The sequence below is a fragment of the Porites lutea genome, chromosome 4 (genome assembly GCF_958299795.1).
Source record: "Porites lutea chromosome 4, jaPorLute2.1, whole genome shotgun sequence".
Taxonomy (NCBI): domain Eukaryota; kingdom Metazoa; phylum Cnidaria; class Anthozoa; order Scleractinia; family Poritidae; genus Porites; species Porites lutea.
Genome location: NC_133204.1, coordinates 28,928,183 through 28,980,682, shown reverse-complemented (window position 1 = coordinate 28,980,682; position 52,500 = coordinate 28,928,183). Strand labels below are relative to the sequence as shown.

The 52,500-nt window shown below is 39.7% G+C and overlaps 3 protein-coding genes and 3 pseudogenes across 3 annotated transcripts; all 6 read right to left on the bottom strand.

The window, feature by feature from the left end:
• Window positions 1-7,784: 7,784 nt before the first annotated feature.
• LOC140934509 (uncharacterized) lies at window positions 7,785-45,094 on the bottom strand (annotated as a pseudogene).
• Window positions 11,569-12,305, bottom strand: LOC140932910 (substance-P receptor-like). The gene has a single exon (XM_073382403.1). It carries the CDS (start codon window positions 12,223-12,225, stop codon window positions 11,569-11,571), a length of 657 nt encoding a protein of 218 aa, XP_073238504.1. The 5' UTR covers window positions 12,226-12,305.
• On the bottom strand, window positions 23,945-25,683 carry LOC140932909 (uncharacterized; annotated as a pseudogene).
• Window positions 28,814-30,390, bottom strand: LOC140932908 (uncharacterized). The gene is made up of 2 exons (XM_073382402.1): window positions 29,730-30,390; window positions 28,814-29,337 (listed from the first exon to the last, which is right to left on the bottom strand). The coding sequence occupies exons 1-2, from the start codon at window positions 30,388-30,390 to the stop codon at window positions 28,925-28,927; spliced, it is 1,074 nt and encodes a 357-aa protein (XP_073238503.1). The 3' UTR covers window positions 28,814-28,924.
• On the bottom strand, window positions 31,222-32,001 carry LOC140932907 (uncharacterized; annotated as a pseudogene).
• A 2,829-nt stretch (window positions 45,095-47,923) lies between the features above and the next one.
• LOC140935258 (substance-P receptor-like) lies at window positions 47,924-49,271 on the bottom strand. Its single transcript, XM_073384805.1, has one exon. It carries the CDS (start codon window positions 49,244-49,246, stop codon window positions 48,257-48,259), a length of 990 nt encoding a protein of 329 aa, XP_073240906.1. The 5' UTR covers window positions 49,247-49,271; the 3' UTR covers window positions 47,924-48,256.
• Between the last annotated feature and the right edge of the window lie 3,229 nt (window positions 49,272-52,500).

The following is a 52,500-nucleotide window of genomic DNA, read 5'->3' as shown; positions in this document are numbered from 1 at the left end:
TTTTGCATGATTTCTAATTCTTGGTGAAATCCAAGATGGCGACCATGTTAGATGACGTCACAGGCCTTCAGCAATGTCACAATCCATAAAATTCTCCTCATTTTTTCGAGAAAATCAAAGGCTTTCCACTGAAGGTAAAATCTTTTAAACTGCACCATATCAGAAACTCAAGGGAGGGACTCCATCAACCCACCCCCGCCCCACCCCGCTTGTACCAAGGTGGGGTTACGACTTTGTGTGTACTTCCGAGGATTAAATAAGCAAAACATTTCCGAACTGAAAATATTTTTAAGGCTTATCGGGAATAGGGTGATCATGAAATCCCCAGAATTTGCTTAAGACATGCACTTGTTCTTCCAAAGTTAAACAATTTACTTTGGGTTGTTTTTTTCGTTTCAGGAATTGCGCATTGCCGTATCAGTAGCACTAGCTATCGGTCCATTTCTCATCTTCTGGTCGCCATTTTTTGCCATAAATTTTGCTTTTGCCATCTGTATGGTAAAGAAATTTAAAAGTTCTGGATGTGCAGGGCTAATGGTTTTACCCTCTTGGATGTTTGACGTAGGTAAATGGCTTCAATATGGGCACCCCGTGCTTGTTCCCATTATTTATGGTCTCCGTGACAAGGAATTTCGGCGAACAGTTGTCAAGGGCTTGCTGTGTTTGTGCTGCAAAAATCCCCGGCTGCCTAACAAAAGAGGCGATGCGAATAGAAATCCTTATTTGCAGCGAGAGGTATGCGATCAGATATCATTTGGTGTGGCTGTCAGGCGAGAGAACCACCTAGAATCGATTCAGCGTAGGGGGGAGCCTATAGTGTTGACAGCATACCAAAATTATAGCCGTCCTTCTGCGAATGATTCAGTTTCATCCATCTTAGGAGAGCTTCATATTAACAATCAGACATCGGAAGGCCGTCAAATGCCGAAGGCGATTTAGAAATTGTACTACATGAACAAAAAATTGAAAAGTACAAGTTTGTATTCACAGGTGGCAGGTCTATGACACCTATGAAGGACACAAACGATTCATTCATTGGAACTATGCTGAAAGCGACAACAAAAATGGTAACCCAACCTGAGTTCCCTCTTCCGTGAACTCGGCCTTGCACGATATAATGCTCATTTTATTGAAATTCACTTATAACGAAGCATCTTTATGGCCCTTTGTTATATTGTTAAGCGATTATTTTCAATATAATAAGCGCCATAAGCGGCTAAACGGAATAATGGCATCGCAGTGATCTCCACGGGAGGCTTTTTTAAGGTTTAATAATAATAATAATAATAATAATAATAATTTTATTTATATAGCGCTAAAATCCAATAATTGTCCAAAGCGCTACCTAATTACAACAAAGAATATATATATATATATATAAAAAAAAAAATCTAAATTATAAAATATCTACAATATACAATATAATTCATTAGTATATACACACTCAGTGATCTTGGTAATTCAAGCAATCTGATTGGTTAGCTATCTCGGACTATGACGTTATATTCACCGCGCTAGGCGGTGAATATAAAGCCGAGCAAAATCGCTGTCGTGAACTGGGTGTTTTGCCAAAGTTTCAAAGTAAAACCTGTTTGAGAATACACGAATATCCAAGTGCTGATGACTTTGAAGGCAAGAAAAGACTTCATGGTGTTTAATCAGCGTGATTTATTGTGAAGTGGTTTACTTTAGCTGACTTTTTGTACGCTCGAAGCTATGTTTACCACTACAGAGGAAAACGAGGTCGCTTTGTCACTGTTTTGTGATTTCGGGATTTTCTCGCAAGACCAATTTTGCCTATAAATAGAGGTTAATTTATGGAGAAGAGAGGAAGGCAAATATTTTCGAAAATTGTACGTGCCAGCAAGTTAACAAGGCAAAGAACTTTGGAGATAAACAACGCTTACCTTGATCGCAGCCGCTGTTGACAGCATTTGCAAGAAGCGACGAAGAAAACTTTCTCATTCACGGTGAGTTGACAGGACAAATAAAGCTCTAGATACTTTTCTTCTCAGAATTGGGTAGTAATTTAAATTTTCGGCGTTTTCTTTTAAACCGTTGATGCTAAAGCTTACAAAACTCGATACAAAAGGATTAAAACTATCATTTGCCATGTTTGAAGATACTGTAAAGATCTAACTTTTGCGCATCCACTGTTTACGGCTTCGTGTTCACGCATGAATTTTCACCCGTCAATCAAACTAATGGTTTTTTAATGGTTTCCTTTCTGATTCTGTTGAGATCACTTCGTGTGAATATACTAAAACAATTATTCACCTCAGGCTCAGTTAATATTGTTGAATAATCCCCTTGACTTTGTCTCGGGGATTATTCAACAATATTAACTTCGCCTTCGGCGAATAATTGTTAAATATAGCCTAAGTTATCTACTATATAAATCAAAAACATCTTAAAACAAAAGGAATCTCATAACCTATATGCTAACTTAAATAAAAAAGTTTTAAGGGATTACTTAAAAGTTGCCACTGAAGCACATTTCCTAATCTCTAGAGGTAAATCGTTCCACAATTTAGGTCCTGCAATAGAGAAAGCTCTGTCTCCATATGTTTTCAATCTGCTTCTTGGAACCACTAAATATTAACGTGAAAGACTTGGGATTAAGGAATTTATGTATAATATGAACAAGAAGGGAAAACGTCATTTAGCTAGAGGTATCTAAAGGGCCTTTAATTAAAACATTTCCAATAGAGTCACTTTCCTGTAAAACATTTTCAATAAAGGCATCTTGGGCACCTGTGATGCTAGATATCCAGTTTTTGTAATGTCGTTTAATAACTTAGCGAATTGACACCCTGTTCTTAAGTATGCACGGTATGTAAAACATGTAAAATAGATACCATTTCAATAAAGTATGCGTCAAGAATATCTTTTCTGTCAAAAATGGTACATAAAAGGCTAAGAACTTAGGGGCGGAGCCTTTCCGCATAAAACTTTGTTGATTATTCCCCTCCAAGGAAACAGGCGCTCTGCGTTCCGCAAATAACTTCTAGCGAGCCAATCCACCTATTATCGACCAGGCAGCTGATTCGATTGCATTACCTAATGCGATGAAATTAAACCTAATGAACGTACCTTGCCCATGATAAAAAAATAAAATAAATGAAAAAAACAATAAGAAGAAAAAATAAGGTGCCGTAGTGTTGTTGCAAAGTTCTCAAGTGAATAAACGCGAGTAGGTACTGAAACCCAAATAAGCGCCACATTTAGGAGAAAAAGTATTATTGTATAAGTGTTCCGTCATCCCAACCCGGGGGTTGGGGGTGCTCCCATGGATTCTCGTCGTGTCACTTATGGGGGCGTAATTTGCCAATTTTGGTGTCACCGAGGATTTTCTGGATGAAAAGCTCATTTTTACCCATACCTATCTTAGGCTGGTGAAAAAGAAATGTATCACTGTTCAAGACACCGTTCAATTAAAGCATCGTACGTTATTAGGGAATTTAAGCAAAGACTACGGAAGGTTCTAGTACGGTGACCGAAAGTAATTTTGTTTCGCCAACCGTCAATGCCTTAAGATCAGGGAGTTTAAGATACCACGACGGCTAAAGCGCTGAAAACGTCGCTTAAAAGTGCATTCGCGTTCTTTATTTTTTATCGCGATTATTCCAACTCTCTTACCTTGTCAAATGTTGGCGAACTCTTCCCGAGGTTGAAGCTATGCAGTGACCCGCCACGGCAAAAACACATTCAAAAAAGGGCGACTCATGGGCAACTTCAGGGATTGCTTGTGTTTTATCAGTCTTATTCACACCACTTGGTGAGATGATATCCCCTATGAAATCCTCTTTCCCGTCAACTGTATTTTGCGTATTTGGCTGTATTTTCCACTTAGGTGTCGTACTCAGTTGACAACTAAATACTTAACGTACTAGACACTACGGCCCGCTATGATTTTCTACGTATTCGGGAAGTATAGTACGGCCATTCAATAAGTTTAATTAGAAAATCAACAACTTTGCACGTGCATCTTATTGTTTTATCAACATTTCTTTGCCATCACTTCACGATCTAGGCGTGAAAATGCCTATCTTCACTTTTTATTAACGACGTAAAAAACGAAGACGAACTATTTTCCTCTGTATGAGTTTGCCTATACATTTGACAAAATAAGCGACTTGTAATATTTATCGCGAAAAAGAATGAAAGAATGGCAATCCTCTTTTTATTAAGAGGCAACGTTTTGACCGCTATACTCGTCGTGGTACCTTGAACTTGAGGCATTGATGCGTGGCGGGTAAAAATACTTCCGGTCACCGTACTAGACCCTTTCGTAGTCGTTGCTTAAAGTCTCTTATCAGTTCAGGAATTGGTTGTCTGTTTTTGTACATCGTTTCTTTCAGCAAGAATCAAATAAAGCTTGGGCCACGCTCGGTGTTCTTCTAGTAATCAGTTTCTTTTTTCTGGGCAGGGATTAGGTGCATTAAGATAAAAACAAGTAACAGATTTTTAACACACAAAATTCTTCAAATTTCGCAAATTCAGCCTCGATATTCTTATAGGAAAAAAAGAGTGTATTAAAGTAAAACGTCACTATATTTCTACTGTTTCAGAAAATGTTTATTGTCAGTAGTAGATAATACGGGTGCCATATGACTATAACATTTCTTTAACATTTTTAGCTTCCCATTCATTTTTTATATAAAATTTTTAACTTGTAATTCTAGCGACCATTTTTTTAGCTGTCTTACTCTTTTTATATTGTATTATTGTAGTTTTGAGGTTTACTATCGTTCTGACGTACTATCTTGTAAATTAATTAATTGTAAATTTAATTGTCACTGAAAAGCCCTCTTTAGAGAGTGTCATTAAAGTTTGTATTGTAAGTTTGTATCGCTAGTTTAGCTTAGTTTTCAGTGTTATGCCATTCAAAATAGATCAAAATCAAAATCAAAATCAAAACCTTTCAATAGATAAAGTCCGGAATCTGGGAAATGAAAGGAGGTAAATATACCAAATTGCTGGCCAAGATTCAGGTCAGAAGAATATTCCGTATACGAGATATCCGAAGAAATGTTTTACCCAAATTTATAGAGATTCCTAGTATGGAAGACACCACGCTGGTTAGGATGGGCACCAACGTGGTGGACGGAAACCAACAAAAACATTCTTTTCCGAGTTTGGGTACAAAAGCGTGAATATATTCCTCGAGGAACTCATAAACAGTAAAGTAATACTTTTTCTAATCCATAAACTGTTTAGATCGCAAAATTCCCCGAAATACGTAATGTAAATCATGGCCACGTCACGCAAAAGCTTAGAAACTCAGGCGTACTCTATCACAAAAATATGTGAGTAAAACCAGCGTCACTTCCATGCTAAACAAATAAGAACTTTGCACCCTTGAAGAAAAGAGAAAAAGATCTCGTTTGATCTTCATGTATAAAATTATTCATGGTTTAGTTGATATTAAGATTAACGATTTTTTAAATTTTACCAATGCCGCCCGTCCCAGAGGCAGCCATAGGCTTTGAAGCAATTAAAAGCTGCTTGAACCTCACTGTAAGAAAGATGTGTTCAATTTTTTTTTTCGCACGAACTGCCGGAGATTGAAATCAGCTCCTCCCTTGCCGAATTTAATAATTACCTTCTTTCATTAGCTCAATAAGAACGTGTAAATTTGAATGGTTACTTTTTATGCTCCAATAAAATAATAATAATAACAATAATTTATTTCCAGCTCATTACATAAAATCTCTGAATGCTCTTACAATACATAAAAATGTATATATATAATGTCCGAAAATAACAAAAAGTCAAGAATAAAAGTAATTTTTAATCTAATTTAAACCTCAAAATTAAATAAAAATTTCTTAAGTCTACTTTTAAAAGATTCCACAGATAGGGCACTCCTCACGTCAAAAAAGAAGATCGTTCCAAAGTCATCGGTCTATGTAATCGCAGATTATTGTCAATGTCGAGATACTGAGCACGCGGGAAGTTTGGAGAGCACGAAAGAGGCGTATAGGGACGTAAGAGTAGCTCGAGGCGCAGCCGAGAGTAACTCTAGCCTTTTGAGTGCTCTCCAAACTTCCCAAGGGCCGAATATCTCGACATACGCACTGCTGAAGCATGAACTAATTGTTTTATAACATTATTAAAGCGATCAATGCAGCATAAACTCAAAATTTTATTATTTTAGGGCGCGCTCAAAGCAGTACGCGTCAATGTTTACGTGCCCATATTTTTTTCCTCACAGTTAAGCTTATGTTTTTATCCTGAAACTGAGAGAAAGTGTACTCTAAAATGAATGTAAAATCCATATTTAGGTGCCGGAAAGCTATTAATTTACCGAAAATTTGTTATTGAGAGAAAACAACTTTGCAAAGAATGATCTCACGCCATAGCCCGCACAGCTCGCGGAGATGACAACAACAACTAACTGAACAACACTCACCTCTTTTCCTTACCATCGGTTAACAAATTCAAACGTTTCCTCTTAAATTTCCTTATAAAACACATGGTAAACGCTTCATCGTGTACTGCTGAGTTATAGCTAGTTATGGATGCACTCAGGAGACTCAGGATTGCTAAGCTCAAAACAACTCGACGAATTACGAATAGTTTATTGACGTCATCAGCGTGCTCAATAGGAATATGAAGCACGCTCCCGCTATTGAATTTGATTTGGCGAATTTTCTAGCTATATGTTATAAAAACATTTGAACGGACACCCCTAACCGGTTGATGAATATTGAGTAGATCACTCAAGTACTTGGGTGCTAGACCGTTTAAAATCTTATAAGTAATAAGCAAAATCTGAAAGGCAAGACGATTTCGAACAGGCAGCCAATGAAGCTTACCGAGAATTGGAGTGGCAGATGTGATCCCCTTTTATAGTTTTGTAACCAGTCCAGCGGCTGAGTTCTGAATACGCTGAAGTTTCGAGACTTTTTTTTTAGGGAGAAAATACATTAGACTGTCACATTAGTCCCGTTTAAAGGATACAAAGGCGTGAATCGTTTTTCTATGCTTGGTTGATACAGATACGGACAAATATTACAGATATGCCTTAGGGCAAAGGATGCAGATTCATGGTGGATTTATCACATGAGTGGACGATGTCAAATAATGGTCAAGGGTCACACCTGGATCACAGGCACTCACGCTTGTCTTGATCACAGAGCCAGCAATATTTACCGTAGCTATAGGCTGACGCTATAGGTAGCGAGACGAAAAATGCACAATTTCCCTTTTTGATGAGTTACACAATCACATTAACTTGTTCTAAGTCATCCAGGATAAGATGTCTTGCGTGCACAATTCTAACTTGCTCAGACAGGATGATTGTTCTGATCTCCGCATAACCAGGTGCATTTGCGCGTCTTCAGCGAATATCATAGACTGTAGGCCACGTGTGATGATAAGATCTTCAATGGACGCAACGTAGAGGGAAAACAACCACGGGCCCAGCACCGAATCCTGGGGCACCCTATAGAGTGAGTTAGCTAGACTAGAGTGAACATCTCTGATGACAGTTGACTGCAAGCGATTAGCCAGATACGATTCATTCCATGCTAGGACAGAAATCCTCAACCCGAAACGGGTGTGTAATCTTTTGACCAGGACACCTTTGGCGATCGTGTCGAAGGCAGCCGATGAGTCAAGCAATACCAGGAAACATGATCGTGATTATCAAGGGCCAAATTTATGTCATTAGAAAAACGCAAAAAGGCAGTTTCGGTGCTGTGATTAGCACAGAATGCTGACTGAGTTTTAGTGTATAGATCAAGGTTAACGTTTTCTTTACTATCCGTGAAGTATTTCTAAGAAAATGACGGCCGCAGTTTTCTTTTGAGACTGTCTTTTGCACTGGTCGTAGGTAGAAATATCTCCGATAATGACCTTTCCCTGTTCAACACAGAACCAACGTTAGCAACGGTTTTGCAGTCGCTCTCCTTTCCTTTGGTTTTGGAATTCGAAAATCGAACATAGGTTTGGTCGCTATCCACCGATCCTTTTGAGGAACTCTTATACATAGAATTAGTTGATTCTGAGGAGATGTTATCGTTAGAATCTCTCACTGGTATCGCTTGATCAATAGGGCAGATATCGGTTTGATCGTCCTCCTCGAAGGCAGGGTTACAAAGCTCCGCTGGAGAGACGGAAGCCTCGGAAGACGAATTCCAGGCACTCGTACTGGAAGTAAATTGATTGGAAGTGCGAAAGGCGTCAACGTTTATCGATAGCAGACCACTGATTTGCCACACTTTTCTTTGGTGTAAATTTAAGCTTAATCGGCTTGCTGCGTCCGCTTTGTATCGCCTTACGGTAGCTGTCCCGCATGTCAAACATTCCAGGCGGTAAGTTGGGACGGAAGATGATGACTGTTCGAGAGTTTTCAAAGCTTGATTCTCGCTGTAAGTAAGTGCTTCGTACCGTACGTCCGTATGCGCTCTTGCTGTAATCTGAGAGCCGCACCATTTTACAGCACAGTCCGAGTAAAATTTTTCTAAACGCTCGCCGAAAAGCTTTGTTGCGGAAACTATTAATGACGGGATTGCAAACCAAATTTCCCTACTGAAGCCACTTGTGTACCGAAAGAATCCATGTTGGCAAAGTCATAAGGCCTGGACAATAGGCTCTCTTGAACAGTGTGGCTATTCAAACCGCGAACACGAATTTCATGCCAAAAAATTGGAGTCCAGCAGATAACAAAAAGGCCCATAACTACGGCTACTGTTGTAGCAATACGCAAATCCTGAAAGAAAAGTTACAGTATTTTGAAATGATCTTCCCTTTAGTTGAAAAACAAGATGAGGTACATTTTAGTGGTGGTGGCGCTGCTGGAGGCCTCTGAAGTCACCAACAACGGTCGCCATCTTGGCCGCCATCTTGGATTTTACCAGAAATTAGAAAACAGGTTAAAACCGCGAGAAATGTTATTTTTTTGTGCTTTACATGAAAAATTAGTAAGTACTTTGCATGATTTTAGCTACAAGATTTACTTTTATTGTTGAAACAAGTTGAGAAAACATGTATTTTCACCCAAAATTGGCTTGACCATCTGCTACTTGTACGTCACCCCCTTCCCCCTCCCCCTCCTTGTACGTCCGAGGGTTAAAGCTGCAAATCTCATTTTTAGTGATTTCCATGTTAATTGGCGAAAAACAAAAACAAACAAACAAGGATAATAAAGTAAAATGACTTTTTTGTAATATGTATATTGGGAAGGGTGGTTTTTTCCACTTTGAAACAAATTGGAGGCTTAGTGAGAAATCGGTGCTTAACGCTCGATAAAACTGGGGGAAATCTCGCTTTGGGTGCACGCGGTGGAGAGCCGTCACTTCTCTGTTACGGGATCGGGATCAAACTGCTAACTGGTAAGGCCGTGGATAAAACAGAACTAGACTTTGGTTCTAATAGCATTTATTCTCATTCTCGGTAAATTAACTAGTTATAACCCTGGCTATACACGGCAAGGTAATCAGCAATGTAATCAGCTGTGAAATCCGCGATGAAATCAGCAATTTAATAAAAAACAGTAAAAACTAGCTTACTTATATGTGATTTTTACAACCCCTGAAGACAAAAGAGAACAAGAGAAATCCAAAGAGAAATCGCTTAATAGAATTAAATGAAAACTAAGAACAAAATCTATTTTTAACTTGAAGTCTTTTGGTACTGTTGCTATTTTAAAAAGTACTGAAATAAAGGACAAGCCAGGTCAGCAAAGCAGCGATTATGTACATGTACAAAGCATTACAATTTGAATAAAATTGCAAGTTCAGCTAGCGGCTGTTTAAACAGGAACAAGCGCAGACTAGTTTTCACCCTAAAAAAGGACAAATCTACATCTGACTGAATTTATGTAATAATGGCTTCAGTGAGTGTCCACAGATCCACAGCTAAGAATGTCTTTGGTACTAAAAATTTCACCCTCCCCAGCCAGGACACTGGGTATCTGTCTGCGCCTCCCCGTGAGCTCTACAATTATCATGATAATTATTGTCAGCAGAGGCCTGGGCAAAGTAAAAACAAGGTGCTTGCCAGTCAAAGCCTCTATAGTAAACATTGGCCCTTACTGAAGAGGTTGTGTCTAAGAGCTCGTCTAAATTCTACCTATACGAGGACTGAAAACGGGTATGGAGTTAAGAGGCCGGGTCTAAAAACGGGTCTAGAAAATAACATTTTTTAGTCTGAAATAGGGTCAGGATTTGGGGAAGAGGGAGGCACACGTACCTCCCCCCCCCCCCCTCCTCCCCCGGTTACCTACCAAGTATCTAAGAGGAATGCTCTATCTTATACTTCAAGAAAACTTGTTCCAATTTTGCGGTCAAGCAACTACCTACAGATCCATGAAAAAGCCATGGGAACGCATAAAATGTCTCTGGGCTCCCAGGGTATAATTGAACAGCTCTTTTTGGAACAGATGTATTGACGATTTGTTTTCTCTATTGAACACAAGTCTAGACAAAATAGAGAACTAAAATCGTGGAAAAGGAAAATAATTTTCACTCTACTATCAAATCCACGGCTGAGATGTCAGAAACAGAGATCACTTTCTTAGAAACAAAAGTGTACAAAGGGGTTAGATTCAACAAGGAACCAGTCCTAGACGGGCAAACAGATTTTAAACCAACCAGGTGCCTATGAGCCAAACAGAAGCCTTTTAAATACTCGTGTCAACCTCCAGGCGTGAAGAAATGCTTCATTAAAGGAGAAGCGCTCAGGCGTCTAAGGACTGATTCCTCTCAAACCACTTTGGAGGAAAATATAAAAAATTTCGAAAATCGCCTGATAGAAAGAGGCTACCCTGTCCCTATTGTGAGAAAGTACCTCTCTGAGTTAAGTTTAGCCGACAGGAAAACAACCCTCTAACAGAGCAACAAATCTGCACGTCAAAAAAAACTACTACCTTTTGTTACACAGTACAGACAATACCACCTGGCTTCTGACTTACACTGAAGAAGACACAATGGGAAGATGACACCTTATATAAAACTAACAACGTCTAAGAGAAATCTTCAGGGAGCCTCCCCTCATCATATCGCAAGGGAAAATCCCTTAGAGACCTATTAGTTAGAGGGAAGCAGATACCTTCCATTACGACTCATTGTAGGAGTCGTGTGTTGTGACTGTCGTTGCCAAGTTTTAAACCTGGTAACCTGAGATATGTCAAAGTTTGATTCCATGCAAGTCCTCGGTTAAAGTCCGACCAAAGGAGTCCCAGGACATCCAAGGGGACTGCAGTGTACTTCAATCATTCTCCCTGTTCCCCCATCCCTTGTCATGACACAAGTTAAAGGAAAGCCATAAAGTTACCTTCTCATCGATATCTCCCTATTCTCAACATTTCATTTCCCTCCCTCCTCTCTAAATTTTCGCCCCGAGTTCTCCCTCCTTCCTAATATGTACCTTCCCCCTCCATTTTGCTGTCTAGGTGCTTCGTTTCTTGGGGCAGGCATGGCGGCTAATGGTTCCTCTGTAAAATAGGACATGCAATGACTTACAACTCGACAAGGAAATGCAAATAGCACAGTCAAAGTATCCAGAAATGTTTTACGAAAACATCTGTTTGAAACGATGTAAAAGAGATGATTTATTGCACTATTTGCATGCCCCAGCCAAAAATTGAAAGTCGAAACCGCGATGGGCATCTCTTCCCAAACAGCTGCCTGAAAAAACAATGAAGTAGTGATTTATGTATGTAGGTAGCCAGCATAAGGCGAATCCGACCACGATGATAGCTAACATTCGAATGACTTTCCGCTTCGCGGCTGTCGAGCTTCTGTTACTGCAAGCATTCCCTGGAGACTTGTGAAACCAGACTCTACGAGCAACGAGGCAGTTGACTACAGCTGTTATTAACAGTGGAAGTGCATAAAAGGCAATAAAGCCGAAAATGTGAAAAGCTTTCATGACGAGATATGTTTCTATGATGTTCTTGGACCATGGCCATACGAGGAGGCAAACATAATGGTCGCGGAATTTCTCGACTTGGAGCAACAATAAGTAAGGTGAACCAGCGAGTAATGAGACGGACCATATTATCATTGTGATCGTCTTATGTTTATGGAAGACGGTTAGTTTTAGAGGGTAATAGATAGCAAAAAAGCGATCGATGGAGATAATAGTCAATGTTATCACAGAAGCGGCGATGGAGACAAGTATGGCATAGGAAAACAGTTTACACGTGATAGTTCCCATTGTTCCACCGAACCAGCGATTATAATCGAAATACATGATCCACACAGAGTTGGGCATTTCTGTCAGGGTAGAATTAAGTCAGCAACTGCCAAGTTCTTGATCAGCAGATAAGTGATTCGTTTCGAAGGTGTTTTGGCTCTCACCACCACCTGTAGTCCCACAGAATTGCCGAACAGCGATATTATAAAGATCGTTATGTACGCAAAGGTGAATCCAACTTTGGTTTCCGTGGTGTATCCAAATTTGATTTCCGTTGAAAGGCCCCAGAAAACGTTATTATTAGTACAATGTAATGTAAGCTAAAGAAATAACGTATTAGCACCCATGAATGTAAACCCCTGTGTATATCCCCAAGTCCTGGCTGAAACCAACATTTATACGCCATGGATACAATATAATTTCCGCCTCACCACGAGAGTTATTTAAGACTGCTCGGCATACCTCGTTAGGCACATGCAGGAGAATTTTTTCGCCCTTTAAAGACTCTTTAAAGTTTGTGAATTTGCTAAAATTTTCTCCTCAGTGATACAATAGGATCGAATGAAATTGATAGAGTAAACTTTGGGGGCTCCGCTGAAACTGCTTGACTCTGCTTGAAGAAAGCTCTCATCCTGCACGAGCCAGACTGGTACAAGGCGAACAGTCGAGTTTACAGGTGAACTCCTTTTTATGAGATCAGGAAAGTAGCCCGATAGATGCTGGCCTCTGATTGGGCACAAAAAAACAGACAAGCATTTGAATACGTCGTGGAACTGGTTCGTATAAGTATTATCCCCAGGGCGCGATCCCTAGCCCGTTCTCGAAAACTTTTGCGCTTTTTTCCTGACCCAACTGACCACCCCTGGGTCGCCGAATTGAGCTATTCCTGAATGAAAGAAATTTCACAGTTAACCGGTTTCCTCGAGTAGAGCGGGTCGCTAAATCTAACTGCAACGCCACGTAATGGACACTAATAACTTTCACGGAATTGCAAACTGATTAGAATTTAATCATGTTGTTTGTGACTCATTTCGCCCATTCCTTGTGGAAATGGTTAGGTGGACTGCGGTTTGGTGCATTCTTCGTAATCTCCTTTAAGAATAAGTTCTGACCGGTTAACGGTTTTCTGTTTTGTTTGATTTCAGGAAGTTAAATTTTGTCACGTTTTTGACTTTTCATTTGTTTGTAAATTAGGAGGACAGGTATAATAAAAACATTTCATGTTTATAAGCTTCATATAAAATGTTAATCCGAATAGATGTCTCATTATATATTTCAATCATCCAATGCCGAATTCAAAGCCCAAATCAGGGGCACCCAACGACTGTTTTCTGTAAAATATCTGTTCGGAGAAGCAAATATTGCCTAGAGTTTTTTTCTATTACTTGAGGACGGCTAAAAATTTCTCGATAACCGTTCCATTCATGAATGTACAATTTTCGAAACTTTTTTCATAAATCCCCTATGATTTTCTGAAGCTTAATTTGTCACATTTCACTCCACAAGTAATGCTGTTTTTCGTAGAAAAACGAAACCTAAAACTTTCGGATTCAAAAATGTGATTGAGAGAGGAATCAGAAAACTTTTCACATTCGTAAAAGGATAAATTGCATCTAAATTTTCGGGAAAATAATTCTGAAGCCCTTGCAATTTCGAAAAGACGAAAAAGTCCCCTAGGGTGACCGAACAGAATCCAATTTTATACCGCCGCTTAGAATGTATTTCTTGAGATCTAAAACTACTCTGGATAGCCTGAAAAGTGTTTTCAACGTATTTAGAGGGAAGTCGTCGTTGGGTGCCCCTGCCTAATGACCCCTGCCTTTTCAGTTTGCAGATGATGCAGATGGTGATAGTCAGTTGCACAATATATCTACTGAATATTGATGAGTTTTTCAGGAGTTAATAGCTTCCAGTGCGGATAAACTTTTTTATAGAGTTTTTGGTTAGGATGGTTTAAAAGACAATTCCAAATTTGTCTGCTTATCCGGATCGGCCCTTAGATAAATCGGTCATTTTTCAAACTTTGTTTGCGACGGAACAATCCCCAAGGCGCCGAGGACAAAATTTGCTTTGGCTAAAGACTGAACACAGCTCTTGCTGAAAAGAACTGACTAAATCACGAAAATGCGTTTTTTCCCGTCAGTCATTTGTTTTAAAGCCGTTATTCTTTCCAGCGTTGGCGGATATGGCAGGCTGTTTAAAGTAAATTGTTTCCAGTGCAGATAATTTTTTCAAAGCAAGAATTATAACCATACAATGTAAGGTTGAAATGTTTTAAAGAGAATTCCTAATTTGTCTGCCAATGTGGATAGCCGGGCCCGTTAACTTTGGGAAATTCGTTTGAAGCCCAAATTAAGATACTCAAGACAGTTCCCGTTATACATATGTTTTACCACATTGCTTAAATATCTTATAGCTTGTGTTTCAGGAAAAACTAAACTGTAGCACATAGCTTTATTTTTATCGCTACTAGGGGTGGCGAATGGTCTTTGCGAGCATTCGCGATCATGCAGAGCACTGCGATTTTTTTGCGAGCGCGAGCAGAAATAAAAAAATTGCTTTGCGAGCAGCGAGCAGTTTAGAGAGTACAACTCGCGAGCAGCGAGCAGTTCTTATATTTTCCGCTTGCAGCAATCCATATGGAAATCCTTTTCTTTAAAAAAAAAAACAGAAAATATTTTAAAACGGGGTTTTAATTTAGAACGCACCAATTTCTTTTGAAGCTAGTTTGAGTGACACCTTATCGAGATCTAACCAATTACAGTCGCGTTTGATGCCAAATGACGTCACATTTTCGCTTCACTTCATCATGCACGTGTTCGTACGGATCAGAAAGCAAAGATCACAAGAAGAACAACCATGTAGAACAATCATATATAACCATATATAGATAGATTAGCTAATTTATTATCTATCGTTGTCATTTATCGCGTACATTTCCACTGAACTTGATAGCCATATTTATAGGAATTAAGCACCATACAGAATTACATTTACTTTAACCCAAAGAAGGATTTACAAAATTTCGAGCAATACTGACAAGAAAGCGAGCTTGCGAGCAACTGCAAAAATTTGGGGAGCTTGAGCAAGCGAGCACTCGTTTAAATTTGCGAGCAAATCGAGCAAAGGTAAAATTTCGCGAGCAGTTAAAAATTTTAATGGACCATTCATCATCACAGGGGTTGGGAGGGAAGAGACGAGGTCTGGGACCGAGAAACGATGTTCTCACAACTGGCAAAGCGGTCACCCAGCGTGGTGGTCAGCGGATAATTACAGTATTTTTCCCACAAATATTTTTAGACTTTTTAGAAGCAAGAAGCGAACCAGCAGAGGAAATCAAAAATGCTTAAAAAATTGAAAAAAAAATCATATCATGCATCATTGTTTTTCTGCATATCGTATTTGTCTTTCGGTACTGAAATGCGGGGAAAACTACAACGCAGCCGTGCTAGATCTTAACCAACAACAACGCGCTCGATGGATTTATTTATAGCTTACTTCACTTTTGCCGGACAAGGATAACTTGATGCGGATAAAAATTACTGGACCAAGTGTCAAATTTTGGAAATTTTCGGAAATTTTCGGAAGCAAGTATATTCAAGAGAGTTTATAAATATGAGCTTACTGCTCTACATATCATAACTGACTAAAAATTAACACTTCATTTAACTTCGTTTATTTCGATCAGTCAACACCTTGAATCCAAAGTTAAAATTAAAAACGACCCTAAAACAAATCACAACTACTACTGAAAGCTCTGTACCTTGAAGCGACTTTAACTTTCCTAAGGTTTGCAGCAAAACACTGCTCGATAGCTCACCTCTTCGGCGTTTCTTAGCAGCTATACGGAGCTATATGTTGCATATTCCAAACTCTGCAGAGGAAAATTGTTTAACAGAAAAAGAAAACCACACACTATGTCTGAAAAGCGACATAAAATCAATAAATTTGCGAATTACCAAAATATAATAGTGAGAAACAGTCCCGTCTTCGACCACCACGTTTTTGTTCTTTCTCAAGACCGATGATCTACTGTTTTTGAAGTAATGCAAATGATCAGTACATAAATCCGCTGGCAAGACCCTTGGTGATCGCTTTGCAAGTTGTGAGAACATCGTTTGGATTTCATTTAAGAGAACGTATGGGAAGAGGCTCCCCCCCCCCCCCCCTCCCCTGATTCATCACCCCTGCTACTTTAAGCCAAAATTAAGGACTAGCTAAGAACTTCGGTCAGTCGAAGGGGAATCCCCGTCTAAAATGTACCTCTTCTTTCAGGTCATTAATTCTTGAGATAATTTTTCTAGTAGTAGGAGTCTTTTATAAATCAACTTATCGGGGATATCACCCCTACTTCTTCCCTTTTTCGTGTAAGCAAAGTTTTGATAGATTTTACCAGTCATGTTGTATTTACCTTTTGGTTGTTCTGAAGTTTTCGGTAGCGAAAATTGATTTTATCGACTTTCTCCAAGGCAAAGTGCACTTTTCTACAACAAACTACATCAAGTTTAGTAACTTGCTGATACCTACGCCTGTAGCTCTAAATATGAGCAAAATATTTAATACAGTGGAAGCTCTCGTGAGCGGACACCCTCGAGACGCGAAAAGGTGTCCGTAACTGGGGCAGGTCGTTTGCGCGGGAATGTTAAAATACAGACTGACATTGTATGGAAGATGAAAGTAACACGGTTTTGTGAAGGCTGCTGTAAGTAGCCTGCGTAGCTGGCGGGATCATTCGCTCAAGCAGCAAAGTTTTGGCAGAGGAGCTACGAAGTTGGCAGTGAATGGGGCTTCGCCGCCTGAAATACTCTCACACGCGCGCGCAAAGCAGTTCCGCCAGCTACCCAGGCTAGCTGTAAGTAGAGTTGTCCGCTCAGTTACCAGAGTATCCTATATGAGATCTTTCACTGCATGAGCAATGTTTTTTATATATTTTTGTTTTTCTAATCAAGTAAATCTCTCACTTGAGCTAAAATAGAGCCTCAAAATACCTTTAACTCTATTTCTATGTACCTCATTGTTCTACACAAAAAGTAAAAATGCAAGTGACATATAAAGCCTTTTAATATACCTACAGAATGAAATGGAGACCTGCCTTTCCAGATCGTTTCGTCTTTTGTTGGCGCTGGCAAAATGAAACTAAATATGAAAAACAAGAATTAGCACCATTTTATAGGTTAATAATTAGCTATTACAGCTGTGCACCTGATAAAAAATTAGTTGTTGTCGAGATATTTTGGGCTGATTTTATGTGGTCAGTACTAATACTAACAGTTACAGCTACGTGATGGTGATAATCGACCTACATTGTATCAAACCTTATGTTTGGTTTTGTTTGACAACGTGTGTGAAATTTATTGAGGAAAACTTCAACAATTGTATGAAAGAAACATTAAATTATCATGCACTGTGGCCTAGCCTCGGCTTCGCAGCATGTGTTTGATGGGAAGTATGCGTTTGAAGGCTGAATTAAGGCGGGGGCCTCAATTTCTCATTTTTCTTCCCTTCAAGCACCTGTCGCGCAGCTCAGATTTTTTGTTATGAAACATTGTCTACTTATACAAAAAAAAATGTGAGGATGATAAGTCTTCCAATCCATTTTTCTGTCTTTTTGTCAGTTTTTTAAATTGCGTTTACTGCTTGGTCTTTTACATGTATCATTCAGTGGTTATTGTCTCAAATTTATATATTCATGTGAACATTATTTGTTAATTAACGATGCATTTGAAACTGCAAACCAAGAGAAATATAGAACAAACAAAAATGCTAGCTATTATTGGGGGAAGATATCAAGGCGTAAAATTATCTCGGAATTCCTTGCACGTATTTTACACGTTTTGTGTAATGGATCACACAGGGAGAATGAATCTTCGTTATGAAAAATGCAAATTTTGGAAAACCTGACCGTCAAATTCGGTTGCCAAGGTAATAGAAATGTTGACGTCCACTTACGACAACTTTGAAGTGTTCCCAAATACTTTCTTGGAAATGTCGCTAAGTTTGGCGGTCGAGACCTAAACGATTTTTTTTAAGTGAGGAGGACCTCAAGAGTCCCATAACCTGAATAGGGTTAAGTTCATCTTGTTGTGGTGCTTATCAGGAGCCCGGGCTCCTCCGTTTTAGTAACTACGGCCATATGATAAACCACAACACCGCAAAGTGTCAGCGAGTTGTTTCGTTTCATCGAATACCGTAAGTTTAAAATCAGAAACACCGCACCGCCGCAAGGTGGGATTTTATTCACCGCAACTCCGCGGAAAGCAAATGAGCGACACCTTTTTTATTACAAAGTACGACACGGTTTATTACAAATTGCGACAGGTATTACAAAGTGCGATGGATTTATTACAAATTGCGACAGGTATTACAAAGTGCGATGATTATTAAAAATTGCGACAGTACACACCGCGGCAACAACGTAAATCCCCCTGTCCCTCTCCAAACTGTCATCTCCGGCAATAGATTTCTGATTGCTCAGTTTCTCTCAATAGAGCTTTGGAAAAAACAAACTTTTAAATAGTAGATAGATCGTCAGTGCTCTTAAGTATTTTGCATTCATTTTATATTTGACATTTTGACATTTTCAGTTTTCAAATGTCAATTTCCCCACCCTTGGGTCTCTATTTTGAGTCAAATTCCCATCCCTGGGGCAAACTAATAGGCACTCACAACAGTCTTTATTGCAGCACTGAGCGTCTCCAGACAGAAATAATTACTTGGTGACAAAATAATGGTGTCAACAAACTTTGTGCGTTTCCCCAAGTGTAGAAGACATATTCTAGCTGGATATTTAGTGTAGCTGGTAATTTAAATCTAACACACATGCAATACTCCCGAAAGTGCGTTTGAATTGTTTCACACAGTTTTTGCAGCAATGTAAAATGTGCAATGCCATCCCGAACATGACTGACATGCCAGTATCAAGAAGGGTTAATGTCTTAGGGCTGTTGTTTTGTACCCGTGGTCCAGAATTTCATTTAATTGGACATTTTGAGTATAGTAGCAAATCTAACACAGAATTCCAGGAATCTTTCATGTCTTTATGTATGATTTTTTATCTTTCGTTTTGCATCAGTCAATTCCACTTGCCCCCAGCCCCCCCCCCCCGGGCTACTGCTGCGAGGCATTTTCCCGCCTTGTCAGTGCCGGGGGTGGGGCATTTGCAAATTTTGCCCTGCCCGGGCGCCGGGCATTTGCAATCGCACATTAAAATGCTTAAAATGGCACTATTCGACAGTGCAATCAATGAAAAATGTTACGGTGTTGACGGAGGACGGGGCATTTGCCCTCTTGTTTTGTCCCCACCCCGGGGGATTTGACAGCTCAAGAGTCCTCACCCCCGGGGATTTGCCATCTTAGGCAAAACAAATGCCAGTGCCCGGGGGTGAGCCCGGGAGAGGGGGGGAGGGGGCTGGGCGCAGCTGGAATCGACTGATGCATTTTATCAAAAATTAAACTTGTGGCAGGGCAGCATCTGGTGGAAACATGTACGTAGAAAGCATATTTTCAAAATGAGACTTTGTGCAAGTATTGCTTCTCAATACTGAGAGACAACTTCAAAAACTAAAAAAGCAAGTTTCGTTCTGCCATCCTTCACAAAGAAATGAACGCATCAAAATGTGGGAAAGTCATCCAAATGACTACGGGGTATTTTCTAAGATTTCAGACCTCTTATCACTCATTCCCTGGTCCTCCACTTTCCAAGATAGTGGCAGAGTCAAATTTCCTACCCTGGGGACGTTCAGGACGTGCGCTTCAATGGGTCTAGTTCCCGTGTCAATGTAAATCGAAAAACAGGAATAACAGTGCCATATTTAACCGATCAAATTATTACAACATCACAAAACAAAAGGAAAGAAGGCTGAATAAAATCAGCTGAACACCGAAAACAAATCTGGGTAAATTCAATTTTAAAATCCATATGTTAAACTAAATAACTCAAAATTAAATGTCAGTCAAGCAAGTGAATTTAGGAAATTTACAAAGAAAGCTGTGTAAAAGAATTCGAGTTTCCTTTGCTCATGATCCCTCAAAATGTCACAACTAAAAGCTAAGACGGTTGGTATTTAAATAGGAAAAAGATCCAGTTATTAGGTAACTAAGCTGTATAATTCTTCAGAAAGTAACTATCCGTTTAAAAGTAAGCATTGAAGTAAATTGTGTAAATTTAAGAGAACTAAAACATAGCAATGCAAATTCAATGTAAATTACAGCTGAAACAACTTCAAAGGGAATGTTTAAAAGCTAGATAAGAAATTCGAGGCAAATAAATAATTCATGAGAAATCTCTTCTTACACTGGTGTCGTTATTTATTTCACTTAGCCATCTTTGTAGTTCCATATCCTTAAGTCGTTGCCTGATCATGTTTACGATTCCATGTCCGCACCGCAGAGTTCTCCTAATCCTATCTGTTCCAATAAGCTTTTGATTTTTTTTGCTCCAGAGAGCTTTATTTTCATTCCATTTAATGTCATTGTATGCTATTTGGGATAGATTTGTTTTCATTTTTGGTTAAGGTTAAAGTTCCTACATTGGGCTTCAATTCTCATTGGGAACATTCCTGTCTCAGCCATGCACGTAGCCTGAGTATCAGGCGTTTCTAGGAAAAAGGGGAAAGACGGAATCGAAAAAGGGAGAGAGCTGAAGGAGAGAAACTTCCTTTCGCTTTCCCCCCTCCCCCTTCCCCCATCTAAAATTTCCTACCCCCTAGCCCCTTACGAAGGCCTGATACTCAGGCTACCATGCACGCATTGTTATTGCAGTATTTATTAACTCCCAGCAACCACTTTAGGAATTTATTTTGAAGTAATTCTGCTGGATCCTTTTCTAATTGTCCATTGCAATCAATCCCCCACACTTCACTCGCATAAAAGAGTGCATCAAATAACTTCATCGTTGAAGTTTATGTTAGTAAAGTTTATATTTTCTCTGAAGTGGTTTCCCATCTCTTTTCGTAATTTATAGAGTGCTTTAAGTGCAACTTTCTCCAGCTCATGCCTAGCGAAATTAAAGTTTCCAAAAGGACTCATTACGAGTCCAAGATATTTGTAGGATTTGACGTTTTCCAGTTCATCAGCACCGTATCTGAACCAGTAGTTGTGAAAGACTTACCACAGTTATTAAAAATCATAATTTTTGTCTTGTCTAAATTTTCACTTAAATCGGCATTGTCACTGAAAGATTCCAGCTTATTCAGGACTATTTGAAGGCTTTTTGCTGATCTAGAGAAGATCACTAGATCGTCCACATATAATAGACAATTCATATATTTATCACTTAGCATAAATGTCGGTTGAACGCGCGGTATTTAGGAAATTTGGTAGATCGCTTAGATATAGACTACGAGTAGACCCCATTTTCCCTCAGGGATAGTAGAGCGAGGGAAACGCGAGCGCGCGTGAAAATCACCCCACGCGAGAAGAGGCAACACGCACGTGTTGCCTCTTCTCGCATGGGGTGATTTTCACGCGTGCTCGCGTTTCCCTCGCTCTACTATCCCTGAGGGAAAATGGGGAACTACTCGTAGTCTAACTTAGATAGAAATTAGAAGAATGTAAATACTTTCCTACTGGGGGCTTTCACTGTCACGCAATCAAAAATAGGGAGCTTAAGATGCGGACGTTTTCGCGGTGACCGCGACGTGACAGCCCAAGAGGACTGGGCCAGAGGTTGCCGTTCTCGCGCCAAAATTAATTTGCTTAAGATTCTCATGACGGCGTCCGCGACTTCGTCGAGTACATCGGCTGTACTTTCTGAGATTCAATCGCTTTGGTTCGTAGCATGGCCGCATTTGAAGATTTTCGACAACTTCTCATTCTTTACTACGACGCTAATTTGATCAGCGATGAAGATTTTGTTCTCCTTTACGACATGTTTCCGTCGAGAAATCCAAGTTTTCCTTACTACGAGTACCCTTGCTTTGACCTGAACAACATGAGTGAGGCAGAGTGTAAGGCCGAATTTAGGTTTGAGAAAAAAGACCTTCCGTCTCTGGCAGAAGCCTTGCAGATCCCACCATCCTTCAAACAACTACGCCAGGGAAGCATAGTAAGTGGAATGGAAGGCCTCTGCATACTCCTAAGACGGCTCGCCTATTCTTGTAGATTTGACGACATGGTACCTCGTTTCGGCAAACCAGTACCGGTGCTATCCATGGTCACAAATCACCTGATTGATTATATTTACACCATCCATGGAGATCGCATAACCCGCTGGAATGACGCAGTGCTTAACCCACCTGCATTGGATACTTATGCTCGATCAGTTCACGCTAAAGGGGCTGCTCTCCAGAACTGTTTTTTCTTTGTTGATGGCACTGTGAGACCTATAGCCAGACCAGACGAGCACCAGAGGATGTTGTATAATGGTCATAAACGAGTGTACGCCATTAAATTCCAATCTGTTGCCTTACCGAATGGATTGATCGCAAATCTTTACGGCCCCGTAGGTAAAGATATTTTTAACTTGCTCTTATTTATAAATAAATGTCAGGTTTATGAAAAGAGCAACTCAAACGCAAAAGGTACAAACACATTTTCGGAGGGTAGTTGTTTTCCCCTTCAAGTGTCTATTTTATAAAATAATCTACGACAAACGCCTTTAGAGATCAGGGCAATGAAAGGTTGATCTCATGACACCATTTTACAGAAGCGTTGCATGACGAAAAACAATGATATTCCATGAAACAAACCTAATACTTTTAACTTCTTCTTCCAGAGGGCAAAAGGCATGATGCAGGTATGCTGGCAGAATCTCGTCTCTTGCATGACTTGGAACGTCATGCATTTTCGACAGGAAGTCAGCCTCTATGCATATATGGGGATCCTGCATATCCCTTCAGGGTTCACCTGCAAGGACCATTCCAAGGTGTTGCTCTCAGACCTCAGATGGAGATGTTCAGTGGATCCATGAGCTCTATTCGAGTGTCAGTGGAGTGGCTGTTTGGAGACATTTTAAACTATTTTAAATTCCTGGATTTTAAAAAGAACCTAAAAGTTGGCTTAAGTAATATTGGTAAAACATATGTCGTATGTGCTCTGATGCGAAATGCCCTCAAATGCCTATATGGTAATCAAACCTCAGAATTTTTAGAATTAGACCCCCCCCCCCAAGCCTCCAGGAGTATTTCAGATGACCTAAAAACGTTCGCTATATTTATTCGGTTACTGCCTGAATATACACTGAAGCAGTGATAGTCAAACAACTGGTTAACAGGTTAACACTTTCCTCCCAGAATCAGCCCTGGGGGGTGGGGGGAGGGGGTGGTGGTACTTTAGGATTTTTTGTGTGGGGGTGTGCCGCTGGGACCCTGGAACCCTTAACCTACACCAGAGCTAGTTCAGCTGAATTTTGCTACCCTATACTAGACTTAACTTTCTAAATCCCCCCAGCCACTATCCTAGAGTAGCTTTTCGGCTGAGTTGCGTAAATTCAAACTTGTCGATTTGATTTTTATTTTTAGTGGCAATTCCCGGTTTCCCTAATCTAGACTAAAATCTCTCATTGTAATGTAGTCAGGGCTTTCAATAATCACTTGACTGAATTTAATATATGACATATTTTCATAGCTCGTATTCTGATAGGGTAATTACCTGATTGACACATGCATAATACAGCTAAATTGAAACTGGATCAATGAAACTAAAGAAAAAATGTGATTATGATAATGATAACTCAACAATCAACTACCACTCTAGCAGAAATGGAGTTAAAAGAACAGTTAAATGTAAAATTATGTCACTAACAAGAGAAAACTGCAATAATGCAATAGTTGAAAAAGAAAAGTTGCAATAAAAAGTGTTAACGTTTTTCCTTGGGAGCCAGCCTCTCAGTCAAAGCTAACATAGCTTGTGATTGCTGCTGCTGGTTTAACATAGACTGCATAAACTGTAATGTTTGGTGTTGGTTTCTTTGCTGCTGTCTGTGCTGTTCTTCTTGTTGTTGCTGAATAATCTTTAGCATATCTTGCTGCATTTCTGTTTGCTGCTCCGATATCCGAGATCCTCTTGCCTCTTCCTGCTTTCTTATTTCAATTTCTTCTCTTTTTAACGCCATCTCTTCTTCTGCTTTCTTTTGCAAGTATCCAATAGCATCTCCTGTACTTTTCCTGCTTTTCTTTGCTGGAACCACTCCATTTGTTTTCTCTACCCGTTTTTGAGTTTCTCCCATGGTCTCCATTGCCTTGAACTGATTTTCTTGAGCTGTTGCCTTCTCTTTCTGAAGGCTTTGCTTTTTGTTGCCAGTTGAAGGCTTATTTTTAGCTTCTTCCTCTTTTTTCACACAGCTCCTCCAGCACAGTATCTATCTCTTGTATTTCTGGACTAATACCACTTGCTCTTTCTTCCTTCCCATGTTTTGCTTTGAATTTGGACATTAGAAGATTGAGCCTGTCTCTCAACGACCTTTTGTTCACATTGAATTTGTATTGGGTGAGGTTATTGAGTCTTGTGGCAATCTCATCCCACAATTTTCCTCTCTCAGGGCTCCCCTTTCTGGTTTCAAAAAGATCTGATCCCCTGACCTCTCTCAAAAATAATGTGTCATGTTGATTTGTCCACTCCATTGTGCTGAAAGAGGGAATCAAAGTTTATTTTAGCACTTTATTTCAAAAACGGTGGAAACAGTAGTTTTCCTTTGTCCAGACTGAGTCCTTGTATTGATTTATTGAATATTTGCTGGATGAAATTGTTCTGTTTAATACGCACTGTACGTATCCACATAAATTATTGTTCTAATTTCACAGCACTTCATCGAAGAAAGTCTGGTTATAGAAGCCTTAAGAGTACATTTACATATCGATGAGCTATGAAGTGGATTTGTTGGCTAAGTGTAAAACACTGAAGCGTCAGGCTCTACATCAAGAAAAGTGATCGCGTGATAAAAACGGTTACATATAACGTTTTGAAATTCAAATTTTTAAGAAATTTTAGAATGAAAAGCGCGCGCTTGCTCTCAATCGCCTACAACTCTTATACGAAACCTAAGTCACATGGAAGCTCGCGCTACAATCTCTGGCTTTCACATGTTCGATTGTACCTTAGAATGAACTTGCGTCGATGTCTGCATGTAGAGACAAGTTCGTTGCGCTTGTTCAGTGTTGACATGTGAGGCCTTCAGATTAAAAAGAACTTCTCTGTTGTACATAGATTGCAACGTTTTGTGAGGTTGGTGCAAGATTTTGCTTTGGCGAGTATTTTCCACGTGATACTGAATTCCTTATTTGCCTCCTTTAGCTGCCACAGGTACTTGCTCAGTTCAGTCTCATTCCTTCTCTTTTCATGTCTAAATGACATCAGGTGGTTTCTGTATCTTGCATTGAACTGAGTAGCTGTGAGACCGACGTATGTCTCTTTTTCGTCTCCGGTTGTGACTGTGGCTTGGTACACGACTTCACTCACCAGGCATTCTCCGTTAAGCGGGCAGTCGTCTTTTTTCCTACAGCTACACGTGTTCCCTTCGTTTTTCTGTCGCTGCGCTGTTTCTGCTATCTTCAGGATGACTTTGTTGTGGCCATCTATTATTTGCTTGACGTTGGGCATGCAGCTGTAGCTGAACTTTATGGTGTTCCTGTTGGAAAGTTTCCTCGGTTTGTGGCCCGCTGGGAAAGATCTTTCAATGAGGCTGATGAACGCACGTCCGATGTTGATTTGACGCTTTTGTTATATGGTGGATTAAACCATATAACATTTCTTTGTCGTTTGCGTTTCTGTGATGGTGGTTGCTGTGGTGGTGGCTTGAATTCTAGTTTAAAAGCATAGCCACTCTTTCGTAATGCTTCCTGATACGGAGCCGATGCTTCATTAAAAACCTCGTGGTCGGAAGAAACGCTGGATAGCTGCCGGTTAATTGCTACGGGTATGTTTCTGAGGATGTTGGGTGGGTGGTTCGATTGGCTGTGAACGTAAAGCGGGGTGGTGGATGGTTTGGAGTATGGTTTGAATTTTCCGGTGTTTAAATCCAGCTTTACATCTAGGAAGTTAACAACTTTCTTGTTTGCATCAACTGTGATTTTCAGGTTTTTGTTCGCAAATATTTGGCATATTTGTTTTTTTTGCTCTCTCTATCTGCCTTGGTGTTTGATTGAGTACGGCAAGCCCGTCATCTCTGTAAAGGCCGATTTCGATGCCAGGGATCTGCTTTAGCTGCGACAGGAGATAACAGCCCACCAGTCGTAGCTTCCCATGGTTACGTCAAAATTTGATGTTGAATTTTTTTTCCCATGGTTGGCCTTTGCTGAATGGCAGGGAGTGCTTGGAATGGATGACTGCTTGCCGTTCGTTGGCTGAAATGTTCACGTGTTCAGAGGCGAAGTCAAGGGCGCGTTTTAGGAGGGCTTCGGTAATTGAGGGGTAAAATTCTACGACGTCAAAACAGATAAATGCTGAGTCGCCTTTATTAGTCAGCTGCTTGAACCATTGAAGAACAGAGGATGTGTTCTTCCACTGGTTGACTTTTTGAAGATTGCAGAAACAGCGCAGCCACAGAAAAACGAAGGGAACACGTGTAGCTGTAGGGAAAAAGAAGACTGCCCGCTAAACGGAGAATGCCTGGTGAGTGAAGTCGTGTACCAAGCCACTGTAGGGACCTTAAGCATCGACGACCAAATGGGACGACGACGCCGACCGGAAGTGAAATTTTCCCGCGCGAACCTTCTGGGCATGCGTTAGGTTGTCAAAACGTCGTCCAGCCTTCGTTGACGACTGAATCTGAGCAAATTTTCGCTCTGGTGAAAACGTAAGTAAACAACTAAACTTTTTCATGCTGATAATCACCTGTTTCCACCTTTTGGTATAATGATTGTTTGATGTATTATTTTCGGACCAGCGGAAGTCAAATGTTTAACAGTTTAGCTATTTTTAACAGACTAAAATGACTTTCTTTCAGAAGCATCCGAAACCATAGCCGGCCACATTTCTACAGCCGAGCAAGAACTCGTTCAAAAGAAATGTAAGTTTTTCTGTACTGATCTCTATAAAGGGAATTTTGGGATATTTGAAGTCATGTTCTTCTTATTTTAGACCTGCATGTCATTGTACTAATTCTAAGTTGCACTTCAAGATATAAATCTTCAGTTTTGCTATAAAAATATATATTTTCGTGTTCTTTTGACAGCGAGTAAGTCCAGGTATTTTGTTTGGACGGAAGACCATGATGTCTTGATGCTTGGCGAAGCTGTAACGAGCGAACCTTACAATTTTAAACCGAAAAGCACCGAGAGAGGGAAAGTATGGGAAAGCATCGCAGCCTAATTGAATTCTCTGAACACTCCAAAATTCAGGGTTACAGCAAGGGCAGTGAGAGATCGATAAGCACTCCTGATCTCCCGGCACAAACTAAAGAAAAGAAAAGAAGAGAAAGCATCTGGGATCGATGTCCCCGAGCTCACAGAGCTCGATGCCTTGCTGGAGGAAATTCGAGAGCGAGAGAAAAGCGCAGAAGAAAAGAGTGACGCCCTGAGAAACGAGAGGAAGGCAAAAGATGAGAAAGAAAAATCTAAAGCAGAGGAAATCAGACAGGCGGCTCTTCAGACAATTGCAATTAGAAAGAGCGATGATAGTGGCGAGAAACCAAAAAAAGCTAAATTGAGGAGGAGCACCTCTGATGCAATCGGATTTTTGGCCGAGAAGTCAGAGAAAGAGAGAGAATTGAAAAAGGAAGAGTTAGCCATCAGAAAAAGAGAGCTTGATCTAGCAGAAACTAGACAAGAGGGGGCTGCGCAGCAGCAACAGACCATGTTCTCAGCGCTGATCAACACGATGCAGCAACAGCAGCAGCTTCAACAGCAAAATCTTCAAATTATGCTTGACCAGCAAAATAATGTATTTATTGCATTGATAGAAAATATAAAAAAGCATTAAGCTCGAACCTTATGAATGTGGAAGAGCCCTGAACTTGTTGAGTTGACTTTTGTTATGACTTTAGTTATCTACAAGAGCATTGTTGATGGATGTAATTATATTTCTTTTCTATAGAGAGTTTTGTAAAGTTTCAAGAAGAAATAAAACATTGTTTTTGCTAATAGACAGATGGTTTTTCTGTATAAAGGGGCCTAAATGCCCAAACTTTCCCCTAATGTACAGTCACTAAATGCACAAAATAAATCTTAAAAATAGTATTTATAGCTAGGTCTATTCTTTTCTATTGTTTGGTTAGCTGTGCTTATATGTAATTAGCTCATAGTATTTCTTACATTTAGTGAATCCACTCTAGAAATTGAGCCAATTTCGAGCATCATCAAGGCAAAATCTCTAAAAGAAGCATGGGTATCTTCATTCAGTCATGTTAGATTGGGGTAGCTTTCACCCAGGGTTGACTCTTCAAAAATTCATTAAGTCACCACGGTAAACATCCTGGGTTAGTGCCAGCCCAACCTCCAACAAACAGGCCCTTGGGCTCCTATATTTGTAAAATGTTTGATAAAGGAATTCCAAAAAATAGCCTGACTCTGCAATGTTGTGCTTAATTTTTTTTGATAAGTCTCTTTTATTTCTATTTATAAAATTAATTTAAGTTAATTAACCACAGTTTTCTGAAAAATGGAAAATAAAGTTGGGAAATAAATCAATAGTTACAATAACATTTCTTGAAAAATAGAAAACTTTTAGAAATAAAATTGTGCTTAATTTTATTATTATTCATTTTCTGTTTAAAAAGTTCAATGGTGTGAGAAATAGTCTTTGACTTATCAGCATACAAATATCTACCATGGTTAACTGCAGTTATAAGGTTTTGATACATATTTTATCAAAGGCATTGTAAACTGGGCAATAGTGTGGTTTCCTAGCCAAGGTATGTGTCAAGAGTAGGTGGCCTAAGGTCAAAAAATTCTGAGGTCATGTTACCATACAAGCATGTCATTGCATTACGCAGTATGACAGAAACAACATAGATCTTTCCAACACTGCTGAGGAAAAGCTTCAGATCTTTTTTAAAGTCATTAAACTTAAACGAGTTGATTACATCTCCGAACAGCCATTCAACAGAACTTCTAATAGCACTCATCTCTGTTTTGTACTGCTGCATTTGTGGCGTCAATACACCATATCTAAAGGGTCCTTGCATCTGCACTCTAAGGGGGTAGGCAGGGTCACCATAAACACAGACTGCCTCGCCAACTGGATTGTAGGCAAACTGATGAAGGTCGTGTAGTAGCTGTGAATCAGCAAGCATTCCTGCATCATGTTTTCTTCCTTCTAAAAATAGGTAGGTGATGGTAGGTATCAGTGTAAGAGTAAAGGTTGCTGACAATTGGGTTACATAAGCTGTTGATTATATGAGTACTTCAGAAACTTTTTCCTAATTTCATCTTGAGTTTATATTTATTTCAGGGGTGGGGGGGGGGGGGGGGGGACAGTCCCCTCTTCCCTCTGGCTATGCTCCCAATAACCTGTTGAAGTGATCTCACCTTGGTAATCATTACTGAATAAGAAAATCAATAAATTTAGCCTGTCCTGTAGCCTTGAAAAATGTTTAATTTTTTTTTCAATATTTTCCCTTTTTTAAAATAAGTGCAAGGTCTACAAAAATAAACATTTGGTCACATCCCTGCTTTAAAGCTGGTGGTCTGTACTGTTTTGTAACTTACCAACTGGGCCATATAGATTTCCGATCAAGCCATTTGGCAAAGCAATGCTTTGAAATTTCAGGGCATGAACACTTTTATGCCCATTGTAAATAAGTCGCTGATGTTCTCCAGGTCTTGATATAGGCCTAATGGTAGCGTCAATAAACCCAAAACAATTGGGCAGTGGGGCTCCCCTAGCTGTCACACCATCGACATAAGTCTGCAGGTTGACAGGACTAAGGACCTCATGATTCCAGTCTAGTACTCTGTTCCCGTGAACATTATACACAAAGTCAATCATTTGATTGGTGATCATGCTAAGAACTGGAACAGGTTTAGCGAATCTATGGACCATGTCTCCATATCTGCATGGGTAAGAAAGCCGCTTTAGCAGCATGCAGAGACCTTCTAGTCCATCACAAACAGAGCGCTGACTGCAGGTAATCGTGTCAGGGATTAGCAAAACTTCCTTCAGAATTCGTATATCTCGTTTTCCAAAGCGAAACTCTGCAAAACTCTCAGACTCATCAAGCTCTTCCAGGTCAAAAGGTGCGTACGAATCGTAAGGAAATTCGAGCTTTTTCGATGCATAGAGGTCGTACAGAACAACAAATTCATCATCATTGATAAAGCCATCGTTGTGATTAATTAGAAGCAGATTTCGGACGTTTTTGAAAGCCATAGCTAGAGCTACTTGTTAGGTAGCCAGAAATCGTCGTCTCCTAAAAACAACACACTGCTTAACTTTCGTTTTTCCCGCCGAGAACGAAAGCCTCGACCCAATCCTCCTTGGGTTACAAACGTCGTCGTCATGTATTTCGTTGTCGATGCTTAAGGTCCCTAGTCACAACCGGAGACGAAAAAGAGACATACATCGGTCTCACAGCTACTCAGTTCAAGGCAAGATACAGAAACCACCTGATGTCATTTAGACATGAAAAGAGAAGGAATGAGACTGAACTGAGCAAGTACCTGTGACAGCTAAAGGAAGCAAATAAGGAATTCAGTATCACGTGGAAAATACTCGCCAAAGCAAAATCTTACACCAACCTCACAAAACGTTGCAATCTATGTACAACAGAGAAGTTCTTTTTAATCTGAAGGCCTCACATGTCAACACTGAACAAGCGCAACGAACTTGTCTCTACATGCAGACATCGACGCAAGTTCATTCTTAGGTACAATCGAACATGTGAAAGCCAGAGATTGTAGCGCGAGCTTCCGTGTGACTTAGGTTTCGTATAAGAGTTGTAGGCGATTGAGAGCAAGCGCGCTTTTCATTCTAAAATTTCTTAAAAATTTAAATTTCAAACGTTAAATGTAACCGTTTTTATCACGCGATCACTTTTCTAGATATAGACCCTGACGCTTCAACTGTTGGAATTGGAAGGCTGGCAGCTAAATGCGAAAATTTAAATGGTTGCTATGGTAGATGCGTTACATTCAGGTTATATGAAACTGTTGAAAGGGTTGCTAGGTAACAAAAACATTAGATAAGAGGGATTATCTGTCGTTATAAAAAATGTGATATAAGCGGTTTCTTTTGAGGAACTCTTATATACATAGAATTAGTTGATTCTGAGGAGATGTTATCGTTAGAATCTCTCACCGGTATCGCTTGATCAATAGGGCAGATATCGGTTTGATCGTCCTCCTCGAAGGCAGTGTTACAAAGCTCCGCTGGAGAGACGGAAGCCTCGGAAGACGAATTCCAGACACTCGTACTGAAAGTAAATTTATTTGAAGTGCGAAAGGCGTCAACGTTTATCGATAGCAGACCATTTGCCACACTTTTCTTTGGTGTAAATTTAAGCTTAATCGGCTTGCTGCGTCCGCTTTGTATCGCCTTAGGGTGGTTGTCCTGCATGTCAAACATTCCAAGCAGTACGTTGAGAGGGAAAATGACTGATCGCGAGTTTTCAAAGTTTGATTCTCGCCGTAAGTAAGCTCTTTGTACCGTGCGTCCGTACGCGCGCTTGCTGTAATCTGACAGCCGCACCTTTTTACAGCACAATCCGACTAAAATCTTTCGAAACGCTCGCCGAAAATCTTTGTTGCGGAAGCCATAAATGACGGGATTTCAAACCGGATTCCTGTACTGAAGCCACTTGTTTACCGAAAGAATCCACGTTGGCAAAGTCATAAGGCCTGGAAAACCAGCTCTCTTGAACAGTGTGGCCACTCCGCGAACGCGAAGTTGATACCAAAAAATGGAGTCCAGCAAATGACAAAAAAGGCCAATGACTACGGCTACTGTTGTAGCAATACGCAAATCCTGAAACAAAAGCAACATCGTTAAATTGTGGCTTATAATCAAATCATTAAAGCATACCAAACACGGTGTGAAAAGAACGTCCATTTCAATGGAATAAACGACAAATAATCTACTCATCTGTGCAAAAATCCAGATCAAAAGGTGAACAGAAAATATAAACGTGATTTTGAAACAGAAAAAGAAAGCAAAGAAAAAAAACAACAACAACAAAAAAGAAAAGCGTCAGTGAAAATTATCAACGAAAAAACGGCAAAATTCACTTTGTCTTAGTCTTCGTCAGTAGTACTTGTTTATAGTTATTATTATTATTATTATTTTTTTATTATTATTATTTTTTTGTGGTCTCCCGTCAAGTGACCATCATATTGCGTTGTTCACTGTGCGTTTCTTTGTGTTGCGTAAACCACTGTTGGTTAGCCGTCATTAGTAATGTTGTATGTGCGTGTACGTCACTCCATCAAACTGGTTGCTAATGTTTGTAGAGCTTTGCCAGTGTTGGCTCTACATTAAAGGGGGATAGTGCACGTGCCTAAAATCAACACCAATATTCAGAGTCATTGAATAGTCAAGTAATGAAAGATAGCTTGGTCGATAAGACCCGAAGACTGATGAACACGATGCGACGAGGGCGGCTAGAGTATTTCGAAGTGTGTTGATTTGCTGCCCTCGTACAGTTTTAACAACTTGTATTTGTGAGTTGTATTTATCATGCTAAGTTACTTTATATCTTTCACAGGGAATGCATGGAAACTTCTTTACGGTGCGAACACCAAAGGGACAATGTCAGGAGCCCGCACAATAAAGGTGTCCATTATTATACCGATAGGAACTGTATGAAGTGTACTATCTTTGGGAGCAAGTGGGCTGTAAGAAATAGAGGTGTCTGTCAGAAGAGGTTTGACTATATCCCGGAAATCATTTCCCTCAGTTACTGTAAAACTGAACTGAATTAAGCGGTCACCTCCATTAGGCGGTTACGTTACTATTAGACGGTCACTTTTACAATATGTACCATAATAATGTAACAGATACAGTTTTTATGGCGTTTACTGGTCTCTTACTTCCTTTTTTGGCACAAGAAAAGGAAGAGGCACTTTGAGGAATTTTTTTTTAGGTCAAGGGTTCGCTCTTTCACCATCTTTATTTGCTTGAACAACTCTTAGGTCTGTCAAAGTTGTATTAAACCGTCTGTAGAAGGCCTAAATGTATGAAACGGTCCTAAATGTAATAAAGTCCTAAATGTAATAACAATTTGCCCTAAATGTAATAAACTCTCAAGCTGCCAATTACAGTAATTACTCGAATAAGCCCTGTCCTCAAATAAGCGCCGCATTTGAAGGGGGTGGGAGAGTTAATTAGCGCCGCGGAGCTTATTCGAGTAAATACGGTACTAAGCCGTATTGCTATGGTATTAAGCTCCGCTCTCAAATAAGCGCCGCATTTTGGGAGAAAAAGTTAATAAGCGCCACGGCGCTTATTCGCGTAAATTCGGTACATTTCCTTATGCACTGTGAAACTTAACGTTTACAAATAAATTGCTTGTAAACGGCAAAGTAACAGTATTTTTCTAAAAAAAGCAATATTTAAGCGATAGAAAACTTTTTTCCTGTGTTTCAATAGCCTGATATAAACACTCGAGGGGTTGGGAGAATTCGAGACAGTTATGCAAACCCTCGACGTCGTCTCAGGTTTGCATAACTGTCAAGATCGAATAAAGAATAAAGTGCTAAATGTAATAACATTTTGCCCTAAATGTAATAAACTCTTAAGATACCAATTACTGTATTTATGCGAATAAGCATCTCTCTAAAACAAGCGCAGCAATTGGGATAAAAAGTTAATAAGCGCCGCTGCGCTTATTCGCGCGCGTAAAGACGGTACATTACCAATTACCATATTTACACGCATAAGGGCCGCCCTCAAATAAGCGCCACCATTGGGAGAAAAAAGTAAATGAGCGCCGAGGCCCTTATTCGAGGAAAACAGTACTGATATATTTCCTTAATATGCAACCTACGACATAACAAGTAACAAAAATGAACTATTGTACCTTTCCACAACGGCCACCTTGGGGACAGGAAGAAAGTGGCCGCGGGGAAAGTAGGGGTGAGATACGACAATTTTTTCAGGGTGCAGTAATACAGGTAAACTGATCAATGCTATATAATAAGAATATTTTAAAAATAACTTTTAATTAACGAATCTAGACTTTCTTGAAAACTACGTAATTATTAAGTCAGGAGCCTGTTGCGAATAGGCATTCCAACATCAAAAACAATTCCGTTGATTCCTATATAGCAAGGCCTCTTATTTCAGAAGTTCTTTTCAATTCTTCTTCTATTTCCTCTTCTGCCTTGTCACTGTTGTCATCTTTTCTCAACAGCAACAAACGCAAACGAAGGTAGGGCTTCCTTAAAAACCTATGTAATGACACAAGGTCAACATCATATCTGTATAAGAGCATTAACAGCTCTTTTGATTCTCTTACAGTGAGACTTACAGTGGAGCTCGTTAATGTTGCTTTTCCTTTTATTTCCTTTTTTTCCTATTTTTCCTATTTTTTTTCACCAAAAAAACTATATCACAAATGATCAAACATTAGCAACAAAAAACTAACAGTAACTTTTCTGCAATGAGGTGTTTTAGGCAGTCATATTCTTTGTTTGTTTGCTTTAGTTTTCATGTCAAACACAGGAAAAAAGTTTTCTATTGCTTAAATATTGCTTTTTTTTTAGAAAAATACTGTTACTTTGCCGTTTACAAGCAATTTATTTGTAAACGTTAAGTTTCACGGTGCATAAGGAAATGTACCGAATTTACGCGAATTAGCGCCGCGGCGCTTATTAACTTTTTTCTCCAAAAATGCGGCGCTTATTTAAGAGCGGAGCTTAATACCATAGCAATACCGCTTAGTAACGTATTTCCTCGAATAAGCGCCGCGGCGCCACATGCGGCGCTTATTTGAGGGCTGGGCTTATTCGAGTAATTACTGTAGTTGGCAGCTTGAGTTTATTACATTTAGGGCAAATTGTTATTACATTTAGGACAAAATGTTATTACATTTAGGACCGTTTATTACATTTAGGCCTTCTACACCTTCAACCTGTATTAAGAGCAGTTGTCTGTAAGATTCGAGCTATATTGAAAAGTCGCCGCCACACTATCTCACCGAATTGGCTAAAAATTGGCAACTAGACTTGATTTGGGGTCTTTAATAAGGAATAGGTAACTTTAGGTTCTAATTCCTCCTATTTCGGAAATTATCGATAAGGCCGGTTTTTGGGTGCCTTGGACTGGCGCCATATTGGTTAATAGAAGCTGGTTTTGAACCTTCGACTACAACCCTGTCTTCAAAGCTAATCGTCCTTTGCTGATACACATTGAAAGAACAATCCCTCTTTATTGTATTTTTAGAAACTACTTCGAAATTGATAACGTTTTCGCAACGATCGATTAAACTTTTGGTAGGTATACTTTTTGAATTTTTTACACCCGCAAAATTAACAGAATTTTAAAGGCGTATATCTCTTTTGCCACATCGCATTGAAGCTTGCCACTCTGCCTGGATACTCATTGTTTGTAGTCAAATCCAGTTCGTTAATAAAAAAATTGGGTAAATTTAACGGAGCAGAAACAAAAGTAATGAATGGAAGAGTGTTCTAGCGACTTTGTCAATAATCTTTACACCGAATACTCGCCAGGTGTTGCCAAAATTACAATCGATAATAGAATTTCTGTCATTAAATCTGAGTGATCTGTGTAATAAAATTAGCCTCTGTAATATAATCGATAACTCTGCTGCGAAAAACAGTATAAAAAAGGCAGATTGTATAAGGAAAAGGAAAATGAATTTGTTATGTTTATGCTACGACACGTAAACAAAATGCAACCATCACAGTCGAACTGGAATTTTCCTGATTTTCCTCCAGTTTCTTTATCGAAACCAGAGCTTTTAAAATTTATAATAGTAATGAAAATTGATATGTATTACCTTACTCGACGACAAAGATGCCAGTTTCCACCTTGATCGAAAAAAAGTAGTATTTTCCCACGCATATCGCGGGTCGTCACGTTCCTTGCATGGCGTTACAACTCACGTGAAACCGCCTGGTTTCAAACAAGTGAACTGAAGAATCCGTAAAAATCTTAGCCAGGCAAAAAATAATGGAAGTTGATATAAGTTATCATTATTGGTGAGCGAGGATGCGATGATAGTTCCAGCTACATGTATTTACAGCGTTTGAAGATTCACTCAAAACTCATGATACATGAGCCCTTGAAATAAACATCATTACTTCCGGTTTTAAAAATTGGGCGTTGGCAAAGTAATGAATATACTCATTCTACCTTGTACACCATTAACAACGGTTCCGTGTACAATTTTCAGGTATTTTGTCTCAATCACGAAGCCTGTTTTGAGGAGATTCTTTGTCTTTCTTTCTTTTCTTTCTTTTTTGATAAACAGAAAAATTGGTTTAATCGGAGGGGTTAAGAAGAATGAGGGATGAGCCCAGGACAACAAAAACCACAGTCACCCCACCGATCGGCTTTAAAACTGTGCGCACATGCCTCACCCGCGGGAAAATTCCAGATTTTCGTTTCCTTGAAAAAGCCTAAAATCGTTCGTCAATGCATGGACAACTCAAGACATTCCCAATTCAAAATAAAGTAAACAGCAAAGAAAATTCAGTTAGCGACCAGAGTGTTTATCCGATATCGCGAACAATAAGGAGTGATTGAAGATGTGTCAGCAGTTTAATGTAAAATAATTTACCATGCTTATAGACATTTCGACAACATAAGTGTACCGATTGACGTAATATCAGTGGTAAAAAACGAACGCTTTTTACTGTCGGACGATGACGTCATCGTACAAAAGGCGTCTTCACTCTGGCATCCTGAATTTCAAACCGTCAAAACCTAATTTTCTCTGCTCGTCAACTCAAAAACGCCTCTGAGGACAAGTAGTGGTAATGTGCTTGTTAGTAAGACGTCCAACATAAGGAAACATTTATAATCAACTTGGTTAATGCATTGATAAAGGGAAACTTTCTCCTTTACCCTTAGGGACAGAGTGCAAAAGCGCAAAAGATTTTTATTTCAGTTCTAGCATGTGTTGTCTAGCGATTTGCCTTGAGCTTCTCGAAATTTTCCAGATCAAACAAGCTGTGCCCATCGTACATAATCTTGTTTGGGCTCCCTTGAAAAATTGCACTTCATCAGAAGCCTTCAAGTTCATCCTCCGCCGCGACAACTTCATGATCTATTTTAATGGGTGGCTTTCTGGAACTATCCTATGGCTTGTCCTTTGTGGTGGTCACTGTATTAGCGAGCACGTTTCAATTTCTCTCCAGCAGAAGTCTCTATCAGGAGTGTAGCCAAGATTTTCCAGGTGTGCGCACAATTTTCAAAACTTGCCCCGGCTAACATCTTATTCAGTTCTCTCGTAACGTTTCCCCATTACATTTACTAATTCTGTTGAGTAGGTGAGGTTATGCGTGGATGAAATGGCACTTGCAATCGGTGAGAAAATTAGGTTAAACACTTTACCCCCACACGACTCTCACGTTTTGCTGACGCTTTCTACCTAAGAAGAGAAAAGTGAAGCTTTGCCTTCCCCACTCCGTGTAAAAAAAATCTCGTTCGGCTGTTCAATCTACTTTTAGAAAACAACAAATTTCCCAACTTTAATTTTTAATAAAGGTATAAGGGTAGGAATCCAAATAGTTTTCAAATGTTCTTCAAAATGTACGCCATGCAAATGGAGTATTTCACTGATTTTAACACGATGATTGTGAAGTAGTGTCTAGTGAGTACGGGGGCTAATGCCCCATCGCAAAAATCTAAAATTGAAAACAGAAATCTTGTATAACCGAGTAGTACGCATTTTTAGTTTTTTTAATGAGTTATGAAAAATCACAAATTTGTTTCTTCTTGAATGTATTATACTCTCATCCATTGAGTGTTTTCAGTCTTTCCGATATGCCCGTCGGATAGCGGAAGTTAACGTAAATGATCGATTACCTGAAAAGAAGCTACGATCCTAACTTTTCACCTTCATTTCTTTTCCCTAGCCATAATTTTTTTCCCTCAAGGAATTTTTCTCTGTTTTACATAATAATTGGTCTTGCATCTTATCGATTTTGAGAGCCTAGTCCTGTGCCGTATTCTGATGCGATCTTCTTTATGTAGCTTCCCCCCTCCCCCCCATCTAACAGCTCCTTACTGAACAAAAACGGTTTTAATTGAGTCTATTCAAGGAAACAGCCAATATTATTCCAGCGGTAAGCACAATGTTCCTAATTCCCTCTAGTCCCCGTCTTAGACGCTTTCATGTGCATTGGTTAAATTTTCTTTTCATAAGCTACAATGCTCATAATCGCGCATGCTGATGTCATTTATGCTTAAACTAGGGTATCTAAAAGATAGTAATGCTGCGGCACATTCTGTTGATACTGGCATTAGTTAGGCAGTGGGACTTAAAAGACTCGAAAATGACATTGAATGTCCTATTTACATGTTGGAAAGTACTAGAATAATTACTATCAGTCTATACAAAGAACTCGTGGGAACGTTGTTTAAAAAATGATCAAGTGGTTATCAACTCTGGTTTTCCCACAATAAATTGTAGGAAATGATAAAAATTCAGATTGTTTATCCATATATTTAATATACGGTGTACTATCTTTTCTCTGGAAACATGATACTTTTCTTGCTGTTTATTGCACTTTATTAAGTAACAGTTATTTAGCTATATATTTATAGAAAACAACAACACAAAAAACGGGAAAAAAAAGAAAGAAGGGAAAAAGAGTTCGGTAGGACTCGAACCCGGTACCATAGGCTCGACGCGACTAAACCTCACCACTACACCGCAGAGACTGCCTCCGTAATTTTGGGAAACTTCTGCCGGCAAGATGATCGCCAGCCGCATTAATCGAGCTATTAACAGTAAAAAAACAATGTAAACGCATATTCCATGGCAATGAATGAATGAAAGAACATAATTATGCTTTTCAAAACGCCGATACACGTCCTCGTCTGCAACGTAGGACACAAAACATATGTTTTGTTATCTCGATTTCCGCTGTTATTTTGAAGCGAATGGTCAAAATCACATTTATTTTCGGCTCATACAGGTTCTTAAGAATAGCATGGCATGACATCACCTTCTAGCAAGCTGGAATTTGTATATCCCCCGTGTTGCGGAGTCGAAGAGCAAATACTCATCTTCTCGTCAGGTTTAACACCTGGACGAGTCAAAGGCTCTTGAATTGAAATCCAACTCCAAGTTAACCATCGTACTCATCTGAAAGACTCCTGCGTGTCTTAAATTTGGTAAGACCTCTAACCGTGCTGTAGAAAATTTGCTACAAAGAAAACTCTGAGTCTGGGCAGCGAACGATGCGAACTTCCCCGTGTTTTTATTTGAGTTGTTTGTGGCGCAATGCACTCTGGTTAAATGCAATGCTTTGTGGTAAAAAGTGTGGTTAAATGCAATGCATTGTGGTAAAAAGTGATGAATTCGAGAATTCGTCGCCCCTTATATATTTCCCTTAAATCCTGATAATGTGCTGCTCGCTCCCTACGGTCGCTCCGCAGCAAAAATTAAAAATTATTTTATCGAAGAAAGGGTGAATAAAAGGTGTCATGAGGCGTTTGTAATTTTATGAACTACTTGACGCGCTCCTTTTCTTACGGCTTATGTCCGTTGGTGAAATTGCTACTCGGCTTTTCTTGGATTGAAAAGGGCGGGCTCTTTCTAAACGTGGCGTTGTTTATGGGACCTTAGTATTCATAACAGAATTAGTCGTCATTGGCAAACAACGAAAAAGCTTTTATGTGGTAAGTTACAGTGATGAACCTAGCGTCGAGATGGTCATAATTTTGTCATACCTTCATGCAATTCAGTGTTGGTCTGAGAATTTTTTGTTATGGATGGGGGGAGGGGGCGGTGGGGGTGGGGGTAATGAAAACTGTTAAAGAGTCTTCTACAAATCAAAATAGTTGCAAATGCTTACGGGAGGCCCTACCTATATGATGATTAGAAGGGCAATATTTGGAAAGGTGCATTGTCGTGGAGTTAAGGAGATTTGACTAATCAGCCAATTTCCCAACCTCGTCCCTAGGGCTTTACCCATCTTTTAAGGGAAGAGCCCTGGGGACGAGGTTGCCAATTTCCCGCCAAACATAAGGGCGTGGCCAGTGGCCCCAAAATTGTGTTCGCTAGCCCCGGGCTGGCTCGACTTTTGAGATACGGTTATGGAGTTATAAACAGTGAGTTCATCATCTATATAGCCTGCTCGCCCTAAAGTGACTGCATTTCCCTTTCCAGAGACCCATCAGTTACTGTATGACCCTCTCGGATCAGATTTTATGTCCGTGATGTAATACTGGTGGTGAGGTCAGTCCACAAGCAGAGTCGTGAAAAACACCGACACTTGAGCCTTCACGTTCAAAACATTCCTGGCTATCGGAAAAAAAAAATAAAGAGCTTTTAAAAATACTAAAATAAAATGTCATTTCAAATTTCACTTTGTCACCGTTCGAAAATTATTGTGAATCAGACCGAATGAAAGATCACTCAAAGAGGGGAGGGGGGGTTGGTAGTTCTTAACAGTTTCAGTTTGCTAGAAAATTAAAAGTTACGAAAAAATACTGGGCGAACTGCAGAATACATGCAAGAATGAGAAAGAAAATAAAAAAAACAACTTCCTGTTCAAAGTCGGGTGAAACGTGTAATAGCGTCAAGAAGACTAAACTTGATTAAGGTTGTTAATTTCAGTTCCGTTCCAGCGTGCAGTTCATTGTCCTCCTAAAAATAGCTTCGTCTCCCACCGAACATTCCATGCCATATTTTTCGGACTTATCATTCAGTAATGACGGTACGATCAGGTAATTTGACTTGATGAGTTCTTTAATTTCATTTCATGTACTAGTTTTATATCTTACGCGGGAAAGATCTGCCAAACAGTGTACATTAGCAAAGGTATGTTCCTGTTTACACGTGTAATTATCGAATACCATATAATTTGCATAAAACTGCAGTGAACGGTTTGTTTTTCTAGCCCTTTGATAAAAATTGACAACGTTTGCGTTATCTTTGTCTGAGAAAATATCTAATTTGTAGCTGTATACAGCGAAATACTACAGAGAAAATTGTAACTGTGCAGTACACGAGCAGCTCACTATTGGTCTGGCAAATCGAAGAGCGAACTTGAGCTAGAATCAAAAGATCATCTTTTTACATTAGAAGGGAGGGTTTTTAAGCGATAGATAGGCTTTAAGAGGCACGATCAATTTTTAAAGAATTTTCTTTTCAAATATTCACCGAATTTTGTTTGGAAGTTTTAGCGGCCAAGTGGCTGAACCATTGCGCATTCATGCAATTATATTTCTGCTCCGTTGCATTTGCCCAATTATTTTATTCGACAGTCTAACTTACCTATAAACAAACTATGTTTAGTTAAAATGGCTTAGTCTAAATCGTTGTGGCATGGGTGATATTGACCTTCCAATTTCTACCAAATTTGTGTACCTTTTAAGTAACGAAAAAGTGCTGTGAGAAGTTATAGCCGTTCGTAGCTCAGGCTTAACCATTTTCAGATAAGAGTAGGTAAATGAAAGGAGGAAGGATAGTTCTTTGCAACTGTATGAGTCACGATTAAGTTATTTTAATGATAAGGCTAGAATTAATTACTGTAAATCTCCTTCAGTTCACCAACATGGCGGCCCCTCGAGCCTCGTCAAAACTGTCATTCCTGTATCTTAATTTGAAACCAAAGAGAATTCGAACCTTATAATATGCATTCAGTATTTAGGACACCATTCTAAGACTACATGCCGAAAATCAGCCAAATCGATGAGGTACCGTGTCAGGCCGAAGTTCGAATTTTACAGAAAATCACTCTTAAGCGGTCAGTAATTATAAGCCATTCCCAAAGGGCGACCGCATAATACAGTTTTGACATATATGTGTTTTTTAATGACGTGAGCTATAATTTTCATGAGTTTGTAACATATTACCAAAACATGGACTATGATCACTGGCATTAAGCGTTGGGTATAATCGAGAAAAAGCAGACATGATAATGATCATACAGACAGTAATTATAAGGTCCAGTGGTAGAATTCTTTCGACTGTCAATAACAATGGCAACAACAATAGCATAGCATAGTACCTTTTTGAACGAACTGACGCCACTGCCTCGTGCATGCGCTCTAGCTATGTGAAAGGTCGTACCATAAGCCACCAAAATAACGATGAGTGCTGTGAAGAAGAATGCGAAAGTTATAATTATGCCACAGAATTTTTTTTGTTCTACGAGTAGAAATTCTACCATTGATCCAGCTAATGAGGAAAGAATCCATACAACGACTATTATGGCAACCACAGACCCTGTAAACAACAAATAGACAAATGGTCAAATGTGACTTATAACTTATTTGACTGTTTAGTATGTAATATCGTGAGATATTTTTTACGAATGGTGTTGCATTTTGCTACTGAGTCAGTAGGGCGCGATACCACACACTAAAACGTTCAATATAAGATGCAGTAAAATAAGCTAAGGCTATGCAAGGTTCCATTACCAAAGACCGGACTAAGAAGAGTGGCGGTAATCGAACCTAAGGATATGTCTGGAAAGTACGGGATAGCCCGTTAGTGCCATGAAAAGCTATCCGGGAAAATTATGAACGGTAGCGGCACAGAACTGCAACAAGCCCGGTTTCACACATCGAACATCGCCGGTGCGGTTGACCGAGAGGAACTGCACCAAATTCTAATCCTCACTCTAAATAATAGGCTGATTTAGCAACAGGACGGGAACGTCAGTTGACGACGTGAAAGCGCGCGGAAAGAACTAAACACGACTTCCGGTGCCCAATTTGCCGCTCTGCCATAAGTCAAGCCAGTTGTTTAATTTGCGCTCGCCGTCGTCAACTGACGTTCCCGTTCTGTTGCTAAATCCGCCTAACTATTAACTTCAGTCTCAGTAGGTGCCACTCCTCGCTTCGACGAAGAGCGGCCGAAACGTCTTTGAGATGTGACGCCTGGTCCACTTTTCCGACACTTCCAAAACCGGAGGCGAAGTCGCCGTATCATGTGTGAACAAAAGCCCCATCCGGAATGGTTGTCAGCCCAAAAGCTATCCGGTTTATTGTGAACGTGACCTTATTAATAATGGGTGTGTTTACTTTCAACAGGAATTCGTGACAAAGTCAAGGGAAGTGACTTTACGCGCACAAGCGAGTATATTTCATTGGTCAGAAATGAAAACTTATCAAACTGCTTTGTCTGGTAAATAGAGTTTTTCAGAGTTTTCGTCAACGCCTTGAGAAAAAAACATTTGTCTACTAGAAAAAAAAGAGACGAGGCTTAGCAGAACGGTTTTCACATAAATCTCAGAGGAGAGAAAACTCAATTGAATAAATTCCAGTACTAAGAAAGAAAATTTTTTGGCAACTTTAAGGAGTTTCAACTGAAGAGAAATTTGCCAACCGCGAAATGATAATTCATCTTTCATACATACACTTTTATGTCCCCCAAGAATCAGATAAGAAAAGGGCTGTGAGACGAGGGGTGCTTACCATTTCACAGACCTACGGTTTTTCATCTTTATCCGAGAAGACTGAAAAGTCTTAGCCTGCGTAGCAAGCGTTTCCTTTTGGTTTCGGGGCAAAGAAATACCGAGGAAGGGGACTTTCGGTTTTGACCGCGCGAGAAATGAAACGAGAGCCAAAAAGTGAAAGAGGGGGGAGGGGGAGGGGAAGGAAGGAAACGCTTGCAGACAAACCCCTCGATTTTGAAAACCTGCGTTCGCCAGCGAACGCAGCGCCTGATTGGCTCGGCTAGTCGAACAATGTTGACATGTGTCGATCAAAGGTTTGTTTCATACTGAGAGGTCATGTTTGGTACGTGACACGCATATTAATTTTCTGTGGTTATTGTTTATTCTGGTCGGCAAGATTTTCCCTCCAATGCAAGAGCATTTTATTTAACTTCTTTCGAAACACAAAGCTCTTCTTGCGACTTTATAAGGGTTTCAGGTCGTTTTATTTGTCTCCTGGATCTGAATAACTAAAAGCGATTTTCTTTTGTCAGGGAATGCGCTGGTTTCCTATGCTGGGCCCAGCTCGTTAGTGTTTTTTTTTTTTTTTTTGCGGGATGTTAAATTCTCTCGGTTAGTGATTTACAGATACAAATTTTGAAGAATGGATTGCACCTTAAACTGAAGCTACATCAACTAGGAAGACCTGCATTGTGACTCAGTCAAAATTTCTGCTTGGTTCTCCACGCGAACTTTCAGTTGCCGGGTTAGCTTTGTTCTAGGATGCTTTTACAAGAGCACTCTAGTTGTCTGTGCCGTGGCGAGAACAGTAAGCCGTTCTGTCTAGCTGATCTAGACTTAAATGCTTGTCACATTTTACCACTTCAAATCCAACTTTCTGGAGGTTTAGAGCTAAAATTTTAAAACTTCATTCACCCTCGCGGTCCTTCCTTTAAGACGGATTAAGAAGACAAATGTACAAAGCCTGCATTAATCGTTCGGATTCATTGAGATTTCACCATTAACGCCGTCCAAGCGCTCCAAAATACAAAAAAAAAAATATTTTAGTTACAGAAACGCGTCCTCTAAAGTTCATTTCCGCTCCACGGAAGGCCAAACATTTTATTGGTCAATTATGACAGTTGATGACAGCATCAAGTGTCGGTTCGTGAACTCAGGCGTGACAGACCAAGTGGGTGGTTTTCAAAATCCCGGGGTTTGTCTGCAAGCGTTTCCTTCCTTTCTTCCCCACCCCCTCCCCGCTCTTTTACTTGCGCCACTTTTCTCGCGGTCTTTGACTCTCGTTCCTCGTTCTTTTCTCCTAAACCGTACAGAAACGCTTGCTACGCAGGCTAGAAAAGTCTAAACATTTACAGATGTCCTTACAAAGGCAGCACTTTCTCCTCAGTTACTTCTGAAGACCCTAAGTGTTGGTCCGATTGGGGTTTGAACCCCTGACCTTCCACCCAGCAGACCGGTGCTCTCCCAACTGAACTAACAAGGCGGTGGTAAATTTTTGCCGGAATTGGAAAATAACGAAAGGTCTTTAAATTTACCATGTTGGATGATTTCCGTTAACCAATTCGGAAATGCATTTGCAATTGTTCGGTAGGCCTAAATATGTAAATGGACCGTGTTTCTTTCACAGGTTGTTTACATCCCTTTTACACATTCCACTGTTCAGTTCTTCTTGTTCTTTCTCGCATTTTGTTAATTCCCTTAAGTGTAGAAAGTTTGAATAATTGTGGACATCATCGCGTCTCCAAAGAATCGTCCGGTCATAAAAATTCGGTAAAGTGAACAGTCTTGTTTTAGTTTCTGTTTCCGTTTGTTTTTTAGTATGACAGATAGATTACCCGTATTAGGTTAGTAGAGCTGGCAACTTGTCAATATAAACAATATTTAATTTACCAAGGGGCAAGCTATTTATTCATAGTAAGAAATCATTTATAGGCTTTATCCCGCTAACTTGAAAGAGTCACGAATATAGTGAATTTCGGTTCATCAAAGAGGTCACTTTGGTTCAAACCGGACCCAACCGATTTTGTTTAATTCCCTTTATAAACACAAAAATTAGACCAAACTAACCCTCTTTTGTTTACTACAATGCAATACTCTATCAATGTAAAAAGTATCAGCGAAAACGAATTTTGAGCTGTGTCCGCGATTTTGGGATTATCTCCGATTCTTACTGATATATTGACTCTTAAAGCTTTGTAAGGCTTAGACCACTAACTATGATCAGATGTAATGTTGTAACTATGTAATGTTGTAAAATCGACATGTACGGTTTTCTGACGTTCTTTACCTTATTAAGTACCAAGCACAAGTAAGACAAGACGTTTGTTACCATCCAACTAGTAAACTGATGAGTGATTTTTCTGTTAACTCTTAATTGGCCGGTAGCAATGGGAGAAGCTTCGATTAGCGACGTCAGCAAAGTCTAAATGCTGTCGGCGATAAATAGCAACAACTAAATACTTACGAAACTCCTCTTCAATATTTAGTACATGCGGTCGGAGAAGGGCAAATGTGTTTAAAAATAGAAAACAGAGGCAAATTACAAGCAAGCTTCTTTGGTAGCACACGCAAAAAACACTTAACTGCAGCTTGTTACATGTCACACAAAATCAAACAACTTATCGCAAATTACTGAAACAAGTTAAAACAGATAAAAATTGATACTAATGGAAATTTGGCCACGTTAATTTTAAAAAAAGACGTTTAAATCTCTTGAAAAACACTGAGGGCTTTTCTGTCTCCGTAAAAAGTGGACAACAGAACTAGAACGAAAGGTTAAGGGAGGAAAAAGAGCAAGAAATAAAGTTCGAAATAGATTATCAAAAAAAGTTCGAAATCTGGCTTATGCGCATGCGCCGAAACAATCATCAATCATTATCATCCCAAGCTTTGTGGAACCATTTTGTGACCTTTTTTGTTTTTTTTTGTTAGTTTTTTTTTTTGTGCAGGGTTTTTGATGTTTACAGGATACACTAAGCTCTTCTGGACACTCTGCGTCAGCCAAGTTTGCGCGATCTTTCCTGCATGCCGAGAGCGCACTGGTGCTTGACTGTCCCTGCCGGTTCAAGGTGACAGGGAGACGGCCTCCACAGGTCAAACTGAAAACAAAGCTTCATTTCAGTACTGATCCAATTAGCAGCAAAATACGTCCTTAAAGCTGCAAATCTCATTTTTAGCGATTTCCGTGCTAATAAGAGGGAAAAACACACACAAAAAAACAAAGATAATGAAGTAAAATGACTTTTTTTGTAATATGTATATTGTGAAGGGAGGTTTTTCCACTTTGAAACAAATTAAAGGCTCACTAAGAACTCGGTGCTTAACGCTCGAAAAAACTGGGGAAAAAAAGACTCAAGTGGCAACTCGCTTTGGGGGGGAAAGCCGTCACATCTCTGTTATAGGACCGGGATCAAGACAACTAACTGGTACAGCAGTAGATAAAACAGAACTGAACTTTGGTTCCAACATCCTCAGTTTATTCTCATTCTCGGTAAATTAACTGGCCATAACTCTGGCTATACACGGCGAGCAATGTAATCAGCTCTAAAATCTAGCTTACTTATATATGATGTTTACAGCCCCTGAGGACAAAAGAGAACAACAGAAATCCAAACAGAAATCGCTTAATAGAATTAAATGAAAACTAAAAACAAAATCTATTTTTAACTTGAAGACTTTTGTTACTATTGCTATTTTTAAAAAAGTACTGAATTAAAGAATTAGCTAGGTCAGCAAAACAGCAAATATGTACAAGCAGAAAGCATTAAAATGTGAATAAAATTGCAAGTTCAGTTAGCGGCTGTTTAACCAGGAAGAAGCGCAGACTTATTGCTAGTTTTCATATTAAAAAGGACAAATCTACCTTTGACTGAATTTATATAAACATGGCTTCAGTGAGTGTCTTCAGGTCCTCAGCTAAGTATGTCCTTGGTACCAAAAACTTCAACCTCCCCACCCAGGAGACTGGGTAACCCCCTGAGCTCTACAATTATCATGATAATTATTGCCAGCAGAGGCCTGATTCAGCTGGCTAGGGCAAAGTAAGACCAAGGTACTTGTCAGTCAAGCCTCTAGTAAACACTGCTCCTTACTGAAAAGGTTGTGTCAAAAGAGCTCTCTCTCTACCCTTCTGGTTTTGCTCCCCAGGCCTGATCCACCCACCCACTGTTAGGGCAGTTCCCGGGCTACCCGCGTGTGCCGCCGACCAAGACCCCAAGCCCCCCACATTTTTGGAGACCGCACTGGCCTGGTACCCGGCCGGCGCCAGGCGAAAACCTTGTGGCCACGTTTTAACGAATTCAGACAGACATGTATTATAAAAAAATACAAGTTAGCAAAATTTTCATATTCAAAACTCGGCTGTTGCCTCTATGTAACTAACATTTTAATGAAATATATATTGTTAAAGAAATTTAGCTAAATTGCAATTAAAACTAGGTACGCCTGTGAGAAAGGCGTTACAAACAGTCGAGTCGTATTCTCACTATTGTCTCAGATATATGTAACTAAAAACTCACAGGCCCCCAGGTTTATTCTGAGAACTACTATTGTTCTATAAGATTACATGTAGTTTCGTTTCACGGGTTCTTTTAGAGATGTTTCAAGAATCTGACTCGGCTACCTTACACAGGGACCATTCTGCTGTCTTAGGTCGCTCAAGGTGCTTCGTTTGTTGGGGAAGGCATGGCGACTGATAGTTCCTATGTAAAATAGGACATGCAGTGACCTACTACTCGACAAGGAAATGCAAATAGCACAGTCAAAGCATCCAGAAATGCTTTGCGAAAACGCCTGTTTAAAACGATGTAAAAGAGAGGATTTATTGCACTATTTGCGTACGACAGCCAAAAATTGAAAGTCCAAACCGCGATGGGAATTTTTTTATAAACAGCTGGCTGGAAAAACATGAAGTAGTGATTTATGTAACAAGGTAGCCAGCATAAGGCGAATCCGACGACGATGATGGCTAACATTCTGATGACTTTTCGCCTCGCAGCTGTTAAGGCTCTGTTATTGGAAGCATTCCCTGAAGACTTGTGAAACCAGACTCTACGAGCAAGGAGGCAGTTGACTACAGCTGTTATTAACAATGGAAGTGCATAAAGGAAAATGAAGCCGAAAATGTGAAAAGCTCTCATGACAAGATATGTCTCTATGATGTTCTTGGACCATGGCCATACGGGGAGGCAAACATAATAGTCTCCCAACTTCTTAACTTTGAACAACAATAAGTATGGCGTAATAGCGAGTAATGAGACGGACCATATTATCATTGTGATCGTCTTATGTTTATGGAAGAGGGTTAGTTTTAGAGGGTAATAGATAACAAAGAAGCGATCGATGGAGATAATAGTGAATGTTATCACAGAAGCAGCGATTGAGACAGTCATGGCATAGACAAACAGTTTACACGTGATAGTTCCTATTGTTCCACCGAACCAGCGGTTATGATCGAAGTACATGAACCACACAGAGTTGGGCATCACTGTCAGGGTTAGAATTAAGTCAGCAACTGCCAAGTTCTTGATCAGCAGATACGTGATTCGTTTCGAAGGTGTTTTGGCACTCACCACAACCTGAAGTCCCACAGAATTGCCGAATAGCGATATTACAAAGATCGTGACGTACGCAAAGGTGAATCCAACTTTGGTTTCCGTTGGGTGCAAAGGGGATGATGTGACGTTATTCATAAGGGTACTTGTATGATTGCTGAAATTCATTCTACAAAAAAAATATGACCCCAGAAAATGTTATTATTAGTACAATTCAATTTAAGCTTAAGAAATAACGTATTAGCACCTATGATTTTTAAAATCCCTGTGTATATCCCCAAATCCTGGCCGAAACCAAAATTTATTCTCCATGGATACATAATAATCGCTATCCCAACTTCCCCCTCACCATGAAGGTTATTACTTCGGTGGAGCGCGAAGTAAAGGATTCGCGACGCTCCGGAATGTATCAAAGTTGACTTTTTTTTTGACAAGATTGGGCACGCAAAGTCTGTAGATTTTCGGTTTAATTCGGCTATTTGACGAAGTGACAGCCGAATTAGTTCCAGATATCTCGAGATCACGTCGATTTCTTTGATTTATTGTTTAACTTTTTCGAGGAAGAAAGAATTATTATTTTGGCTTTCCAGGGGTTTGAACCGGCTCACCTGTGTGACCCGTCAGATAAGAGGAGACTCTAAGTTGAGGGATTAGCCAGTTGCGCTACTGCGACCCAAGGTAGTTCGGGGTATGAAAAATAGTTATGAAATGATGCACTAGTTTCAGGACAAGATTTGGCGCGCAAGTTCGTGACTTTTCGGCTTGTTTCGGCTATTTCACGAAATGAGACTTGACTACTTCGAAATATCTTGAGATCACTTCGGGTATAGTCTTTAATTTACTCGAGGAACAAATAGAGGGTATTACGTGGCCGCGCAGAGACACGAAATTTCTCTTCGAGTGTTGAAAAACATTTCACGAGTGAGCCCTCCTTTCGAACTGTTTTATGATGAATCTAAAGTTACAAAATGCTGCACAAAGACATTTTGTCTTTGCTGAGTGTTACGTAGCAAAATTGCTTTCATGCATCGCGTGACTTTCTCGAACGTTCTTTACGTTTTTGGATTATTCATGAATAATTAATTAGGGCATGTTAACAGTTCAGCATGAGTCAGCAGATTTGCATCAGTTACTGAAATTATAAAATATGTTGAAAAGCTACTACTATTGGCCTGTTTAGTATTTTCTAGAACCTTATGTCAAACGGTATACAAGTTCTAAGCGAGTTTTTTTGACGAACTAAGTTTTCTCCCACGAGCTGGACTGCTATGTTTAGTCAAGTGTGACGAAGGTCGATTTTCAGTTTCTGTGTTTACAAGTTGGCGGGAAGCCGTAAGATATCTGAAGTTCAAGTGAGAGTTTGTTATTATTTGCAGAGGCTGTTTAGTTTTACGTAAGTTCAAGCCAAGTTTGTGTTGGCGGATGCTGTGTTTTAAAGCTCTGTAAAGGCTATGTTCCCTTGGTATTAAACTTCCTTGAGTTAATCCGACATCCCTGCGTGCTGATAGTCAGTGAGTTATTAACCTCAAAACATTGGAACTCGTAACATTGAGTTTTAGCCACTTCCATGCTCAACGTAATTGATTCCTTACCCATGCCTTGCATATCTTTAATCAGCACATGAGACTGCTATGTTGTTTTTGAAGCCCGATGTGACTAAGAAAAATAGAGAATTCTCCGTTCACTGATTGTTTTGTTAGACTTGTTATTCACGGTCAGGAACCTCATATATGACTTAGGTCTAAACGTTTAGACCCAAGTCAAATTTAGAAGGATTTGTATTGAGTCATCAGAGCATAACTGGGCTAATATCTTAGAGACAATTTGTCCCGAAACGCTAGTTTTTGGCAAGTAGGCCTCTTGGATGTTGCTCTTTGCAGAATATCCTGACAAATCCCATAATTTCACAAATTAAAACCTTACTCTTACTACATTTCATTTCTTATTATTCCTCCGCATTTACAATTAATCAGTTCCACAACCACGACGCCGAAGTGTACGCTCCGTAGCGTCTTGATTAAGACTGCTCACAGACGGCCCAGACGTAGTATATGTGTCAAATGAATATGGTAATAATGGTTGACACTACAACTGACCCCGTTCTGTATATCGTATTCTTGCTCCTTGTGTAGCTCTTTGAAATATACCGATTCATAATAAAGATGTTCACACATATTCTATACAATAGGTGAGGTAAATACAGGAAATAAACGCAAGGTTCCATGCACAGTTTCGGTTCGATTTACGCAGCTTTGATCAAAACATAATCATTCTCAGTTTCAAGAATAGTTTCTTGAAACTATTCTAAACTCTAAACCATAAGAAAAGATTTAATTAGAATTTTAATTTTTCGCTATTTCTATTTCACTTCTTACATTCAGTTGATTTCATTTGCCGGAAAGTAAGCCTTAGAAATTAAAAGGACATTTGATGAATTCACGCTCGCGCATTCTAGTCTTATTTTAAACTTTATAGCGGAAGGAAATCTTTGAGCAGGGAATAAGTCAGCACAGAATTTGATGGTTGGCGAATTTCTGTAATCATCCATCGTTCTGCTAGTGATACGCTAGCCGTTGAATCATTCGCTCGTCTTGCTTGTTTTGGGCCGGGTCTTATTTCGGTCAAAGAGAGAGAAAGAGTGTCTGGCAAGGTTCAGCTGAAGGTTCCCAATCAAACATTTGTGAACTCGTGTCTGGCAAACTCACTTAATGTTGAAATATACACTGTTGTACGCACCTTATAACTTCATCTCCGCTTAACGAGTGTCTTTTGGTCCATAACTTTCATAACAACTGCTCCACAGAATGTCACTGATAACACGTAACGCATGCAAAAGAGTATGGAAGTGTGACTGCACAATTAATGTCACAAAATCTACCTATTGTAAGCTGTTCCTTCGGAACTTTTTGCGTTTTACGTCATCCTAACCATTTCGTACTTGCGGGCGCAAACAATAGAAACGTCATCATTACCTACCGATTCCCCGCGGCCCCTGTTCAAGCAAATCCAGCTTTTTTCTGTATTGACTGTATGACTGCATGTATATTTCAACTGTAATTAATTTCCTGAATATACGCGCGAGTTACTAGAGTGCCTCCTCAGGATTTCGCCTTCTAGGCGAAATCCCTGCGGGGGCAATTAATATTCACATGGACAAAATAGGATGAGTAGTCGAAACTCTTATGAACTAAAATAGTCCAAAAGTCAAAATATAACAAAACAAAGCTAAGATACCTTTAACTGAACGTCTCCTTCTTCTTCTTGGCCGGTTAAAGTGGCATTTTGATGAGTTTTGCGATCGTACGTACTATCCACTAAAGAAGAATTAAAGGCTGGCTACAAAACAAACGGACCATCTCCACACGCTTTCACGCGAAGCGCTATAAATTCGA

Excerpts from the sequence above, each read along its gene's own strand:
- LOC140932910 (XM_073382403.1), bottom strand. The coding sequence starts at position 12,225 with ATGCCCAACTCTGTGTGGATCATGTATTTCGATTATAATCGCTGGTTC.
- LOC140932908 (XM_073382402.1), bottom strand. The coding sequence starts at position 30,390 with ATGGCTTTCAAAAACGTCCGAAATCTGCTTCTAATTAATCACAACGAT. Across the intron at positions 29,338-29,729 it reads AAATCTATATGGCCCAGTTG|AAGGAAGAAAACATGATGCA; the intron begins GTAAGTTACAAA and ends ACCTATTTTTAG.
- LOC140935258 (XM_073384805.1), bottom strand. The coding sequence starts at position 49,246 with ATGAATAACGTCACATCATCCCCTTTGCACCCAACGGAAACCAAAGTT.